The 71,621-nt window shown below is 45.6% G+C and overlaps 1 protein-coding gene across 1 annotated transcript; it reads left to right on the top strand.

Annotated features, from left to right (window-relative positions):
• Positions 1 to 19,526: 19,526 nt before the first annotated feature.
• Positions 19,527 to 47,072, top strand: Hdhd5 (haloacid dehalogenase like hydrolase domain containing 5). The gene is made up of 8 exons (XM_045137104.1): positions 19,527 to 19,652; positions 23,538 to 23,741; positions 30,568 to 30,680; positions 33,682 to 33,775; positions 36,407 to 36,440; positions 37,993 to 38,167; positions 45,902 to 46,090; positions 46,261 to 47,072. The coding sequence occupies exons 1-8, from the start codon at positions 19,527 to 19,529 to the stop codon at positions 46,589 to 46,591; spliced, it is 1,266 nt and encodes a 421-aa protein (XP_044993039.1). The 3' UTR covers positions 46,592 to 47,072.
• Positions 47,073 to 71,621: the final 24,549 nt, after the last annotated feature.

Genomic DNA, 71,621 nt, shown 5'->3' with positions numbered 1-71,621 from the left:
AGAGGACTCAGATGTAAGTTCAGGTAGCTATGGCTACCTGATATTCCATAAAAATGCCAAAAATATTCATTGGAGAAAAGACAGTCTCTTCAGCAAATGGTATTGGGAAAACTGGATATGTATCTGTAGAAGGATGAAAATAGATTCTTCTCTCTCTCCATGCACAATAATTAAGTCCAAATGGATTAAAGACCTTAACATCAGACCTGACTGAACCTCTGAAACTGCTAGAGGAAAAAGTAGGGGAAACCCTTCAACATATTGGTCATGGCAAATACTTTCTGAATATAACCCCAATTGCTCAGGCAATAAAACCACAGATTAACTGCTGGGACCTCATAAAATTACAAAGATTTTGTACGGCAATAGAAACTGAATAAAGCAAAGAGGCAACCTACAGAATGGGAAAAAATCTTTGCCAGCTATACATCTGGTAGAAGATTAATATCGAGGATATACAAAGAACTAAAAAAAAAGAAAGAATAAGAAATCAAACAAGCCAATTAAAAAATGGACTATGGAACTAAATAGAGAGTTCTCAAAAGAAGAAATACGGGCGGCATATAAGCATCAAAAAAAATGTTCTAAGCCGGGCGTGGTGGCGCATGCCTTTAATCCCAGCACTAGGGAGGCAGAGTGAAGAGGATCCTGTGAGTTCGAGGCCACCCTGAGACTCCATAGTGAATCCCAGGTCAGCCTGGGCTGGAGTGAGACCCTTCCTTGGAAAAAAAAAAAAAAAAGTTCTACATCCCTAGTCATCAGGGAGATGCAGATTAAAATGATGTTGAGATTCCGTCTCACTCCTGTCAGATTGGCCACCATCATGAAAACAAATGACCATAAATGCTGGCAAGGATGTGGAAAAAGAGGAACCCTTCTCCACTGTTGGTGGGAATGCAATCTAGTCCAGCCATTGTGGAAATCAGGGCTGGAATAATGGCATAGCTGTTGAGGCGCTTGCCTGCAAAGCCAAAGGAGCGGGTTTGATTCCCTAGCACCCATGTAAGCTAGACGCACATAGGTGGCACACGATGTGTCTGGAGTCCATTTGCAGTGGTTAGAGGCCCTGGTACTCCTGTTCTCTTGCTCTGCTTCTCTGTCTCTCAAATAAATAAAATAAGATTTTTTTTTTTTTTTTGAGGCAATGTCTCACTCTAGTTCAGGGTGACCTGGAATTTACTATGTATTCTCAGGGTGGCCCCAAACTCATGGAGATCCTCCCACCTCTGCCTCCTGAGTGTTGGGATTAAAGGGGCACGCCACCATGCCCGGCTGAGGGGCACACTTCATGCTTCGCTCTAGCCTTTCAGATCCATGTCTCATAGCCATTCTTCTTCACGTCTGGAACGCCTGCTGCTTACTCTGCATCCGTAACAATGTCCTGATTCCTCTGCCTGGAGAATTTTCCCCTGATGCATGTGGGTGCACCACTAACCACCCCTCCAGCCCTTTGTTTTGCTTCTTAGTGCTCTTTAAAATAAATGTCAGGCACTACCTACACAAGACCATCATAAGAGGAGGGAAAGATCACATCAAAATAACAGAGAGACTGATTGAGATGGGGAGGGGATATGATGGAGAATGGAGTTTCAAAGGGGCAAAAGGGGGGGAGGAAGGGTATTACCATGGGATATTTTTTATAATCATGGAAAATGTTTTAAAAAATTGAGAAAAAATAAAATAAGATTAAAAATAAATAAATAAATGTCAGGGCTGGAGGGATTACTTAGCCATTAAAGCATTTTCCTGCAAAGCCAAAGGACCCAGGTTCGATTCTCCAGGACTCATGTCCAGCCAGTTGCACAAGGTGGCATGTGTGTTCAGAGTTAGTTTGCAGTGGCTGGAGACCCTGCAGACCATTCTTTCTCTGTCAAATAAATAAATGAATCTTATCATTTATAATTCACCTTCCTCTGCTTCTGCATTCTCCATTCTTTCCTAAATTGAGAGGGAGAGATGGGCAGATGAAAGGGCCTGTAACCACTACAAATGAACTTCAGACACATGTACCACCTTATACATCTGGCTTTATCTGGGTACTAGGGAATCAAACCTGGGTCCTCTGGCTTTGCACGTATGCTTTTAACCACTGAGCCATCTCTCTAGCCTTAGTCTGCCCTTTTATTCAAATATTTGAATATGTAAGGCTTGGGAGTTAGGTTCAAACTGTGGAAGGGCCCACAAGGTGGCAGTATTGATATGAGAATTTTGGGGTTCCTGGCAATGCACCAATAATCAAGAGAAGGAAAGGAGGAGGAGAGCTTCCCCCCACCCCCACAGGGAATTCTGTCTTTCCATGTCCTGCCTTCCTCACAGCAGGAGACAGCTTTTCAGTCCGTTAATCCTCACTTCTAGGCAACTCTGTACCTGAGAACCGGACACATCTGGAAATATGGCAAATGGTAGAATTGGGAACTTTCTGTGGGACAGACATGTACTAAACTTTGTGTTTTCTCTTTCCATTTGCTTGTAAGCCAATAAATAGCTAAATGTCAATGCTTTATGTAGAACATTGACAGTTATGTCAGGATATATGAAACACTGAGTTTTCTAAAAAATATGTTTATTTATTTTATTTTTAAAAAAATATTTTATTTTGGGCTGGAGAGATGGCTTAGCGGTTAAGCGCTTGCTTGTGAAGCCTAAGGACCCCGGTTCGAGGCTCGGTTCCCCAGGTCCCACGTTAGCCAGATGCACAAGGGGGCGCACGCGTCTGGAGTTCATTTGCAGAGGCTGGAGGCCCTGGCGCGCCCATTCTCTCTCTCTCCCTCTATCTGTCTTTCTCTCTGTGTCTGTCGCTCTCAAATAAATAAATAAAAAATTAAAAAAATATATTTTAATATATTTATTTGACAGAGAAAGAGGAAGGGAGGGAAAGAGAGAGAGAGAATGGATACGCCAGGGCCTCCAGCCACTGCAAACTAACTTCAGATGCGTGTGCCCCCTTGTGGATCTGGCTAATGTGGGTCCTGGGGAATTGAACCTGGGTCCTTTGGCTTTGCAGGCAAACGCCTTAACCCCTAAGCCATCCCTCCAGCCCCATTTATTTATTTATTTTATTCTTTATTTTTTAATTTTTTTTTAAATTTATTTTTATTTATTTATTTGAGAACAACAGACAGAGAGACAAAAAGGCAGGTAGAGAGAGAAAGAATGGGTGTGCCAGGGCCTCTAGCCACTGCAAACGAACTCCAGATGTGTGCGCCCCCTTGTGCCTCTGGCTAACATGAGTCCTGGGGAATTGAGCCTCGAACCAGGGTTCTGAGGCTTCATAGGCAAACACCTAACCACTAAGCCATTTCTCTAGCCCTATTTATTTTATTTATTTATTTATTTATTTTTTTGAGTTAGGGTCTTGCTCTAGCCCAGGTTAACCTGAATTCACTATAGAGTCTCAGGGTGGCCTTGAACTCACGGCAATTCTCCTACCTCTGCCTCCTGTGTGCTAGGATTAAAGGTCATTTATTTATTTATTTATTTTTATTTAAAAATATTTTTTTGTTTATTTTTATTTATTTATTTGAGAGTGACAGGCAGAGGAAGAGGCAGAGAGAGAGAGAGAGAATGGGCACGCCAGGGCCTCCAGCCACTGCAAATTCGAACTCCAGACACGTGCGCCCCCTTGTGCATCTGGCTAACGTGGGTCCTAGGGAATTCAGCCTCAAACTGGGGTCCTTAGGCTTCACAGGCAAGCGCTTAACTGCTAAGCCATCTCAATAGCCCCATTTATTTACTTTTTAAGGGCTCATTTCAGCTTAGTGTTTCTTTTTTTTTGAGGTAGGGTCTTACTAGCTCAGCCTGACCTGGAATTCACTATGGAGTCTCAGGGTGGCCTTGAACTCTCAGCGATCCTCCTATCTCTGCCTCCCAAGTGCTGGGATTAAAGGCATGCGCCACCATGCCCGGCTTAGCTTAGTTTTTCTTACACATATTTTATTATTTATTTATTTAAGAGAGATAAACAGGCAGAGAAATGGAGAGAGAGCAGGAAAGCGAGAGAATGGGCATGCCAGGGTATCTAGCCACTGCAAACGAACTCCAGATACATGTGCCACCTTGTGCATCTGGCTTACATGGGTCCTGGAGAATGGAACTTAGGTCCTATGGCTTTGCAGGTAAGCACCTTAACCCCTAAGCCAACTCTTCAGCCCTATTTATTTTTATTTGACAGAGACAGAGAGAGAGAGAGAGAGAGAGAGAGAGAGAGGGAGGGAGAGAGAGAGAGAAATGGGTGCCAGGGCCTCCAGCTGCTGCAAACAAATTCCAAATGCATACGCCATCTTGTGCATCTGGTTTACGTGGGTCCTGGGGAATAGAACCTGAATCCTTTGGCATGGCAGGCAAGTGCCTTAACCACTAAGCCAGCCCTCCAGCCCAAACTCTGAGGGTTTTGTTTTGGTTTTTCAAGGTAGGGTCTCCAGGCTGACCTGGAATTAACTATGTAGTTTCAGGGTGTCCTTGATCTCATGGAGATCCTCCTACCTCTGCCTCCTGAGTGCTGGGATTAAAGGTGTGCACCACCATGCCTGGCGTTTTTTTTTTTTTCTTTGTTTGTTTGTTTTGCTTTTTGAGATAGGGTTTCACTCTAGCCTAAACTGGCCTGGAATTTACTAAGTAGTCTCAGAATGGCCTTGAACTCATGGCGCTCATCCTACCTCTGCCTCCAGAGTGCTGGGATTAAAGGCGTGAGGCATCACACCAGGCTAAACATTGAGTTTTTCATGCTAATGACCAATGCTAGCCTGCAGGAAATGAAGATTCTGCCTGGGATTGCTGTGCTGGGTTTGTGCAATGCCCTGGGACGGAGATTCAAGCAGTGTGCATAGACAGGGCTCACATTGGCAGGACTCCTTGTAGTGAGTTACCCTAAGGGACTGCTGGACTCGCAAAACTGCTACCTGAAGTAGGTGGCAAAGGGTGAAGCAGTGGCAGCAAAATGACTGGCAGAGAGAGACACGCAGGCTGTGCCTAACTTGATCATAGTTGGGTATGAGGCTCAGAGAACAAGCTAGGTCCTAATACAAGCCACCTATGGGCTGAGAGGACTGCTAAATGGTTAGAAACACTAGCTGGTGATTGCACCTGTACAGCCTGAGCTAAAATGAAACCCTACCTTGAAAAACAAACAAACAAAAATCCCAAAATTGAGTAAAGGAAGGGTGGGGGGAGGGTTAACCAAAATCGACGGGGGTGTGAATAAGTCATATGGAATCATATTTTTTTGGACAATGGCGCATCCAGAAGCCATAGATGGTTAATAGAAAATTTTCAGTGCTACGGATGTGATACCTTCCAGTGAGTTGTTGGCCAGGGAGGTCCCTGATGCTCCCAAAACATTACAGGCCATTGCCAAGGCTCTTAACTTCCCTCCAAGAATAGATGGTAAGACCCTATTGCTGAAGACTCCACATACTTGGGCTGCAAGGTCACTGAGAAATCCTGCTGAAACTGAGCTAAAAAAATCCTCCCTGTAGACCAGCTGATGAGAAGCTGGAAAAAGCTACGCTGCATGCAGTTCCATGGGATGGGAAAAAAATCACCAGTGGAGATAAATAACACTGGACACTGCAAGCCTTAAATTTGGCCAGCCAGACCAAATGAGCCAATGGGTTCAACAGTGGCATGTCTGTTATGGAGGAAACCACTTGCTCTTTAATTGGACTGCAAGCCTGCTCCAAAAAATATTTATTTATTTATTTTTAATTTTTTTTTTTTTTTTTTTTTTTGAGTTAGGGTTTCACTCTAGCCCAGGCTGACCTGGAATTCACTTTGCAGTCTTAGGGTGGCCTACAACTCACGGTGATCCTCCCACCTCTGCTTCCTGAGTGCTGGAATTAAAGGCGTGTGCCACCACGCCCAGCTTAAAATATTTTTTAAAAAGAAAAAACAGGGCTGGAGAGATGGCTTAGTGGTTAAGCGCTTGTCTGTGAAGCCTAAGGACCCCGGTTCCAGGCCCCACGTTAGCCAGATGCACAAGGGGGTGCACGCATCTGGAGTTCGTTTGCAGAGGCTGGAAGCCCTGGCGCGCCCATTCTCTCTCTCTCCCTCTATCTGTCTTTCTCTCTGTGTCTGTCGCTCTCAAATAAATAAATAAAACATTTAAAAAAATTTAAAAAAAAAAAACAATACAGGGTTGGAGAGATGGCTTAGTGGTTAAGGCACATGCCTGTGAAGCCTAAGGACCCAGGTTAGATTCTCCAGGTCCCACGCACATGCGTCTGGAGTTTGCAGTGGCTAGAGGCCCTGGCATGCCCATTCTCACTTCCTCTCTCTTTCTCCCTCTCTCTAATAAATTAATAAATAAAAATAAATCTTAAAAAAAATAAATCCAGGCATGATGGTGCAACTGGGAGGCAGAGCTGGGTGGATCACTGTGAGTTTGAGGCCATCCTGAGAATACAGAATGAATTCCAGGTCAGCCTGGGCTAGAGTGAAGCCCTATCTCAAAAAACCAAAAATAATAATGGGCTGCAGATATGTCATAGCAGTTAAGGCATTTGCCTGTGAAGCCTAAGGACCCAGGTTCAATTCCCCAGGACCCACATAAGCCAGATGTGCAAGGAGGATGACATTTCTGGAGTTTGTTTGCAGTGGCTGGATGCCCTGGTGTGCCCATTCTCTCCCTCTCTCTCTCTCTGCCTCTCTCTCAAATAAATAAATAAGAAATATTTTTAAAAAAGGAATTAAAGCCAGGCATGGTGGCGCACACCTTTTTAATCCCAGCACTCAGGAAGCAGAGGTAGGGAGGATCACTGAGTTCACAAGACCACCCTGAGATTACATAGTGAATTCCAGGTCAGCCTGGACTAGCATGAGGCCCTACCTCAAAAGAACAGCAACAACAAAAATAGGGGCTGGAGAGATGGCTTACTGGTTAAGTTGCTTGCCTGGGAATCCTAAGAACACAGGTTTGATTCCCAGTACCCACATAGCCAGATGCACAATGTGGCACCTGGCCAAAAATATTTTTTAAAGTAAAAAAAAAAAATTCTGGGTGTGGTGACACAGGCCTTTAGTCCCAGCACTCGGGAGGCAGAGGTAGGAGGATTGCCGTGAGTTCGAGGCCACCCTGAGACTACATAGTAAAATATAGGTCAGCCTCAGCTAAAGTGGTATCTTACCTCCAAAAAAGCAAAACAAACAAAAATTATGAATAAGCCATATGGAAACCTACTTCTTTGGATAATGGCACACCCAGAAGCCATAGACTGACACTAGAAAATTTTCAGTGCCAGGGATGGGATACTTCCAGTGAGTTGTTGGCCAGGGAGGTCCCTGATGCCCCCAAAACATCACAGGCCATTGCTGAGGCCTTTGGTTTCCCACCAGGAATAAATGGTAAGATCCTAGTGCTGAAGACTACACATACTTGGGCTGCAAGGTCACTGAGAAATCTTGCTGGAGCTGAGCTGAAAACCTCCTCCATGTAGACCAGCTGACAGAAAGCTGGATAAAGCTTTGCTGTATGTACTTCCATGGAAGAGAGAGAAATTACCAGAGGAAATAAACAACAATGGACACTGCGAGCCTTAAATTTGACCAGCTGGGCCAAATGAGCCAACGGGTGCAATAGTGGCATGTCTGCCACGGTGGAAACCAACTGTCCTCTCACTGGACTGGAGGCCCACTGCACGGGAGGGAATGCATGCCTGATGCTGAGAACCTATGACGGGGGCACTCATCAGCCCCAGAGGTATGACCTTAGTGCTGAAGACTCCACATGCTTGGGCTGCAGGTCACGGAGAAATCAACCTGAGCAGAGGAACTCCTCCCTGCAGACCAGGTGACAGAAGGCTGTAATAAGCTGCGTTGCATATCGCCCTATGGCAGAGAGAAGTCATCAGTGGTGACAAACAGCCATGGACCCTGCAAGCCTTAAGATTGGTCAGCCAGGCCAAATGTGCCAACTGGTGCAATAGTGGCATGTCTGTTATGGGGGAAACCAGCAGCTCTTTAGTTGACTGTGGGCCTGCTCCATAGGAGGAGATACATGCCTGGTACCTAGTCAACCTAGTCAAAAGCCTATGGCAGGGGAGACCTAGAGGTGCAATGCCTGCTGTTATCTGCCTAAATGCATATGTTATGTCCACCAAACTGCCCAGAAAGCACTTTACTTAATGTTCCTACCCACATCTTGGTTAGAGAAGCTTCTCTTTTCAGATGGCAGTGACCACTGGGATGACTCAGAAGGCACCATGGTGCTGAGAAGAAGTGACAGAGGAGTGCTCAGCTCAGTACTACAATATCTCTTTCAGACCTTCCAAGGCTCAGGGTCTATTGCGGAAGAGGTGGAGGAAAGAATGCAAGAGCCAAAGGAAGGGTAGGACTGCTTCCAATGCAGTCTTACAGATAAAAAATTACCTCGCAGTGCCTGACACTGCCTACCCGAGACCATCACAATAAGAAGAAAATATCATAATATCAAAATTAAAGAGAAAGTTGGGTGTGGTGACACATGCCTTTAATCCCGGCACTTGGGAGGCAGAGGTAAGAGGATCACTATGAGTTTAAAGGCCACCCTGAGACTACATAGTAAATTCCAGATCAGCCTGGGCTAGAGCAAGACTATACCACACAAACACACACACACAACATATATATATGACAACAACAATAATAATAAATGAAATAAAAGGGTGTAGCTATTTCTAGAAGAAGGGAACTCCTTTAGGGAAGCAATAAGGAAAGGCTCTGTCCTTCAGGATCTTCTGCTCTCTAGCAAACTGGAAGGACTACTTTAGCGGAAAGGAAAGAATAGATTCTCTCCTGCAGGCTCGAGGACATTTCTAGCTTTCAGCCACTTTCATTTTTTTTTTTCTTAAAATTTTATTTATTGGGTTCATTGGGTTGGACATGGTGGCGCACGCCTTTAATTCCAGCATTCAGGAGGCAGAAGTAGGAGGATTGCCTTAAATTCAAGCCCACTCTGAGAACTACATAGTGAATTCCAGATCAGTCTGGGCTGGAGTGAGACCCTACCTCGAAAAACCAACAAAAAAAATTATTTATTTATTTGCAAGGAGGGGGCGGGAGGGGGAGAATGGGCACACCAGGACCTCTAGCCTGTGCAAAGGAACTCCAGATGTATGCACGAGTTTGTGCATCTGGCTTTACATGGGTACTGGAGAATCAAATCCCGGTCATTGGGCTTTACAGACAAGCACTTTAACTACTGAGTCATCTCTCCAGACCTCTACTTTCATCTTTTTTAGGGGGTCCTATAACCTCTAAACTGCCACACCAGCACTCAGAAGACAGAGGCAGAAGGAAAAAAGTTTGAGGCCAGTGTAGGATACATGAGGCACCATCAGAAACACACACACACACACACACACACACACACACACACACACACACACACGTGCGCGCAAAACAACAACAGTATTTGCTGAATAGAAAACTAATTAAAACAACAACAACAAAAAAAAAAAAAGAGGCTGCTTTGAGGGAATACAGGTATGGTGGCTAGACCCCTGAAGGAAAAAGAGGCAGGAAATGGGCACTTGCTAGAAATCAAAGATGATCTGACTTTCTTTCTCTTGCCTAGCTCCTTAGACATGTTTTTCCACAACCAGGACTCCTCCTGGGAAAGAGGTCTTTCCTAGGATTTAAACATTGTGGTTGGTCATGTTCAGCCCCTGGAACTTGGTGTCAGGACTGGCCTCTTCCTGAGACAGCCCCTCGCCCTAACCAACCAGCTGTCCCTCTGGCTCACCTGTGTCAGGAGACAGCCCCCACTATAAGGTTATAAAGACCCTGCAGGGGGAGGGTAGGCTCCCTGACTACTTGGGAACGTCCAGCTGTGGGTTCTTCCCTCGGCTGGGCCCGAGCCCAGTCCCAGCACCGCTGAGCAGAGGGGAGAGCCCCTCCCCAGCCTTACTGTTCCCATGGGCTCCTTTGCCCCCTCCAGCTCCCCACAAGCAGGAGCTCCTTGAATTTCCTTTTATAAAAAATGTTTTCAGCCTGGAGTGGTGGTGCTTGCCTTTAATCCCACCACTCTGGAGGCAGAAGTTGGAGTACCACCATGAGTTTGAGGCCACCCTGAGACTCCATAGTGAATTCCAGGTCAGCCTGGGCTAGAGTGAGACCGTACCTTAAAAAAAAAAAAAATTTGTTTTGACAACTTCCATACTTCTACACAAGACACCATGATAATTCCCTCCTCCCTGAACGTTCTTTTGGTTTTTCTTTCCAAGTTTTCCAGGCTCTCCACATGTGATCTCTAGCCATGTGGGTGTCTTTCCTTGACCCTGTACTTCCCTCAATAAACATAGTAATTTAATAATTATTCATCTCAGTCTTTTAAAAAAATTTTTGTTTTCATTTATTTATTTGAGAGCAACAGATAGATAGAGAAAGAAGCAGAGAGAGTGAATGGGCGCACCAGAGCCTTCAGCCTCTGCAAATGAACTCCAGAGGCATGCACTACCTTGTGCATCTGGTTTACGTGGGACCTGGGGAATCGAGCCTCGAACCGGGGTCCTTAGGCTTCACAGGCAAGCTCTTAACTGCTAAGCCATCTCTCCAACCCTCTTCTCAGTCGTTTTTGTTTGTTTGTTTAGCAGACTTTTGTTTTTGAATTAACAACTTCCATGATTATAAACAATATCCCATGCTAATTCCCTCCCTCCTCCCCCCCCATCTTTTTTTAATTCAATTCTTTGATTAAAATTAGAAACAAGGGGCTGGGCATAGTGGCACACGCCTTTAATCCCAGCACTCGGAGGCAGAGGTAGAAGGATCACCATGAGTTCAAGGCCACCCTGAGAAGACATAAGGAATTCCAGGTCAGCTTAAGCTAAACTAAAGTGAGACCCTACCTAAAAAAAACAAAAAACAAAAATCATCGAGACAGGCTGGAGAGATGGCTTAGTGGTTAAGGCACTTGCCTGTGAAGTCTAAGGACCCATGTTCCACTCCCCAGATGCCACAATATGCTAGATACACAAAGGTGAGTTAAGTGCAAGGATTCACATGTCCACTAGGTGGCACAAGTGTCTTGAGTTGGATTTTAGTAGCTGAGGCCCTAGTGGGCCAATTCTCTCTTTCTCCCTCTCTCTAAAAAAAAAAAAAAAAAAAAAAAAAAAAAAAAAAAAAATTATAAAAAAACCTGGGTTTGGGGTTCCAGGACTTTCCTGGACCCGGAACACCCTGTTACAACCTGTAACACAAAATAAAGACCATGGAGCAACCCAGGTGCAGGTCTCCTAAGCCCCAAGAAAGGAGCAGATAATTTGTTCCAGTTAATTCACACGTGTTCTAGGTACTTTATTGTTTTCTATAAATTGTACAGAAGAAATCTGGATCCCATTTGGTCACACTGTAAATAAACTCATTTTCCTTTACCCGTTTCTTTCTTTTTTTTTGTTTGTTTGTTTGTTTGTTTTCAAGGTAGGGTTTCACTCTAGCTCAGGCTGACCTGGAATTCACTCTGTAGTCTCAGGGAGGCCTTGAACTCATGGCAGTCCTCCTACCTTTGCCTCTCCAGTGCTGGGATTAAAGGCGTGCCCCCCCACAGACGGCTCTTTTTGTTGTTTTTTCCAAAGTAGGGTCTCACTCTAGCCCAAACTGTCCTGGAATTCACTATGTAGTCTCTGCATGGCCTTGAACTCATGGAGATCTACCTACTTTTGTCTCCTGAGTGCTGGGATTAGAGGTGTGTGCTACCACACTCTGCTAAATATTTATTTTATTTTGTTTTGGTTTTTTGAGGTAGGGTGTCACTCTGGCCCAGATTGACCTGTAATTAACTATGTAGTCTCAGGGTGACCTTGAACTCATGGCAATCTTCCTACCTCTGCCTCCAGAGTGCTGGGATTAAAAGTGTGTGCCTCCATACACCACTATTTATTTTTCATATATATATTTTTTTTACTTATTTGACAGAGAGAGAAAGAGAAAAAATGGGCGCACCAGGGCCTCTAGCCTACGCATACAAACTCCATACACATGCACCGCCTTGTGCATCTGGCTTACATGGGTCCTAGGGAATCGAACCTGGGTCCTTTGGCTTCTTAGGCAAATGCCTTAACTGTTAAGCCATCTCTCCAGCTCTTCTCTTTTCTTTCTTTTCCTTTTTTTTTTTTTTTTTAATTATGTAGGGTCTTGCTGTAGCCAGGACTGACCTGGAATTCATTATGTAGTCTCAGGGTGGCCTCGAACTCACAGCAATCCTCCTACCTCTGCATCCCGTGTGCTGGGATTAAAGGTGTATGACACCACGCCTGGCCTCTTTTTGTTTTTTTGAGGTAGTATCTCACTGTAGCCCAGGCTCACCTGGAATTCACTATGTATACGCAGTTCATCTTCATTAATGCTTTATTAAAGGTAGGACAGAACAGTGAGATCTTACCTTGAAAAAAAATTAATAAAGATGGACTCAAGAAGGATAAATTATGAATTATTAACTTTATTTAGGGGAGAATTCACAAATTGTGGGGTTTAAGGGAGACTGGGGTCTAGGAGGGAAGACTCAACATGTGGGGAATAGAAAACACGCTGTCATGTGGAGACACTATATAGTTCATGTGAGGTTTGTTTAAGAGAAATTGAGGTCTTTAGAAAAATAATTGGAACAGAGTTGCAACCATGTGAAAGGTGGAATTTAGATGTGTGGGTAGAGAGACTGAGGAAGGGCACACGGCATCTGCCATGTGCTTTCCTGAAGCGGGAGAAAATGCGTGATGAAGAGGGTCACACTCGTGGTTACCGCCAGCGTAGAGTAAGTATGCACGGCGCAAGTCTAGAGTTGGTGAGAGCCCCCGCCCATGTGGCAGATTTGGAGATCAGACAACAAACATACATGTAATTAACGTGAGAAGTTACCCCAAAGCATAAGGCAGAGAAAAGTGGAAAAGTTTAGATCAAGAAACAATGCAGCCGGGCATGGTGGCACGCACCTTTAATCCCAGCAGTCAAGAGGCAGAGGGAGCCAGGCATGGTGGCACATGCCTTTAATCCCAGCACTCGGGAGGCAGAGGTAGGAGGATCGCCGTGAGTTCAAGGCTACCCTGAGACTCCATGCTGAATTCTAGGTCAGCCTGGGCTAGAGTGAGACCCTACCTCAAAAAAACCAAAAAAATAAAAATAAATAAAGAGGCAGAGGGAGGAGGATCATCATGAGTTCAAAGCCAGCCAGAGACTGCATGGTGAATTCCGGGTTAGCTTGAGCTAGAGTGAGACCCTACCTCGATAAACCAAAACCAACAACACAAAAGAATCAATGCAATGCTCCCCAGCCTGGCTGGGTCCGAGTAGAGGCCAGACTAACATGTGTGAGAGCTGGAGAGACCCACACACACCTGGGGTCACCAGAAGAGCGGAGAGGGAGGGGCTGCAAGACCGCAGCTTTCTAGCATCAGAGTCAGGCATGTCCAGGGAAGACCTGATTGGCTGGTGATTGGAGGATGAACCTGAGGGTCAGCCCATTTGGGTCAGGTAGCATTGCAGACTGTGGGCAGCAGGGGGTGTTGTACATAGGTCATGATCACACACAAGTTCCTTTTTTTCTTTTTTTTTTTTCTTTTTTTTTTGGTTTTTCGAGGTAGGGTCTCACTCTAGCCCAGGCTGACCTAGAATTCACTATGGAGTCTCAGGGTGGTCTCGAACTCATGGCAATCCTACCTCTGCCTCCCAAGTGCTGGGATTAAAGGCGTGAACCACACGCCTGGCCCACAAGTTCCATTTTTAAAAAAATATTTATTTTTATTTGAGAGAGAGAAAGACACAGATAGGGAATGAGCGTGCCAGGCTCCACACTCCATTTTTGTCAAGAGTTTTGTTCTTGTTCCAGTGTGAGGTGGCTTGTGGGGTGGCATTTTATGGTTCTCTTTGAGCCTCAATCCCTAAGTGAAACTGCCAAAAAAAATTCTAGCTTTCTCCTATCCTCTTTCAGTAGGGTCTCATTCTGTAGTTCTAGTTGGTCTCAAACTCATGGTGATCCTTCTACCCTTGCCAATTAAAAAAAATATATATATATTTATTGGAAGCCGGGCATGGTGGCACACACCTTTAATCCCAGCACTCAGGAGGCAGAGGTAGGAGGACCGCCGAGAGTTCGAAGCCACCCTGAGATTACATAGTGAATTCCAGGTCAGCCTGGACCAGAGTGAAACCCTACCTCGAAAAAAAAAAAAAGTTATTGGGACCTGGCTTGGTGGCACATGCCTTTAATCCCAGCACTTTGGGAGGCAGAGGGAGGAGGATCACTGTGAGTTAGAGGCTAGCCTGAAACTATATAGTGAATTCCAGATCAGCCTGAGCTAGAGCACCACCCTACCTTGAAAAAGAGAGAGAAAAAAAAAAAAAAAAATATATATATATATATATATATATATATATAAATTTACTGGGCTGGAGAGAAGGCTCAGCAGTTAAGGTAAGGCACTTGTCTGAGAAGCCTGAGGGCCCTGGTTCACAAGTCAGAAACTACCCATAGAACGTCAGACGCACAAAGTGGCACATGCACCTGGAGTTGGTTTGCCAAGAGGCCCTCTCTCTGCTTGCAAATAAATTTATTTATTATTTTTTTTCTTGTGGTAGGATCTCACTCTAACCTAGGCTGGGAAACTGAGGCCATGAGGTTTTGGATCTGATGCCCAGTAGCAAATCCAGTTTAGAATTCCAAACAAAATACCTTTTCCTGAGGCAGGATTAAATATATATACAATTTGGTGTTAGTGATTGAACCCAGGGCTTCCTGTCTGCTAGGCAAATGCTATATATACCAGAGTCACACTCCAATTCGACATTATTTACAGATATGTAAAATGTTGCTTTAAATACCGATCACCCTAAAAATAGTATGCCCTCCTGTGTCCTTCCTCTGTGTTGGAAGGGTGTAAATAACATATTTGGCAGCTGGAAGAGCCCCGAGGTGTCTGGAATGGGGGTGGGGTGGGACTTTGTTTTTGCCCCGTGGAATTCAGTCCTTCAACACTCACCCTGAGTGGCCAGGCCGGAGGAGAGCTGGGGGCTCCTCCCAGCTTCCTCCTCCAGGCTTCAGGCAGCTTTCCCAAGGGCCTTTGTCATGGAGCTGCCTAGAGCGCCCCATCAGGGGGTGGCCATCTGCTAAACCAGCTCTGGGGTGAGGCCGGGGGTGGAGATCGTTCCAGACTCAGGATCAGAGGTGCCCAGGACTAATGATGCTGCTTCTGTGTCTGTGTGGTTGGTGGCTGACTCGAGGCCCAGGGCAGGTCACCGACTCCTCAAGGCTGAGTGGGCAGAGGGGCTGAAGTTTAGCTGCAGCGCTTTGCAGGGGTGCTGCAGGACCCCTGGGGTGGGGGCAGGGGGGTTGACTCTGGCATTCCTCCCCTCCCCGGGCTCCTGAGAGCAGCTGGCATCAGCCCTGCTAGGAGCAGCTCTTTCCTTCCAGGGACAGCTGACCCCTCTGACCTCGGGCTCTCCTTTGACGGCGTCCAAGCCCCGGAAGCAGGCTTGGTTTCCTGTCCCCTCCTTCCCCCGGGGAGGGACAGACCCTTGAAGCCCAAGGCCTAAACCCGGGATCCTTCCTTTGTCCCAGCGCCCCTAGCGGAGCGCTGTTGTCGTCCCCTCGTGGCCGCGCGCGGTACCGCAGCACCCGGAGGGGCTCCCAGCCAGAGGGCGCCCTCTGCCGTCCGCACTGGTCTCTGCCCCAAGGACGCCCAGTGAATTCATTCCATCAGAAAAACGTGCACGGGGCCGGGAAGGGCGTGGTGGCGCACGCCTTCAATCCCAGCAGAGGTAGGAGGATCACTGAGAGTTCGAGGCCACTATGAGACTACACAGTGAATTCCAGGTCAGCCTGGGCTAGGGCGAGACCCTACCTCAAAAGACAAAAAAAAAAAAAAAAGAAAATGTGCATGGGTAGGTAACATGTTTGCAGACTTCATAAAGTACAGATGCAAACAGAAACCATATCTAATTCTCTAATTCTTCCACTGTTCATGTTTTTGTTTGTGTTTCAAAGTGACATGAGAGGTTTGCCGCTTACCCTGCTCCATCCGGCACCATTGCCTCTTCAGGGGCTCTGCTTCTGTTTCTCAACACCCCAAAGATAGGACCACACTTTGGGCCATCTGTCTGTATCACTTGAGTAGCGCACATAGTACCGGACGAGAGTGTGCCTCCTCATCACGTGCATGCCTAAATAAAAATGTTTTTAGGGCTGCTGAAATGGCTTAGTGGTTAAAGGCGCTTGCCTGCAAAGCCAAAGGACCCAGGCTTGATTTCCCAGGACCCAGGTGAGCCAGATGTTCAAGGGGGCGCATGCCTCTGGAGTTGGTTTGCATTGGCTGGAGGCACTGGTGTACCCATTCTCTCTCTCTCTCCCTCTGTCAAATAAATAAAGAAATTAAAAAATATTTTTGGGGCTGGTGAAATGCTTAGTGGTTAAGGTGCTTGCCTGCAAAGCCAAAGGACTCAGGTTTGATTCCCCAAGACCCACGTATGCCAGATGCACAAGGGGGCGCAGGCATCTGGAGTTCGTTTGCATTGGCTGGAGGCCCTGGTGTACTCATTATCTCTCTGTCTCTCCTTTCTCTGTCAAATAAATAAATTTAAAAATATTTTTTAGGGCTAGTGAAATGGCTTAGTGGTTAAGCGCTTGCCTGTGAAGCCTGAGGACCCTGGTTCGAGGCTCAATTCCCCAGGACCCACATAAGCCAGATGCACAAGGGGGTGCATGCGTCTAGAGTTCTTTTGCAGTGGCTGGAAGCCCTGGTATGCCTATTCTCTCCCTCCCTCCCTCTCTCTTTCTCTCTCTGTCTGTTGCTCTTAAATAAATAAATAAATAAATATAAAAACAAAAACTTTAAAAAAAAATAATAAAGTGGTCAGGCGTGATGGCGCACGCCTTTAATCCCAGCACTCAGGAGGCTGAGTTAGGATTATCATGATTGAGTTTAAGGCCAGACTGACACTACATAGTGAATTCCAGGTCAGCCTGAGCTAGAATGAGACCCTACCTTGAAAAACCAAAAGAATAAAATTAATGAATGAGTGAATAAATAAATAGGTAAACTGGAGCATGATTTAGGAAGACATTACAACCTCTGGATTCCACCATGCATGTGCACCCACACACATACAAACACACTGGCATTTTTGCCCATACCGCACGCACGCGAGCACACACACACACTCACACACACACACACACACGAGCACATACAAAAAATGTCTAATTTCAAAGTATAGAGATAAAAGGCAAAATATGAAAGCAACATTCTCACACTTTAGTAACCAGGAAGCTACAACTGCGTGGAGCCTGACTCCCTAGTGACTTTTGATGTCTAACAGACATTTGAAGGATAATTGCTAGTGACCTGTAGTGAACAAATGGTCAGTCTCAAGAACAACATCGTGCACTGTAAAATTTACTACTTAGCAAGATAGTGAGATGCCCACCTATCAATGGACCAAGTACACATGGTCCACTGTTAAGGATAGGTAACTTTCCCCTCAAATGTTATAAGGGAATACATCCCTGATACTGAAAATTTAAAACAGGGGTAGTCATGAGCCCTAGGGGTGTAACGTCTGCTGATGTCTGGTTAAATGTATATACTATGCTTATCAAACTGCCCAGTAAATACTTCTCTTAATGTTCATACCCTTATGTTAATGCTACTCTCACTTTTGGTAGAGAATCTTCTCTTTTCAGATGGCAGTGACCTTAGGACGACTCAGAAGGTATCATGGTGCTGGAAAGAAGTGACCACAGTGCTCAGTACTGCAATATCTCTATCACACCTTCCAAGGATCAGGGTTTAATGTGGAAGAGATGGCAGAAAGAATGTAAGAGCCAAAGGAAGGGTAGGACTCCTTACAACATGCTCCCCCCAGATACAAAATGGCCTGGATATCCATGAACTCACAGTGCCTGACACTAAGACCATCCTAAGAGGAGGAAAAGAGCATGACATCAAAATAAAAGAGAGATTGAGATGGGGAGAGGATATGATGGAGAGTGGAGTTTCAAAGGGAAAAGTGTGGGGAGGGAGGATATTACCATGGGATATTTTTTATAATCATGGAAGATGTTAATAAAAATTGAGAAAGGGCTGGAGAGATGGCTTAGCGGTTAAGCACGTGCCTGTGAAGCCTAAGGACCCGGGTTCGAGGCTCGGTTCCCCAGGTCCCACGTTAGCCAGATGCACAAGGGGGCGCACGCATCTGGAGTTCATTTGCAGTGGCTGGAAGCCCTGGCGCGCCCATTCTCTCTCTCCCTCTATCTTTCTCTCTGTGTCTGTCACTCTCAAATAAATAAATAAAAAATTTTTAAAAAATTGAGAAAAAAAGAACTGGAACCCAAAGATAGTTCCTCAATAAAGTAATAGCTTTGGAATAAAAACAAAACAAAAAAATGTTATAAAGATTTCCAGCTCTCTCTTAGCTGCTTCATCCTCTCTGTGGCTCATTTTTGAAGGTTTTTTTTTTTTTTTTTTGGTCTTTTGGGGTAGGGTCTTGCTCTAGCCCAGGCTGACCTGATTCAATATGTAGTTTTAGGGTGTCCTCGAACTCACAGCCATCTTCCTACCTCGGCCTCCTGAGTGCTGGTACTAAAGGTGTGCACTACCATGCCTGGCCTTCTTTTTTCTCAAGGTAGGGTCTCGCTCCAGGCCTCAAGGCATTCTCTTAAGTGTGAGCCCCTATAACAATCAAAAAATGTTGCTTCTTGGTCTGCAGAGAGAACTTAGCGGTTAAAGCGTTTGGCTACAAAACCAAAGGACCCCGGTTTGATTTCCCCAGGACCCACGTAAGCCAGATGCACAAGGTGGTGCATGCATCTGGCGTTTGTTTGCAGCCGCTAGAGAGGCCCTGGCCCATCCATTCTCTTTCTCCCTCTCAAATAAATAATTTTTTAAATTTTTTTTTATTTATTTGAGAGCGACAGACACAGAGAGAAAGACAGATAGAGGGAGAGAGAGAGAATGGGCGCGGCAGGGCTTCCAGCCTCTGCAAACGAACTCCAGACGCGTGCGACCCCTTGTGCATCTGGCTAACGTGGGATCTGGGGAACTGAGCCTCGAACCGTGGTCCTTAGGCTTCACAGGCAAGCGCTTAACCGCTAAGCCATCTCTCCAGCCCTAATTTTTTTTTTTTTAATGTTGCTTCTAACATATCATGGTACAGTGTTAGCATTCCCATTCCAAAAGGAAAAGAAAATGAGGACATAATAAGTCATAATAAGTCAGCAAGAGCACAGCCAGGTCTAGCTGACCTGTCTTCTGTCTGCCTAGGGAGGAAGGAGCTGGAGCCTCCCGTGGCCCAGAGACTGTGAGCCGAGAACGCGCTCCCGCTCCTCCCGCTCCTCCCGCTCCTCCCCACTCCCGGCTCCTCCCCCACCCCTCCCCCGCCCGCTCTTCCAGCTCTGGCTCCTCCCGCCCCCGCCCTCCAGCTCCGAGCGCGCTCCCGCGCTACGGGCGACGCGGGACTACCACTCCCGGCAGGCCTCGCGCGCCCGTGGTCGTTGATTGGTTACGCGGCCCGCTGAGGAGAGGGACGCGCGCGCGTGCGTGCGTGCGTGCGCGCGCGTGCGGCGGCCCATGGCTTCGCTGGGCTGTGTGGCGGCGCTCTGCGCTGCGGGCGGGCTGTGCGGGCGTGTGGCGCGCGGGGCTGCGGGGCTCTCGGGTCGGTGGCTCCGGAGGGGCTACGCCGTGGCGCGCGCTGAGGTGAGGGGGCAGGGGCCGGGAGGGTGTCGGCATCCCGCTCCCGTGTTCCGGTGCGGCGCGCCTCGGCCGCAGCGAGCAAGACCCCGGCCCGCCCGCCCGTCCGTCGGTCCGTCCGTCCGCCGCTTGGGGCGCTCGGCGCTTTCCTGCGCCTCGGGAAGGTTCCCAGCACCTTAACCCGTTCCTACCACTTCTGAGCAGCTGGCTGTGACTCCTAAAGCTAAGAAAGCAAGTCTCCGCACTGTTGAGAGCGTGACCTGGAAGACTTAACACTGCATGGTTAAGATTGCAGCTGTTAAGGCGCATGAGCTTTCAATTGAAAAATATATACTTTTTTTTTTCCTTGACAGAGCGATTATGGGCACCTCAGGGACCTTCTGCAAATGAACCCCAGACGGTGCGCCACTCTGTGCACCTGGCTTTACATGGGGAATTGAACCCGGGCAAACTTTGCAAGCAAGTGCTTTTAAACTGAGTCATCTTTCCAGTCCGTGCAATTTTTTTTTTAAAGTAAAAGTGTTGAAAATTTTATTGTTTTAAAAGCTTTACTTTTGTGACACACTGAAGCATATGTGTGCCACTTTTCAAAGAACCCTCCAGCCTCTTACAGTTTTTTTTTTTTTAATATTTCATTGTATTTATTTAAGAGAGAATGAGGGTGGCCTACCCAGGGTTTTCACCCACTGCAGATGAACTCTGTGGATCCTGGAGAATTGAACCTTGGTCCTTTGGCTTTAAAAGCAAATCCTTAACCAGTAAACCATCTCTCCAGCCCCCTTACAGGTTTTTTTTTTCTTTTACATTTTATTTATTTGTAAGCAGAGAGAGAAATAGAAGAAAGAAAGTGGGCGCACCAGGACCTCAAGCCACTGCAAGCGGAACTCCAGATGCATGTTCCATCTTGTACATCTGGCTTACGTGGGTCCTGGGGAATCGAACCTGGGTCCTTTGGCTTTGCAGGCAAGCGCCTTAACCACTAAGCCATCTCACCAGCCCAAAGCAGTGTTTTTTATTTTCTTTTTCCCTGTTTTTTTTTTTTTTTTGTTTGTTTCTTAGGCAAAGTCTCACCCTAGCCAAGCTAACTTGGAGCAGATCTCAGGGTTGAAGTGATATTAACGAATTAAACTATACACAAAGCCAGGCGAGGCAGCGCACGCCTTTAATCCCAGCATTTGGGTGCCTGAGGTAGGAGGATCGCCGTGAGTTCGAGGCCACTCTGAGACTACATAGTGAATTCCAGGTCAGCCTGGGCTAGAGTGAGAGCCTACCTGAGTCAGTACTGCATGGCCACACACTCATTCAAAGAACCCTTGCAGTGCTCTTAACTGCACCCCTGTGGTGGCCCGTACTCCATTGCTCTTCCATCCATTCTTATTTGAGTCTCGTACTGATCCCTGACGTTTTTTCATAAGCTCCTGCAATTCCTGAGTGCCTCCTCTATAGGAGTGGGGTTACAGGTGTGTATAGACCCGCCCAGCTGCTTAACATGGGTTCTGGAGATTCAAACTCAGGTGATCTCAGGCTTGTGCAGGAAGCACACTTAACCTCTGAGCCATCACTCCAGTCCTTAATTAATGCTTCGCCCCATTTATTTATTTATTTTATTTTTAAAATATATTTTATTTATTTATTTGAGAGAGCGAGGGAGAAAGAGTGAGAGAATGGGCACACTATGGCCTTCAGCTACTGCAAACAAACTCCAGATGCATGTGCCCCCTTGTGCATCTGGCTTATGTAGGTACTGGGGAATTGAACCTGGGTCCTTATGCCTCACAGGCAAACACCTTATCTGCTAAGCCATCTCTCCAGCCTCTATTTTATTATTTGTTTTAAAGGTGTGTGCCACCACACCTGGCTTTCATACTTTTTTAAATTTTTTTTTTTGATCATCTTTTATTTATTTACTTGAGTGTGACAGAGAGAGAGAGAGAGAGAGAGAGAAAGAGAATGGGGGCACCAGGGCCTCCAGCCACTACTAACGAACTCCAGATGCGTGTGCCCCCTTGTGCATCTGGCTAACGTGGGTCCTGGGGAATCGAGCCTCAAACCAGGGTCCTTAGGCTTCACAGGAAAGCGCTTAACTGCTAAGCCATCTCTCCAGCCCTCATACCTTTTTGAAAATGTAATTTAATTTATTTATTTGACAGAGAAACGGGGGTGGAAAGAGAATGAGCACGCCAGGGCCTCCACCCACTGCAAATGAACTCCAGATGCATGTGCCCCCTTGTGCTTCTGGCTAACATGGGTCCTTTGGCTTTGCAGGCAAATGCCTTAACTGCTAAGCCATCCCTCCAGCCCCCATTTATTTATTTATTTATTTATTATGTTTGGTTTTTAGAGGTAGGGTTTTACTCTGGCCCAGGCTGACCTGGAATTAACTATGTAGTCTCAGGGTGACCTCGAACTCACAGTGATCCTCCTATCCTCCTACCTCTGCCTCCCAAGTACTGGGATCAAAGGATTAAAGTGCCCAGCCCATTTATTTATTTTTAAGTAGAGTGGCATTTAGCCATTGCAAATGAACTCCAGATGCATGTGCTACTTTGTGCATCTGGCTTTATGTGGATACTGGGGAATTGAACTTGGGTTGTTAGGCTTTGCAAGCAAGTACCTTAACCACTGAACCATCTATCCAGCCCCTAATTATGCTTTTTTTGTTTTGTTTTTCAAGGTAGGGTCTCACTCTAGCTCACGCTGACCTAGAATTCACTATGCAGTCTCAGGGTGGCCTCAAACTCATGGTGATCCTCCTACCTCTGCCTCCCAAGTGCGCCAACACACCCAGCTTAATTATGATTTTTTTTTTTTGAGACTTTCTCTCAGCACTCAAATAATTGAATAAAATTTAAGAACAAGATAAAGGAAGAAGGAAATCCCATGTCTTTTTTTTTTTCCTTTTTTTAAATTTTTTAGTTTGTTTCTCAAGGGCTCTCTCTAGGTGAACTGAAGATGAACCTCTCTGTGAGTTCTTTTCATTTGCTTCTTTTTCTTTGCTGTGTTTGGGTTTTCAAGGTAGGGTCTCACTCTAGCCCATGCTGACCTGGAATTCACTCTGTAGTTTCAGGGTAACCTCCAACTCATGGCAATCCTCCTACCTCCATCACCTGGGTGCTGGGATTAAAAGCATGCACCACCATACCCGGCTTTTCTTTCTTTTTTAAAAAACATTTTACTTTTGAAAAATTTATTTGAAAGTGAGAGAGTGAGCTGGAGAGATATCTTAGTGGTTAAGGCACTTGCCTGCGAAGCCTAAGGACTCATGTTCGACTCTCCACGTCCCATGTAAGCCAAAGACAGTGACACAATCGCAAAAGGTTGCACGTGTGCACCAGGGCACGCATGCGTCTGGAGTGCGATTGCAGTGTCTGGATGCCCTGGGATGCCAATTCTCTCTCACACTCTTGCATTTAAAAAAAAAAAAAAGGCAGGATGGGTGTGGTGGTGCACGCCTTTAACCCCAGCACCCAGAGGTAGGAGGATTGCCTTGAGTTCAAGGCTACCCTGAGACTACAGAGTGAATTCCAGGTCAGCCTGGACTAGAGTGAAACTCTACCTTGAAAAATGAAAAAAAAAAAAAAAAAAAAGCAGGGCTGGAGGGATGGCTTAGCATTTAAGGCATTTGCCTGCAAAGCCAAAGGTTCGCAGTTAGATTTCTCAGGACCCATGTAAGCCAGATGCAGAGAAAGTGTATGCCAGGTCCTCTAGCCATTGCAAATGAATTCCACCTGTGCCACTTTGTGCATCTGGCCTTACGTGGGTACTAGAGATTGAAGCCAGGTTATTAGGCTTTGCAGGCAAGCTGCCTTAACCTCTTAGCCAGTTCTCCAGCCCTGCTTCTGTTCCTTGATTCTGATGGTGCCATTTTTTTTTCTCTTTCCCTCTGAGCAGAGCGCACCCACCTTTGGATTCCTGTTGGACATCGATGGAGTACTCGTACGAGGCCACAAAGTGATCCCAGCTGCCCTGGAAGCATTCCACAGGCTGATGGACTCACATGGGCAGCTGCGAGTGCCTGTGGTTTTTGTCACAAACGCTGGGAATATCTTACAACATGACAAAGCCCAGGAGCTGTCTGCCCTGCTGGGGTGTAAGGTAAGAGACCACCAGAGGCACAGCAACACGAGGATTGGTTCCTAGTAGAACCCCCATTTCAGAAGCTCTACATCTCTTTCCCTAGGTTGGGGTGGAACAGTTGGGTCAGTGGAAATTTTCCAGCACTTTGGTTGCGTGTGTGTGTGTGTGTGTGTGTGTGTGTGGTCTTTTTTGAGGTAGGGTTTCACTCTAGCCCAGGCTGACCTGAAATTCACTTTATAGTCTGAAGGTGGCCTCGAACTCACCGAGTGCTGTGATTAGAGGCGTGCGCCTACACACCTGGCTTTCCATCTCTTTGGGACAGCCTCATCAGGAAGGTCTTTGCATGCATCCGTGCACATACACAGCACACAAGTCTGCCCTTGCGACTGAGGACGTAGCTCAGTTGGTAGAATGATTGCCTAGCATGCACAAAGCCTTTGTAGTTCAAGCCAACTCCTTTTAACTGCTAAGCCATCTCTAGCCCCAGCCCTTAGTTCAATCCTCAGCCCTGCATAAACTGAGTTTGATGGTGTGCATGCCTATAATTCTAGCATTTATAGGCTGCATGGTAAACTTGAGGCCAGCTTGGGCTATGTGGGTTACTGTCTCACAGAGAGAGAGAGGGAGGGAGGGAGGGAGGGAGGGAGGGAGGGAGGGAGGGAAAGAGGTTGACTGATCTAGGATTGTCCTTAAATTTAGCAGTTGTCGTTTTGTTTTGTCTTTGAGATAGGGTTTCATGTATCCCAGTGTGGTCTTAAGCTGTTATGTGGTTGAGGATAACATGAGACTTCTGATCCTCTTGCCCTTCCTCCTGACTGCTGGGATTATAAGGTGTAACCACCGTGTATGGTTTATAAATTGCAGGGCATTGAACTTGGTGCCTTGTACAGCTGGGCAGTCTACCACCTGAGCTGCAGCTTCAGTACAGCAGTTTTAGCTTACTGTCTTTGTATCTATCTATTTCTTTTCTTCCAGGTATCAAGGTTGACTCTACTAAAATTATAGCCCCTGAAAGCAGGAATCACATGTTTAACATTTCACAATTAAGGATGGGACTGTGCAGTAAAAGCCTCAAAATTTTCTTTTTCTAGCTAGGTGTGGTGGCACACACTTAATCCCAGCACTCAGGAGGCAGAGGTAGGAGTATTGCCATGAGTTTGAAGCTACCCTGAGATTACATAGTAAATTCCAGGTCAGCCTGGGCTAAAGTGAAACCCTACAGCAAAAAAACAAAACAGAAAAAAGAAGTCAGGTTAAGGGGCTGGAGGAGTGGCTTAGTGGTGAAGGTGCTTGCTTTTGATGCCTAAGGACCCGGGTTTGATTCTCTAGTATTCACACAAACTAGATGCACAAGGTGGAGTTTGTGTGCAGTGGCTGGAGGCCTTGGTGCACCCGTTCTCTTTCTCCATCCGCCTCTTCTTTTCTGTCTCTCAAATAAGTAAACAAAATATTTTTTTTAAGTGTCAGGATGAACCTGTGCTAGGAGTGAAATCCTACCTTGAGAAACCAAAACAAGGTCAGGCTGGGGGCTGGAGAGATGGCTAGCACTTAAGGTGCTTGCCTGCAAAGCCCAAGGACCCATGTTCGACTCTCTAGACCCCACATAATCCAGATGTATAAGGTGAGGCATGTGTAACGTTGCACATGTGCACAAGGTGGCACACATATCTGGAGTTTGGTCACAGTGGCTGGAGGCCCTCATGTGCCAATTCTCTCTCTGTCTTCTCTGCCTTATAAAAAATAAAAGGCTGCCAGGTGTGGTGGCACATGCCTTTAATCTCAGCACTTGGGAGGCAAAGGTTGGAGGATTGCCATGAGTTCAAGGCCACCCTGAGACTACATAGTGAATTCCAGGTCAGCCTGGGCTACGGTGAGACCCTACCTCAAAAAAACAAAAATAAATAAATAAAAAGGCCATGAGGCTGGAAAGATGGCATAGTGGTTAAGGCGCTTGCCTGTGAAGCCTGAAGACCCAGGTTCAATTTTCCAGGTCCCACATAGGCCAGATGCACTGGGTGGCTAGAGGCACTGGTGTGCCCATTCATTCTCTCTCTGTGTTTCTCCCGCTCTCTGCCTTAAATAAATAAAAACAAAAACTTTAAAAATAAATAAATAAAAGGCCAGTCTGTTGGGCTTGTCTCAGAAAAAGAAAAGTCAGACTGGGCTAGAGAGAGATTGCTCAGCGGTGAAAGCACTTTCCTGCAAAGCCTAAGAATGTGGGTTTGGACTTCTGGGTAAGAAGGCAGTACAGCAGCCACACAAAAGCAGTCTTGGGAGAGAAATAAACAGAAAAACAGCCAAAGACACTCTTCTACTAAAAAGTGAAGGCGTATAAGTTATCATCAACCACATCAGAGAAGCAGGAGTGACTAAGATCTTCCAGAAAGGAGGAAATTTCCAGAATTTCCTTGAGGGGCCAGTGGCCTCGGTTTGTGTGCTCACGCACCCAGCCGGCACAGAGCTGCAGGAGCAGCAGGCAGGTGAAGGGGTTTTCCACTCACGTCAGCCGCCACAATGTCAAGAAACGTGAAGGGGAAGACGGCAGGGACCAGCTGAGCAGCTGCGGGAGGAGAGCACAACTGGGAGCAGCTGAGCAGCTGCGGGAGGAGAGCACAACTGGGAGCAGCTGAGCAGCTGCGGGAGGAGAGCACAACTGGGACCAGCTGAGCAGCTGCGGGAGGAGAGCACAACTGGGACCAGCTGAGCAGCTGCGGGAGGAGAGCACAACTGGGAGCAGCTGAGCAGCTGCGGGAGGAGAGCACAACTGGGAGCAGCTGAGCAGCTGCGGGAGGAGAGCACAACTGGGACCAGCTGAGCAGCTCCAGCACAGCTCCGGCACCCTGCGCAGCCTCCCATCCTCCACCTGCCAGAAAACTCATTCACCCCAGGCTACAGGGCATCCAGCACAGCCAATCAGAACACTAGATCCATAGTGCAACAGAGAGGGATCAAGGTGGGCACTCAGCACTGGTGAGATTGGAAACCATCCCAAAAGGTAACAGGGCCCACTTACACAAAGGCAGGTACATAGGCCTGCACTGGAAGTGCTAATCTCTCTTCATGCTAGGCCAGGTTATGGGTTACATATTCTTGGTTGGCTTTACCATTCTCAAGTAAGCTAGTTTTGCTGTTGACAACTGTTGACTTCAGTGTTCCCTAATTCATAGAGCCTTTGTCTTTTTCCTCTGTCATTACTGGGAGCAGGGTATGACTCCCTGACCTGGAAGCCATTTCAGACCAGAAATCTCAACTTCCAGGTTGACAGGATTAAGGGTGTGGGGCAATATACACCCTTAGGGATTTTGGCTTTATGAGATTACCTGTTTGTTTTAATCCCCAATCTTGCATAAATACTCTGTATTGGTTTGTGTATATATTGCTCAGTTGAATTTCAGAATTTGTCAGTAAGTAGCTCCACCCACTCTACTAGAATGCTTGGACAGCAGGCAAACTCAACACCTAGGGTCACTTCTGATATTTTCTTGGAGTATAAGAGCTACACTTGGCACCTTAAACTCCTACCCTGAAGATATATAAAGTCGGATTGACACAGCCGAGAACACAGCAGATAATTAAAATACCCAAGTATCAAATTAACTCAAGGTGCAAAAACCTCAGCATTATAATAGAAGAAACACAAAAAATCAAGACAATACAATCCCACTGAAAACTATAAATCCATCAGAAATGCCCCCAAGTGAGACTGTTTTAGATGAAATGCCTGACAAAGATCTCAAAAAAAGTGATTCTATCTATACTCAAAGGAATCAAACAAAACCGACTCCTGAAGGAAAGCACAGGAAACCAACTTAATGAAATCAGGAGGTCATTACAAGATATAAATAAGGAAACAGAAGAAATGAAAAAAATATCAATCAGAAATATTAGAAATGAAAAACAGAGTAAGTCAAATAGAAAACTCTCTAGAAAGTCTCACCAGTAGAATGGATGGAGAGGACAGACTATCTAAACTAGAAGACCAGGTGGCCGATCTAATACAGGTCAACACAGAAAAAGAAAACTAATAGGAAGGTATAAATGAGAACTTCAAGACATCTGGGATGCTATGAAGGGATCAAAATTAAGAATTCAGGGCATAGTAGAAGGAGAAGAATTTCACTCTAAAGACGTAACAGGTATTTTCAAGAAAATCATAGAAAAAAACTTCCCCAAGTAGGGAAACTGATGCCAGTACAAATTCAGGAAGCCTATAGAACTCCAAACAACAAAATCAGGAAAGAACCTCTCATCGTCATATTATAATTAAACTATAAAACACACAAGCCAAAGAAAATATATTGAAAGTAGTTAGAAAAATCAAGTTGCATACAGAGGCAAGCCCATCAGCATCAGCAGATTACTCAACACAAACTTTAAAAGCCAGGAAGGCTTGGAGTGATGTATTTCAAGTTCTGTGAGGTAACAACTGTCAACCAGGGTTACTTTATCCTGCAAAGCTATCCATTCAAATAGACAGAGAAATAAGAACGTTATGCAACAAAAGCAGGCTAAAGGAATATTTGAAGACAAAAACCAGCTCTACAGAAGATACTTGACAAGATCCTCCATGCTGAAGAGAAAGAAAAGCACACACATAAGGAAAGAGGAAACAACAAACCATACTCAAATACTAGTTAATACAAGAGAGCAAAGGGAAAGCCAGAAGAACTATAAAACAATGAGAATGGCAAGAATAAATACACACCTTTTAATAGGAATTCTTAACATCAACAGCCTCAGTGCCCCAAACGAAAAGACACAAGTTTGCAGACTGGCTTAAAAAGCAGGTTCCTTTTGTTTGTTGCCTCCAAGAAACCCACCTTTCCATAAAAGACAAACACCGTCTTAGGGTGAAAGGTTGGAAAATTGTTTCAAGCAAATGGGCCTAGAAAACAAGCAGGTGTCACTATCCTAATATCTGACAGTGTAAACTTCAAATCAACAGTAGTGAGGAAAGATAAGGAAGGTCACTTAATACTGATTAAAGAAACAGTCCAGGCTCTACCACCCCTCAGGACTCCTGCCGGCCAGAACCTGTGATGGTGCCTAGGATGGTGATCCGTGTGTACATTGCATCTCTCTGGCTTTATGGTGATTAAGAAGAAACAGCAAGATGTGCTTGGTTGCCTAGAAGCTAATAGGATTTGAAGAAAAAGACAGCCAGGCGTGGTGGCGCATGCCTTTAATCCCTTAAAAATGTTTTTTATTGACATCTTCCATAATTGTAAACAATATTCCATGGTAATTCCCTCCCACCCCCCACATACCTCTTTGAAACTCCACTCTCCATCATACCCCTCCCCCTTTCGATCAGTCTCTATTTTGTTGTCATGATCTTTTCCTCCTCTTATGATGGTCTTGTGTAGGTAGTGTCAGGCACTATGAGGTCATGGATATCCAGGCCATTTTGTGTTTTGAAGGAGCATGTTCCTGTGGCTCTTACATTCTTTTTTTTTTTTTGTTTGTTTGTTTGTTTGTTTTTCGAGGTAGGGTCTCACTCTAGCTCAGGCTGACCTGGAATTCACTATGTAGTCTCAGGGTGGCCTCAAACTCATGGTGATCCTCCTACCTCTGCCAGGTGCATGCACCACCATGTGCATCTGGCTTACAGGGGTGCTGGGGAGTCAAACCTGGATCCGTAGGCTTTGTGCTCAAGCACCTTAACTGCTGCACCATCTCTCCAGACCAGGGAAATAAATCTAAATCTTGAAAAGCAGAATATTCTTTCAGCAGTCTTCCTTCAGGTCCAGAAGCTGGTTTTTTCTTTTTTTTTCATTTGGTTTGTTTTTTTTCGAGGTAGGGTCTCACTCCAGCCCAGGCTGACCTAGAATTCACTCTCTAGTCTCAGGGTGGCCTCAGTCTCATGGTGATCCTCCTATCACTGCTTCCCGAGTGCTGGGATTAAAGGCATGCACCACAATGGCTGGCTTCAGAAGCTAAGTTTTTAAGTACAACTGAAAACAAAAAAGTTAAGGCCTAAAGCGGATTTCTATGACAGTGACTGAATATCATGCAAAGCATATAGTTTCTAAGAGATTGTTTAAATGATAACAATTAAAAAAAATTCATGAGCTGGAGAGATGGTTTAGAGGTTAATGACACTTGTTTGCAAAGTCTGATGGCCTGGGGTTTGATTCCTGGGCATCCATGTAAAGCAAGATGCACAAAGCATTGCATGTGTCTGGAGTTGGTTTACATCGGCAGAAGGCCCTGGTGTGCCCATTCTCTTCCTCTGCCTGCAAATAAATAAAACTTAACAATAACAGCAACAAAAAGCAAGAAAGAAATCCAAGTATTCTCTGAGGTGAACCCATCAGGATTGATGTGTGGTCAGATCCTACATCTGCTGACATTTCTCTTCTTTTACATGAAGAGATTCAGCAGATTAGACAGGTGGCTCTTTTCTTTTTTTGTGGTATTAGAGATTGAGCACAGGGTCTTAAGCATACTAGGCAAACCACTCTATCCCAGCTACATTCTAGCCATAGGCATCTTCTTCTCATTCCTGATGGAATAAGGTTTGTTTGAGAGTGGTGGTAATGGGAAGAGAGAGAGAATGGGCGTGCCACTGCCTCTTGCTGCTGTCAATGAACTCCAGACACGTGCACACTTTGTGGATCTGCAGTTACCTGGGTACTGGGGGATCCAATCTGGGCTAGCAGGCTTTCTAAACAAGTGCCTTTTCATGCCTAGCCCTTGGGTAAATTTTAGAAAGTATGGAATATTGGGGAAAACTTTCACCTTTTTGTTTTCTGGGAATTTTTCTTTTTCCTTCTCTGGTGAAAACTGCTGCTTATCTCCCCATCATTGTGTCCCCTAAATGTGTTCTCCTTTGTCTCTTTAGGTGGATCCAGACCAGGTCATTCTATCTCACAGCCCCATGAAACTCTTCGTGCAGTACCACAGCAAGCGGATGCTGGTATCTGGGCAGGGACCTGTGGTGGAGAATGCCCGAGCGTATCCTTTTTATGATGATCTGGATGGAGAGGAGGTGGGCAGAACTGGGGCCTCCCTCTCTGGGCTGCATGGGGACCAGAGTGAGGGCCTTGGGCTCAGGATGCAGGGATCCAGGGGATGTGGGTGGGCTCTTGGGGAGCAAGGACAACTCCTGTGTGTGATCAGGCTTTTATGCCTGATGGTTCCTGAAAACCATCAGGTATATGTCAAACATCTGCAGTTCCAAGTTCAACATCATAACAAGTGATGAAAGTCTCTAGATTCCAATTCTGCCCCTTCATTAGGGTTGGTCACAGCTAGGGCAAACACTCTGTCACCAGTCACTAGCTCTCTGTGGCAACCATTTCACAGTCCTGGCATCCTTGGATCTACACTGCAAACCCCTGTTCTCTGTATCCCAGGCTTTTGCAGAGTGTGGATTCCTGCAGGGTCTTGGTCCAATGTGTCTAGGATGAGAGTCAGTCATCTGCTTAACAGTTCCTCAGAGGATCCTGTGTCTAGGTTTGAAAGCATAGCTCCAACCCTCAATGAACAGTGAAGTCCTCCTTTTGGGCACATGCACTCAGATAATGTGGCCCTATTCTCACACAGTTTGTTCATTTGTGCTGGGTACTTCCTGGGCACCATACTGGGCTGTATGTTCTAAGGCAAGTGGAGAACCAAGCACTGTAATTATGACTCAGTCAAAAGGTTCATACTTGAGAAGGCAAGAATAAAACTCCTGATTAGTCATGGGATATTTAAGATAGCACGTGAAAGCTGGGGAAGTGGCTCAGTGGTTAAAGGCGCTTGCTTGCAAAGCCTGGCAACCTGCGTTCAATTTCCCATTATCCATGTAAAGCTAGATGCAAAGAAGATGGTGCATGATTATGGAGTTAGTTCATTTGCAGAAGCAAGAGTGCCTGGTGTGTTCATTCTCTTTCTCAAATAAACAAATGCAGAGGCTTAGGGTTTAAAAAACATTTCTTGCTGGATATGGTGGTGCAGACCTTTAATCCCAACACTTAGGAGGCCAAGTTAGTAGGATTACTGTGAGTTTGAGGCCACCGAGGTAGGGTCTCACTCTAGCCCAGGCCCACGCTGACCTAGAATTCTCTATGTAATCTCAGGGTGGCCTTGAACTCATGGCAGTTCTCCTACTTCTGCCTCCAGAGTAGATTAAAAGCGTGTACCACTATGCCCAGCTTCAAAAAATGTTTTTGTTTTTTTTAATGTAGCTTATAAGTGGCTGGGAGTGTAGCTCTGTGGTAGAGTGCTTGTGTAGATACGTGAGGTTTTGTTTGGATCCCCAACTGTCGCAAAGAACAAGAAAGTATAGCATATATATCAAGGCTACAAAGACTGAGATAGGTTCTAGGTGTTAAAGTTTTGAGAAGAAACTATCTCTGGGGTGGGAGTGGCCTGTGACTTCCTAGAAGGTTTGGTGGAACCCCTAGAGGTGGCTAAGGCTTCCCAGGCAGTGTGGGGGAGGCAATAGAGCACAGGAAGAGTGCGCTGGGGGTAGGAAAGCTGACAGTGAACTCAGGGCAGTAGGAAACCAATGCAAGCTTCCTTGCTGCCGGGAGGATCTGATAGAGTAATCATTGGGAGGAAACTGATTTTGAGGGCCATCTGAAACCATGTCCACTTAAGTTGCAGGTTGGAATCAGGTATAAAAAGGCACAGGCAGGTCTTAGCAGAGAGAAGGCTAAGAGCCAGCTTGGTCTTCTTATGTGGCCTCCTTTTCCTTGCTGAATTTGGTTCAACTGTCAAGATTTCAGGTCTCTCTTATTGCTCTATGACTACTGTGTGACATTTCCTGGAGAGACTTGAACAATCATCTCTTCCCTTCATGACAGACCACAGAAACAATTCCGCCCAAATCTAGCTTAGTGAACCAGTAAGTTTGTCGGGGTTATTTACAGAAACATAGGTGACTCAGGCAGCTCAGTCATGGAAAAGCCTACCCAGCCTGAATGTGCTGAAGGCCGGATCCCTGCTTCCAAGCAGCTCCGCCGTGGGAAAGCCCCCTCGTACCCGCAGTTGTCATCCAGTTATGTCGCCCTGGGGAGAGGCTTTCAGGAGCTTCCTAAGACTAAGTGAGTTTCTACTTGCTTTTTTTTAAATTTAAAATTTTAATTTTAGAGAGAGAATTGGCACACCAGGGCCTCAGCCACTGCAAACACCAAACGCTTGTGCACCTAGTGGGCATGTGCAACCTTCTCCTTCACCTTTGTGCATCTGGCTTAAGTGGGATTTGGAGAGTCAAACATGGGCCTTAACCACTAAGCCATCTCTCCAGCCCACTTCCTAGTTTTATTTTTTATTTATTTATTTGAGACAGAGAGAAAGAGAATGGACACATCAGGGCCTTCAGCCACTGCAAACGAACTCCAGATGCACATACCACCTTGTGCATCTGGGCTACATGGGTCCTGGGGAATTGAGCCTCGAACCGGGGTACTTAGGCTTCACAGGCAAGCTCTTAACCTCTAAGCCATCTCTCCAGTCCCACTTCCTAGTTTTTTGTTTGTTTATCTTGTCTTTTCCAAGGCAAGGTTTCACTATTGCCCAAATTGGCCAGGAACTCACTCTATAGCCCCTAGATGACCTTGAACTCTAGATCCTACTACCTCTGTTCCCCCACCCCCAATACTGGGACCAAAGGTGTGTACAACCACAACTGCCTTACTTCCTGAATTTTGTGAGCCTTCCTCCTCCCTCCAGGAGGAAGTGTTGAATTCTGAGGAAATAGCTACACAGCAGTGACTACCCACCTCCCAGACACTGAAGAGCCTCTATACATACCACGTGGGCCTGAGCATGGTAAAGGTCCTTGAGGACAGATTTGTTTGCATCTGTTCCTTAGGTCCATCTGACATAGGACCTGGTACCTGGAACTGAGTGGCTGTTTGGCATTACTTGTGTCCTAGATTTATCACGTCTGCCTGGTGATCCGTTCCCTGCATTGACACATTACCATGCATTATCTGTCTAGTTTTCTTCCTTTATCTAGCTCCAGACTAGGCTTCCAGAAAGTGGTGACGGTAGATGAGCTGCGGATAGCCTTCCCAGTGCTGGACATGGTGGACCTGCAGCGACGACCAAAGATCATGGTAATCAAGGCAGGGTGGGTCACTTCACCCTCCACGACATACCTTCAGTCTGTGGGGCTCCCTGTGTTGTTCCACTTGTGGATCTTGCTGATGCAGGATTTGGGGGATCAGGAAGGGTCCCCCAGTGTATGAACTCCAAGTTTTGGATTCTGTCCTACCTTTAATAAAGAATTAATAAAGACAGACTCAAGAAGGATAAATTATTAAGTTTATTTAGGGAGAAATCACAAATTGTAGAGTTTAAGGGATCTTGGGATCTTGGAAGGAAAGCTAGAACAGATTCATAAACATGGAAGTAGGAAACACCCTCTCATGTGGAAATATCTCACAGTTCATAAAATTGAGGATGTTTTTTGGAGAAACTGGAGCAGAGCTACAGTCACATAGAAAGTAGAATCTAGGAGCTTGTGTAGGGAGACTTAGGAGGAACCTGGATAGCATCTGCCATATGTTTTTAGATAGGTTAAAAGGATAAACCAGCCAAGCCTGGTGGTGCATGCCTTTAACAACCCAGCACTTAGGAGGCAGAGGTAGGAGGATCGCCGTGAGTTCGAGGCCACCCTGAGTTTACATAGTGAGTTCCAGGTCAGCCTAGGCTAGAGTGAGACTCTACCTTGGGGATGGGGGGAGGTGGGGAAAAGGTATAAAACATGAGGTTCAAGGAAGAAATAAGAGAGTGGATACCAAAGCAGTGACCAAGAGATCAGAGGAGAAATGAGTAGGGAAGAGAGCTCATGGTTACCCCAAGTTTAAGGAAACTACAGAAGTAGCAGGCCTAGAGTTTGAAGAAAGCATCCACATGGTAGATCAGAGACTAGAGGAAAATTATACATGTAATTAAAGTGAGAAGTTACCCTAAGCTATAAAGCAGAGGCAAAGAAACAGTTTTATGTTCCTTGCCCCTCCCCAGCCAGGCTGGGCCAGGGTAAAGTGACTCATGTGTGCCCCTGTGGCTCCAAGAGGAGAGGCAGAGCCAGATAAACAGTGGAGCTGGGTGGAGTTAGTGACAGGAAGAAGATAGGAGCCCCATAGGCAAGGGGAAAACCTTATTGGTTGGTAGGTTTGGAGGGCAGATCCCAGAGCCAGCCCATCAGGGCCATCTGTGTAGGTACTGTGCCAGTCTGTAGGCAGCAGAGGGGGTGTGATCACTTAGAGGTTAAGGTGCTTGCCTGTAAAGCCTAAGGACCCATGTTTGACTCTCCCAATAAGCTGCAGGCATGCAAGGTGGCACATGCACACAAGGTGGACCGCACATCTGGAGTTCAGTCACAGGGGCTGGAGGTCCTGATGTGCCAGTGCTATCTTATAACAAATAAAAACAGTGAAAGTTAAAAAGCTAGCTTTCTCCTCTCCCCCTTCATTGCCACCCTCCTGCTAAGAGCAGCATTTCATCTGGTCCATGCTTCTACAGAGACGTCTTCTTGGAAAGGTGTGTCTGGCAGAGGCTTGTTCCCTGGCTAGATAAGAATGGCCCCAAGCCTGTGCCTTTCTGCTTTGTATGCAGTTAGCTGGGGATTACTTTTATCTTTTTTAAAATTATATTTATATATATATATATTTTTTTTTTCTTATTTTTTTTCAAGGTAGGGTCTTGATCTAGCCCAGACTGACCTGGAATTCACAATGTAGTGTCAGTAGGATTAATGGTGTGTGCAACCATGCCTGGATCATTTATTTATTTATTTTATTATTATTATTAATTATTTTGGTTTTTTGAGGTAAAATCTCACTCTAGCTCAGGCCGACCTGGAATTCACTATGGGGCAGAGAGAAAATGAGCACACCAGGGCCTCCATCCACTGCAAATGAACTCTAGACACGTGCTCCCCTCTAGTGTATCTGGCTTATGTGGGTCCTGGGGAGTTGAACCGAGGTCCTTTGGATTTGCAGGCAAGCGCCTTAACTGCTAGGCCATTTCTCCAGCCCGAGCCTCTTTTATTGTGTGGAGAACCAGAATGTAAAGTGCAGACAGATTCCACAATAGCATCGAGCTTCCATTCCCTTCACAGAGTGAGTCACCCCAGGCCATATGGTCCTTTGGTGGTAGAGTCAAGACTACAACAGACCAGGGAAGAATGGATGCCAGTAGTAAAGTGAAGGCTCCTGCCTCCAGAGCTGCCATAAAATAAGTGCTCTGTCTTGTCCTGAAGCCTTCTTTCTGGTCACAGACTATTTTCTCTTTTTATTTTATTTTTTTTTATTTATTTTATTTTTCAAGGTAGGGTCTCACTGTAGCTCAGGCTGACCTGGATTTCACTATGGAGTGTCAGGCTGGCCTCGAACTCACAGTGATCCTTATACCTCTGCCTCCCAAGTGCTGGGATTAAAGGTATGCGCCACCATGCCCGGCTTACTTTCTCTTAGCTGCCTGATAATCTTGAAGCCCAGGATCTTGCTTCTATAGCTGACCACCTCTCTTTCTGGCTGACTTCTTAGCAGCTTCTGTTGGGACCAACTGGGCATTATTTTCCCCTTTCTTTGGGCGTCTTCTGCTGGAGTCTCTCCCATCCCGTTGGCTCGTGCTGTGCCCGCAATGGTCTTTGACCTGTGTAACTTGTCTTTCTTTTCCTGCTGCTCTTTTCTGGAGGAGAGCGACTGCCATTGATGGGCCTCTTCTTTGTCTTTTGGCAGCACCTCCCGAGGAATGACTTCCCTGCAATTGAAGGTAAAAGTGGTCCCCATGCCTGGATGGTGTGGAGGCCTTTTTCCCCCCCCCACCCTCTCCTTTCATGCCCTCAGGTTGTTCCAGTGTAACTGTTTGCCTGTGAGAAAGGTGAGGGGGGCATTACACATTAGGACTTCTTAGTTCGTGCCCTGGCTGTCTACTCAGTACTTCTGAGACATGTTTCCCATGGCCTCCACTTTGTCAGGTGGAAGACTGTAAGTGGAGTAGAAAAGCAGTGTAGGTCAGTGTCTCTTAGATGTCCCCTTGTATGACAAAGGTACTGTATCATCTCTTTACCATCCTAAAGTTCATAAGTAAAACAACTTTCCCATGCATATAGGTCGAAAAGTGATCAGCAAACAGGTGTGGTAGCATACATCTGTGATCCCAGCTCTTGCAAGGCCAAGGCAGTAGGATCTCAAGTTTGAGACTATTCTGGATTATGAGACAGTGAGACCTGGTCTCCAAACCAAAACTAAACCGGGCGTGTTGGCACACACCTTTCATCCCAGCACTTGGGAGGCAGAGGTAGGAGGATCACCATGAGTTCAAGGCCAGCCTGAGACTACAGAGTGCATTCCAGATCAGCCTGGGCTAGAGTGAGACCCTACCTCAAAAAAAAAAACAAACCAACAAAAGTAGTAGTGTAGCATAATGCCCAAACTGTAGGGAAGGAAGTGAAAGGAAAAGGCTCTACTAAGATTAGAATGTATTTCAATATGTAATAATTATCTGAGAAATAAAATTATTGCTGTAAACAACATACAAAGAATGCCCCAGCTATGATACAGATTATTTTTTTAAGATTTATTTATTTATTTATTTATTAGAAACAGAGAGAGGGGTTAGGGAAAGAGAGAGAGTGAGAATGGGTGTGCCAGGGCCTCTAGCCACTGCAAACGAACTCTTGATGCATGCACCACCATGTGCATCTGGCTTATGTGGGACCTGTAGAATTGAACCTGGGTCCTTAGGCTTTGCAGGCATGTGCCTTAACCGCTAAGCCATCTCTCCAGACCTGTGGGGTTTTTTTTGTTTGTTTGTTTGTTTTTGTAGACTGACCTGGAGTTCACTGTGTATTCTCAGGGTGGCCTTGAACTCATGGCGATCCTCCTACCTCTGCCTTCTGAGTGCTGGGATTGAAGGTGTGCATCACCACACCTGGCTACACACTGTCTTTATAGGTGTAACACAGGTGTGTGTTCTGGGGGCAGCATTGCTGTTGGTGGATTGACTTTCCAAAATAGAGGAGAGGCCAAGAGAAGCTGCCTGAGATGGTGCTCTCTGAGGAGCCAGGGAGATAGGCTCAGGAGACGCCCATATCTGGTGGTGTCACTGAGCCCTGGGCTTGTTCACCCAGGCTAAACTGGTACATGGCTTAGTCAAGGCTGGCTCAGGGACCCTCACCCTTGCCTAGATGTGTGCATCATAGAGAAAATCTTAGGGTGGGTAATGCCATCGGGTCTCTCTTCTCTCCTCCTTGAGGACCTTCCACCCACAAGTGACCTGCTCGGTATCCAGGACTCTCACTCCCATGCCTTTGGTTTTTAAGGGGTACTGCTCCTTGGGGAGCCAGTCCGCTGGGAGACAAGCCTACAGTTGATCATGGATGTCCTTCTCAGCAATGGGAACCCTGGGACAGGACTGGCAACAGCCCCCTATCCCCACCTCCCTGTCCTGGCCTGTAACATGGATCTCCTTTGGATGGCTGAAGCCAAGATGCCCAGGTGAGGACATGGAGCTCCTGCTTTCGCCCTGGTAGCTCGGTTCTAGCTGGGCCCTGTAGACGGTAGCGTCACTTGGCCTCTGGGAGGGCTTTTAGAAATCACTTCAGTGGTGGCTCATGCATTTAATCCCCAGCATTTGGGGGCCAGAGGTAGGAGGATTGCTGTGAGTTTGAGGCCACCCTGAGACTACATAGTGAATTCCAGGTCAGCCTGCCCTAGAGTAAGACCTTGAAAAAAAAAAAAAAAATCACTTCAGGGGCTGGGAAGATGACTCAGAGGCTAAAGGCACTTGCTTACAGGACTGACATCTGGGGTTCAGTTTCCAAGTTGCCCATGTAGGCTAGAAAAGTAGCGCAGGGCTGGAGAGATGGCTCAGCAATTAAGGCGTTTGCCGTGGAGCCTGACGACAGAACCAACGCAAAGCCAGACATCCTGGCGTGCCCATTCTGTCTCTTTGCTTGCAAATAAATAAGTAAATAATAATAAGAAAGAAACTTTAATCCCAGCACTTGGGAGGCAGAGGTAGGAGGAGCATAATGAGTTCAAGGCCATCCTGAGACTACACAGTAAACTTCAGGTCAGCCTGGGCTAGAATGAGATTCACAAAAACAAAACAAACAAACAAACAATCACTTCAGATGTGAGTGGTGGTTCTTGCCTTTAATCCCAGCACTTGGGAGGCTGAGGGGGGAGTATCAAGGCTGGTAGCAGCTCTGTGCTCTTTGGCTGCCCTGATCTTCAAGGTGAGGGCCTTGGGTCTTCACACCCTGCCGTGGACTCCCAGTGGCTGAGTGAGCAGCAGAGTGGATGGGACCAAACGGTCTCAGACAGTTTCCCTGTCACTCTTTTCCCTGCCTTCCTCACCCACTTTCTATGGGATAGGGTCTCACTGTACAGCCTAGGTTGACTTGCAACTCATGATCCCCCCGCCCCAGCCTCCCTAGTTCCTGTCACATTTAAAGTATATTTCTCTTTTTGTTATCTTTTTTAATTTTTCAAGGTAGGGTCTCACTATAGTCTTAGGCTGACCTGAACTCACAGTAATCTTCCCACCTCTGTCTCCAGATTAAAGGCCTGCGTCACCATACCCAGCTGTATTTCTTTCTTTTTCGAGGCAAGATCTTGCTCTAGCCCAGGCTGACCTGGAATTCACTATGTACTCTCAGGGTGACCTTGAACTCAGGCGATCCTCCTACCTCTGTCACCTGAGTGCTGGGATTAAAGGCATGTGACATCCCGTCTGGTTTATATTTCTTTTTTAAAAAATACATTTGAGGGGCTTGAGAGATGGCTTACCGGATAGGGTGCTTGCCTGCAAAGCCAAATGATCCAAGTTCACTTCCCTAATACCCGCATAAAACAAGATGCATAAGGTAGCACATGCATCTGGAGTTTGTTTGCTAGCCAAAGGAACCAGGTTCGACTGTCCAGGACCCACATGAGTCAGATGCACAAGGGGTCACACACATCTAGAATTCATTTGCAGGGGCCCTGGTGCACCCATTCTCTCGCTGTCTCTATACCTGACTATTCTGTATCTCTCTCAAATAAATAAATAATATATATATTTGGGCTAGAGAGATGGCTTCGTGGTTAAGGTGCTTGCCTATAAAGCCAAAGGATGCAAATTCCTTCCCTAATACCACATAAAACAAGATGCACAAGGTGGCACATGCATCTGGAGTTTGTTTGCAGTGGCTAGAGACCCTGGTGTACCCATTCTCTCTCTCTCTGCTTCTTTTCTCCTCTCTTTCTCCCTCTCAAATAAGTAAATATATAAATTATATACTTATTGCCAAGTGTGGTGGCAGACACCTGTAATCCAGCACTCGGGAGGCAGAGGTAGGAGGATCACCATGAGTTCTGCCTCTTCCTCTCTTTCTCTCAAATAAATAAATAAAATATAAAAAAAAATTAAAGCCAGTCGTGGCGGTGTATGCCTTTAATCCCAGCACGTGGGAGGCAGAGGTAGGAGGATCGCTGTGAGTTCGAGGCCAACCTGAGACTACAGAGTGAATTCCAGGTCAGCCTGGGCTAGAATGAGACTCAACCTCAAAAAAGCCAAAATAATAATAATGAATAAATAAAAATAAATAAATAAATAAATATATATATATATATATATATATACATATATATATATATATATACATGGGTTGGGGATTTAGCTCAGTGGATGAGTGGTTGAGGCCCTGGGTTCGGTCCTTAGCACTAAAAAAAAAAAAAAAAAAATTAAAATATATCAAAAAAATACACACAAACACACATTTTTTTGTTTTATTATTTTTTGAGATAGGGTCTCACTCTAGCCCAGGCAGACCTGGAATTCACTATGTAGTCTCAGGGTGACTTTGAACTCCCAGCAATCCTTCTACCTCTACCTCCCTGAGTGCTGGGGTTAAAGGCGTGCACCACCACTCCCGGCACGACATATATTTTTATTTGTTTTGTGCATATGTATGTGGGCTGACATGTGCCAGTGTGGGCGCGCATGTGCTGCAGTATACCTGTGGAGTTATGGGGATGACCTCAGTGTGCTAATCCTCTCATCCTCTCACCTTGTGTTTATCTATTTTTTTATTTAGTGAGGTGAGGCAGGGTTTCTTGTTTGCTGCTGAGAAGACCAGACTAGGTGGTCCTGTACAATCTGAGATTCTCCTGACTCAGCCTGACATTGCCTTAGGAGTTACAGATAAGTGTGTCACTTTCAACTGGCTTTATGTGGGTGCTGAGGTATCAAAACTGTTTGTGGGGTTTGTGGTGCAAGTGCCTTTAACTACTGAGCCATCTCCCCAGCCCTCATAGAATATCGATGTTATTCACCCTCCGTTACCCTAGCTTATCCCCCTGCCACTCCTTTGTCTTCCAAATTAGTCGTCCCACTCTCTCCCCTTCTCGTGACTCAGTGAGTCTTACTAGGGTTGCATGCAGGTACATGGGTGAGGTGCTGTTTTCAAACACGGGCAACTTACCAATGGCTACACTACCCAAAATCATCTTTCCCTCCTCAGTAATTAACTGCCGTAGGGAGGGATGAGGCACCATGATCCCCTTCACCCTTCCATGACAGAGGCCCAGTTTTGTCTTGTGTACATCATCACAGCTACTGTGAGTCAGTGAGACAACACTCCACCCCTTCCTTTGGCTGTCTTCCTGCATTCTTTTTGCAGTCTGCCCCAAGCCTTGGAGGAGTATAGAGCTGCATATCCAACAGTCAACAGTCACTTATTCTCAGCACCTTGACCAGTCTCTGTAGTAACCACCCACCGTCCACTGTCAAAAGAAGCTTCTCTGGGGCTGGAGAGATGGCTTAGCGGTTAAGCGCTTGCCTGTGAAGCCTAAGGACCCCGGTTCGAGGCTCGGTTCCCCAGGTCCCACGTTAGCCAGATGCACAAGGGGGCGCCCGCGTCTGGAGTTCGTTTGCAGAGGCTGGAAGCCCTGGCGCGCCCATTCTCTCTCTCTCCCTCTGTCTTTCTCTCTGTGTCTGTCACTCTCAAATAAATAAATAAAAAATTAAAAAAAAAAAAAAGAAGCTTCTCTGACCAAAGCTGAGATCAGCACTAACCTATGAGCATAATCATGGATATGTAGAAGGCAATTTGACAAGCACAGCATGTCCATCTAGCAAAACAACAGCAGTAGTTTCCCTATGAGGACCTATGACCTCCTCAGCCACGAGCTTTTGACTAGATTCATACTACTAGGCATGAATTCCCTCCTATGGAACAGTCTTGTCACTGTTGCACCTGTGGAGCCAGGCGTGGTGGTGCACGCCTTTAATCCCAGGAGGCAGGGGTAGGAGGATCACTGTGAGTTCAAGGCCACCCTGAGACTACATAGTGAATTCCAGGTCAGCCTGGGCCAGAGTGAAACCCTACCTTGAAAAAGAAAAGAAAGGAAAAGAAAAGAAACTGTTGCACCGTTGGGTACATCCTGTCTGCCTGACAGATTGGTGGTACATGTAGCACTCAGGATACACAGCTGTGTAAGACTGTTGATGACATTTCTCCCTCAGTAGCCTGCGTAGCTCCTTCAACCACTATTGCAGCTAGCCATCTGGGAGGAAGCTTCCAGCTTGAGTTCTCTGTCCTATAACCTGTGTGGTGTCATGTGGTGTCTCCCGCAGTAGGGTCTTACTATCTATGCGGTTCTGATGGACAAACTGCAGCAGTGGCAAGAATCTGTATTGTTTTGAGACCTCAGGGTCCTTCTTGGCCAACAAGAAGAGGCAGCGCACCCTGGCACTGGGTAGAAATAGATTTTTTTAACTTATTAACAACTCCCATACATATAAACAGTGTACCATGATCATTGTATCCCTACTATGACCCTCCCTTTTCCTCTCCTCAATCCCTACCTCTCTGAATCCCTTTGCCTCCACCACACCCAGAATTCTTGTTCTGTTTTTGTGGTTTCTCGAGGTAGGGTCTCACCCTCGCCCCAGCTGACCTAGAATTCACTATGTAGTCTCAGGCTGGCCTTGAACTCATGGTAATCCTCCTACCAGTGCCCATTAAGTGCTGGGATTAAAGGCATGCATTAACATGCCCAGCTTCCTTCGCTAATCCTTTTTTTTTTTCTTTTCAAATTTTTATTAACAACTTTGATGATTATAAAAAAAAATCCTATGGTAACACTCTCCCTATCCCCATTTTCCCCTTTGAAACTCTACCTTTTTAAAAATAAGTATAATTTGTTTATTATTTAAAAAATTTTTATTTACTTATTTGGAAGAAGAGAGAGAGAGAGTTAGAAGAGAGACAGACAGAGAGATAGTGGGCATGCCAGGGCCTCTAGCCTGCTTTGTAGGCAAGTGTTTTAACCGCTAAGCCATCTCTCTAGCCCTCCTTCACTAATTCTTAATCCTCTCTGGTCTACTAATTGAAGTGGCTTCTATGTCTGGTCTTCCAGATATGTGTAACTGCTCTGGCCTTTCCCTAGATATTAATTCCCCTAAGTCAATCTGACAAATTATAATTTCTCCCTAAATAAACTCAATATTCATAATTTTTTTTTTAAAGTGAGGCGGGTGTGGTGGCACATGCTTTTTTTTTGTTTTGTTTTGTTTTGTTTTTGTTTTTCAAGGCAGGGTCTTACTCTAGCTCAGGCTGACCTAGAATTCACTATGTAGTCTCAGGGTGGCCTTGAACTCACGATGATCCTGCTACCCCTGCCTCCTGAGTGCTGGGATTAAAGGTGTGTGCTACCACACTTGGCTCTCACCCCTGGCTTTTTAAAAAAATAATTTTAGTCTTATTATTTATTTGAGAGAGAGAAAAAGAGGCAAGCAGAGAATGGGCACGCCAGGGTCTCTAGCCACTGCAAATGAATTCCAGACACATGTGCCACCTTGTGCATCTGGCTTATGTGGGCTCTGGGGAGTTAAACCTAGATTGTTAGGCTTCACAGGCAAGTGCCTTACCTGCTAAGCCATCTCTGTAGCCCCTTTTAAAATTTTTATTTATTTATTTGGTTTTTCTTATTTATTTATTTATTTGCAAGCAGAGAGAAATTGAGATAGACAGAGAGAGAATGGGTGTACCAGAGCCTCTAGCCTCTGCAAATGAACTCCAGATGCATGCGCCCCCTTGGGCACCTGGCTTACATGGGTACTGGGGAATTGAACCCAGGTCCTTTGGCTTTGCAGGCAAGTGCCTTAATCACTAAGCAATCTCTTCATTGACCCTTTTTTATTTTTAATATTTTTATTTATTTATTTGAGAGAGAGAATGGGCGTGCTAGGGCCTTCAACCACTGCAAATGAACAATAGACGCATGCGCCACCTTGTGCATCTGGCTTACGTGGGTCCTGGGGAATTGAACTTGGGTCCTTTGGCTTTGCAGGCAAGTGCCTTAACTGCTAAGGCATCTCTCTAGCCTGCATGTGCCACTTTTGTGTACCTTGCTTTACATGGGTACTGGACAATCAAACTTGGGTTGCTAGTTTCTGCAGGTCTTAACTTCTGAGCACATCTCTCCAGCCCCTTTATGTTTTGTTTTTTTTTTAATTAATTTATTTAACAGAGAATGAGGGAGAGACAGAAAGAGAGAAAATGGGCACCCCAGGGCCTCTAGCCACTGCATACGAACTCCAGATGTGTGCGCCCCCTTGTGCATCTGGCTAATGTGGGTCCTAGGGAATTGAACCAGGATCCTTTCACTTTGTAGGCAAACACCTTAATCTCTAAGCCATTCCTCCAGCCCCCCCTTTATAGGATTTTTAGGAGATGATGGACCACTTTGGTGAGGGGTGTAGTTAGGGTTAGTGCTCTGGTTTGACTGAGAGGTTTGGGTTATATAATTTCTGTAGTGCACATATTCCTTCTTATGGTGGGTCTGATTTTAATCAAATGTGCACCCAGTTATATATAAGCATATGATGGTAAGTAGACATTTTTTCCTAAAATTTCACTGATAGGACACAGTTTGCCTTATTACGCTTATCAGGCTGGATGGCTTCCTGCTGTTCTGATCCTGGATCTATCTCAGAATGTATTTGGACAGGCACCGATCACAGATAATGGTTGCTGAGGGGAAGAGGGTGTATGTGCAGCTCGGTGCTCATGCCAGTAGGTATCCCAGGTTCGCGGTAGGTTACAAGTGCCTGTTTAGGGGGATGTGTTTACTATTCAAGCCAAACATTGTCTCAGATGGCTAAGCTATTCTGTTCCATGCTTACCTCCCTCAGTAGTAGAGGACAGCTATTAATCAGCTTGTATCACTGAACAGAAGACCTCAGAAAGGAAGAAAGACTTATTTTGACTCACACCTTCAGTCCATAGTCGGCCCGTCATGCCGCTTTGGCTGGTGGTGTGGGAGAACGTCACGGTGGGAACATGGCAAAGGAAGCTGCTCACCTCCTGGAAGCTGGAAGCAGAGATAGAGACAGGAAAGGGCAAGCCCCCAGTGACTGCCTCCTCCAGCAGACCTCGCCTTCCAAAGGTTCCCTCACTGTCAACTGGGGACCAAGCCTTCTTGAGCTCAGGGGCCACTTTAGATCTGGGTCCTAATGAGTTCAGAGAAAAGTGTGTTCTTACTAATTTTAAAGACACTTGGTTAAAATTTAGTCCTGCATTCTGCATTTGTTTGTTGAGTGGTGTAGCTTAGGCATGTAGCTTGGTCACATGACTACACTTAGCTGCAAGAGAGGCAGCAAATGTCCTCTTAAAAAAAAACTTTATTTTTATTATATTGGTTTGAGAGAGAAAGAGGCAGATCAAAAGAGAGAGAATGGGCGTGCCAGCGCCTTCAGCTGCTGCAAACAAACTCCAGACTGATGCTCCTCCTTGTGCATCTGGCTAACATTGGTCCTGAGGAATTGAACATGGGTCTTTTGGCTTCATAGGCAAGTGCCTGAACCACTAAGCCATCTCTCCAGCCCAGCAAATGTCCTCTTTACCTAGTGGCAATATGCTCCCTGACTGTTGACACAACGAATTGAAACTGCCAAAGATGAGAAGGATGGCAGCCCAGCATTTATGGAAGTTTGGGAGAGTTTTACAATCCTGGGAAATTTGCCTAATCTTGGAATGCCTCAGTTTCCTCATGTGTAAAGTGAGACAATATTATTTATCCTGCAGGGCTTCTCCGGGCGTTAACTGTGACGTGCCGTCCCCGTCGTAGAAGAGCACTCACTAACGTTCGTTCTTAACTGTTCCCGGGCCCAGGAGCACAGGCTGAGGTGCGTGTGGACGGTTGGAGGATGACTTATGGCTGAGCTCTTTTCTCGGGCAGGTTTGGCCATGGCACCTTTCTGCTTTGCTTGGAAGCCATCTACCGGAAAGTGACAGGCAAGGAGCTGAGATACGAGGGCCTGATGGGCAAGCCCAGCATCCTCACGTACCAGTACGCAGAGGACCTGATCAGGCAGCAGGCAGAAAGGCGGGGCTGGGGCAGCCCCATCAGGAAGCTCTATGCTATAGGGTAAGCCCACCGCATCTCTTCATCCCCACCAAGCTCCCCCTCCTCCCCGCCAGCCTCCTTTCCCTCCAGCTGAGTCATGCTTCTATCCCAGAGTGATCTTTGCCATTTGTCTCGCAACACTGGATTGATTTCCTTCTCTTTCTTTTCCCGTTTGTTGTTGCCCCTGACAGTGATAACCCTATGTCTGATGTCTATGGTGCCAACCTGTTTCACCAGTACCTGAAAAGGGCAAAGCATGGTGAAGCAGAAGAGCAACAGGCTGGTAGCCTGCAGAAGCAGCGGCTTTCAGCAACCCAGAGCTGCGCCTCCATCCTGGTGTGCACTGGTGTGTACCACCCCCAGAACCTGGGGTCTGCAGAGCCCTTCCTGGGAGGAATGGAGTCCCCATTCCACGGGCACCGGGACTTCAGCTTCAGACCAGAGCTCCTGGAGGCCTCCTATATCGTGAATGACGTGAATGAGGCTGTGCAGCTGGTGTTCCGCCAAGAGGGCTGGGCTTGACAGTGAGAGGACGCAGCGTGGTTAATGCGTGGAAAGCCTGAGACCAGGGAAGTCCCTTTGCTTGGCATTGGTCTCAGTCACTTGCACCAAGTCCCAGCCTGGCTCCTTTGCCATTACTTCCTGGAGTTTTAATGGTGAAGAAGACAGTGGCTTCAGTACAGAGTGAACCTTGGGTGGCATTTCATGAGGGGTGTCTGCGATTTCCAGGCCCAGGTGCTTTGTGTCTTCTTGTAGTCAGACCTCATACCACTGCCTTTACCTCTGTGCCTCAGTGTCCTCCTTCCAGTAATGACTTCTGAGAAAAGGGGAGGCAGTATGAAATCATGTCTCCTTCTACAGAGCCTTTGCTGCCCTTGAAGGAGCCACCACATGCCAGCAGACTGTGAAATTATCACTTGGGCTAGTGTTTACCGGATTGACCAGAGGCTGTGGAGCTTATTTTTTTAAATTAAAGTTGTCTTAATAAACATGTGTTATGCCATCTCCTGTGAAAGTGTTCGGAATTACTGAGAGAATCATAAGAAGTGGATGAGGGTGAGAGTGCTCCATGGCGCTACTCCCCGGAGGCAGAAAGGCTTCTGGCATTTCATTCCAAAGGTGTGGGGTCTCCTCCTCTCCTCCCCTGCTTCCCTCAGCCTGGGCTGCAAAGCTTGAGTCCACCTGGGAATGAGTTACACTTGTCTGTGGTATCTGCTTGGCAATTTCCTTGGTATAGAAAGGAATTCTGTTCATGTTTCTAAAAGAAATGAGTTTTTAGAAAAGTTTCTTTCTATAGTCAGCCCTCACAGAGTTAATCTAATCTATATTTATTTATTTATTATTTTTGTTTTTTGAATTTCAAGGTAGGGTCTCACTCTAGTCCAGGTTGACCTGGAATTCACTATGTAGTCTCAGGATGGCCTCGAACTCACAGTGATCCTCCTACCTCTGCCTCCCAAGTGCTGGGACTAAAGGCGTGCGCCACCACGCCCTGCTTCTAATCTATTATTTGCAACTCCCATGACATTGGCATTTGTCCAATCCAAACTATAGTGTGGATATTGACTGTTTCAAAGCATGGGTGTTACAGGCTAGGTCTCAAGCCTAGCATGTTAGGAGGGAGGCCTCGGGGCTGCCCTCCTCAGTCCATGTACACAGTCCCTGCATCACGGAAGATGAGGCAGGATTGTGAGGTTGCAACATAGCAAAACCCCAGGGCTGGAGCCATGGCTTAGCAGTTAAATTGCAAAACCCTGTACCAACAAAACGGGCATATCCAGCGAGTTCTTGTCCTTATCTTATTCCAGTAATCACATTTAACACAGCTAATGACTCTCTCTTTTAAAAATATTTTAATTCACTTATTTGCAAGGAGAGAGTGAAAAAGAGAGAGAATGGGGCACCAGGGCCTCCTGACACTGCAAATATACTCCAGATGCATGTGCCACTTTGTGCATCTAGCTTTACATGGATACTGGGGAATTTAACCCAGACCATCAGGCTTTGTAGTAAGCCAGTTACTTTAGTGGCTGAGTCCTCTCCAGCCCCATTTCTCTTATACATTGTTTGTGTCTGGGGCTAGAGAGATAGCTTAGAGGTTAAGGCGCTTGCCTGCAAAGCCGTAGGACCCAGGTTCAATTCCCCAGGACCCATGTAAGCTAGATGCACAAAGTGGCACATGCGTCTGGAATTTATTGGCAGTGGCTGGATGCCCTGGTGTGCCCATTCTCTCTCTCTCTGTCCCCCTCCTTCTCTCCCTCTGACTTTCTCAAATAAATAAGTAAAGAATATTCAAGGCCACCCTGAGACTACATAGTGAATTCCAGGTCACCCTGAGCTAGAGTGAGATCCTACCTCAGAAAACAAAATAATAATAATTATTATTATTATATTAAAATAATAAATTATTTGTGTTTGTGAGTGCGGGCATGCATTGTCACAGTGGACATGTGCAAATCAGAGGACAGTTATCAGGTCTGTGTCTGCCAGAGACCACTTCATTTGTGGCAGGGATTCTGACCAAATTCCTGCTCTCTGGGCCTCAAAGCGTCCTATCTCGCCATCAGCATTGATATGCAGGGATTACAGAAAGATGCATGGGCTTCTGGGTTGTTTTGTTTATTTATTTTTATTGACAGCTTCCATTATTATAAACAATATCCCATGGTAATGCCCTCCATTTCCCCACTTTCCTCTTTGAAACTCCATTCTCCATCATATCCCCTCCCCATCTCAATCAGTCTCTCTTATTTTTATGTCATGATCTTTTCCTCCTCTTATGATGGTCTTGTGTAGGTAGTGTCAGGCACTGTGAATTCATGGATATCCAGGCCATTTTGTGCCTGGAGGAGCAATTGTAAGGAGTCCTACCCTTCCTTTGGCTCTTACATTCATTCCTCTACCTCTTCTGCGATGGACCCTGACCCTTGGAAGGTGTGATAGAGATATAGCAGTGCTGAGCACTCCTCTGTCACTTCTTCTCAGTACTGTGGTGCCTTCTGAATCATCCCAAAATCACTGCCATCTGAAAAGAGAAGATTCTCTACCAAAAGTGAGAGTAGCATTAACATAAGGATATGAATATTAAGAGAAGTGCTTACTGGGCAGTTTGACAAGCATAGTGTATACATTTAGCCAGATAGTAGCAGACGTTACACCCCTAGGGCTCATGACTGCCCCTGTTTGGTTTTCAGTATCAGGGATGTATTCCATCCCATGGAGCCAGCCTCCAGTCCAGGTAGAGGGCAGTTGGTTTCCACCATGACAAAGCTTCTGGGTTGTTTTGTTTCTTAAGTATTTATTTGCAAGGAAAGAGAAATAAGAGCATGCCAGAATGGACTCTAGACTGACACACAATTTTGTGCATCTGGCTTTATGTAGGACTGGGATATTTAACCCTAGACCATCAGGCTTTGCAAGCAACTGCCTTTAACCACTCTTCAGCCCCAGCTTCTGAGTTTTGGCCTCAGGCACTCCAGCTTGGGTTAGCGAGCATGTTGGCCACTGAGCCCATTTTGATGGTTTTTGAGACAGGGTATACCCAGGCTGGCCTTGAGCTCAGTATGTAGCTGAGACTGGCTTTGAGCTGATCTTCCTGCTGCCACCTCCCAAATACTGGGATTACAAGCATACATACACCACAATGCTCAGCTTTCCTTTTTCTTACTTATTTGGTATTAATTTTTTTCTAATTATTATTATTATTATTATTATTATTTTCTGCAAGGTAGAGTCTCATTCTAGTTCAGGCTGACCTGGAATTCATTAGTCTCAGGGTGGCCTCAAACTCTCGGTGATCATCCTACCACTGCCTCCTGAGTGTTGGAACTAAAGGCGTGGGCTAGCATGCTTAGCTAAAAAAATTTTTTAACTATTATTTTTTATTAACAACTTCCGTAATTATAGACAATAAACCATGGTAATTCCTTTCCTCTCCCCACTTTCCCCTTTGCAACGGCACTCTCCATCATGCCCCTTCCCCCTCTCAATCAGTCTATTATTTTGATGTCATCCTCTTTGGATGGTCTTGTGTAGGTAGTGTCAGGCACTGTGAAGTCAGATATCCAGGCCATTTTGTGTCTGGAGAAGCACGTTGTAAGGAGTCCTACCCTTCCTCTGGCTCTTACATTCTTTCTGCTACCTCTTCTGCAATGGACCCTGAGCCTTGGAAGGTATGATAGAGATATTTCAGTGCTGAGCACTCCTCTGTCACTTCTCAGCACTGTGGTGCCTTCTGAGTCATCCCAAGGTCACCGCCATCTGAAAAAAGAAGCTTCTCTAACCAAAAGTTAGAGTAGCATTAAAACATGAGCATGAACATTAAGAGAAGTGCTTACCAGGGGCTGGAGAGATGGCTCTTAAGGTGTTTGCCTGCAAAGCCAAAGGATCCTGGTTTGATTCTCCAGGACCCATGTAAGCCAGATGCACAAGGGGGCGCATGCATCTGGAGTTCATTTGCAGTGGCTGGAGGCCCTGGCGTGCCCAGTCTTTCTCTTTCTCAAATAAATAAATTAATTTAAAAAAGAGAAGTGCTTACTGGGCAGTTTGGTGAGCATTGTACATATATTTAGCCAGACACCAACAGATATTACACCCTAAGGGTCATGACTTCCCCTGTCATAGATTTTCAGTATCAGGCATGCATTCCCTCCCGTGCAGTGGGCCTCCAGTCCAGTTAGAGGACAGTTGGTTTCCACCATGACAGACATGCCACTATTGCACCCGTTGGCTCATTTGGCCCAGCTGGTCAAATTTAAGGCTTGCAGTGTCCACTGTTGTTTATCTCCTCTGGTAATTTCTCTCTCTTCCATGGAAGTACATGCAGCGAAGCTTTATCCAGCTTTCTGTCAGCTGGTCTACATGGAGGAGGTTATCAGCTCCATTCCAGCAGGGTTTCTCAGTGAACTTGCAGCCCAAGTATGTGGAGTCTTCAGCAGTAGGGTCTTACCATCTTTTCCTGGTGGGAAACCAAGCGCCTCAGCAATGGCCTGTAATGTTTTGGTGGCATCAGGGACCACCTTGGCTAACAACTCACTGGAGGTATCCCATCTCTGCCACTGAACATTTTCTAGTAACAATCTATGTCTTCTGAGTGTTCCATTGTCCAAAAACATAGGTTTCCATATGACTCATTCATACCCTGTTAGGTTTTGATTAGCCCTCCCCCACCTTTCCTTTACTCAATCTCTTCCCCTGATCTCACTTAAGCCTTTTCATCCCCATTAATCTGTTCTTCTATTTACATATATATAATACCATCCTCTTAAGTAACCCCCTCCTTCCATTTCTATTCCCCTTATATCCTCTTTCTAGCTTACTGGCCTCTGCTGCTGAGTTTTAGTCCAATTCACATAGCAGTCCAAACATTTGTAGCTAGGATTCATATATGAGAGAGAACATGTGACATTTGGCATTCTGGGCCGAGGTTACCTCACTAAGTATAATCCTTTCTAGATCCATCCATTTCTTTACAAATTTCATTTTATTTTATTTTATTTTTTACTGTTGAATAGTACTCCATTGTATAAATGTCACATCTTCATTATCCACTCATTAGCTGAGGGATATCTAGGCTGGTTCCATTTCCCAGCTATTGGGAATAGAACGGCAATAAACATGGTTGAGCAAGTATCTCTAAGGAAGTGAGATGAGTCCTTAGGATATATGCCTAGGAGTGCTATAGCTAGGTCATATGGTAGATCTATTTTGAGCTGTCTTAGGAACCTCCACACTGATTTCCACAATGGCTGGTCCAGATTGCATTCCCACCAACAGTGTAGAAGGGTTCCTCTTTTTCTTCATCCTTGCCAGCATTTATGGTCATTTGTTTTCATGATGGTAGCCAATCTAACAGGAGTAAGATGGAATATCAACATAGTTTTAATCTGTATTTCCCTGATGGCTAGGGATGTAGAACATTTCTGTATTTCTTTTTTCTTTTTGGTTTTTCGAGGTAGGGTCTCATTCTAGCCCAGGCTGACCTGAATTCACTATGGAGTCTCAGGGTGGCTTCAAACTCACGGTGATCCTCCTACCTCTGCCTCCTGAGTGCTGGGATTAAAGTCATGCGCCACCACACCCGGCTTTTTGTTGTGTGTGTGTTTTTAAAATATTATTTATTTATTTATTTGCAAACAGAGAAAGAGAAGAGAGAAAAGGCAAAAGAATAGGTGTTCCAGGGCCCCTAACCATTGCAAATGAATTCCAGATGCATGTGCCACTTTGTGTATCTGGCTTTATGTGGGTACTGGGGAATTGAGCCCAGCCCATTGGACTTTGCAAGCAAGCACCTTTAACCACAGAGGTATCCCTCCAGGCCCCAATTGTGTTTTTTTTTTTTTTTTTAATATTTTAGGTGCTGGAGAGTTGGCTTAGTGGTTAAGTGCTTGCCTGAGAAGCCTAAGGACCCCAGTTGGAGGCTTGATTCCCCAGGACCTATGTAAGCCAGATGCACAAGATGGTGCATGCATTTGGAGTTTGTTTGCAGTGGCTAGAGGCCCTGGCATGCCCATTGTCTCTCACTCTGCCTCTTTCTCTCTCTGTCTGTCGCTCTCAAACAAATAAATATAAATAAACAAAAAAATTAAAAAATATATTTTATAGAGCCGGGCATGGTGGCACACGCCTTTAATCCCAGCATGTGGGAGACAGAGGTAGAAGGATTGCCATGGGTTTGAGGCCACCCTGAGACTACAGAGTGAATTCCAAGTCAGCCTAGGATAGAGTGAGGCTTTGCAAGCAAATGTCTTTAACTGGTGAGCCATCTCCCCATCCCAGTTTTCGTTGTTTTTGTGATTGTTTGTTGAGGTAGAGTCTCACTCACTCTAGCCTAGACTAACCTGGAATTCACGTCTCAGGCCAGCCTTGAACTCATAGCAGTCCTCCTACCTCTTCCTCTCAAATGTTGGTATTAAAGACATGTGCCACAACACCTGGCTCCTAATTTTACTTAAAAAAATTTTTTTGTTTATTTTTATTTATTTATTTGAAAGTGACAGACAGAGAGAGAAAAAGGCAGATAGAGAGAGAGAGAGAGAGAGAATGGGTGCACCAGGACCTCCAGCCATTGCAAACAAACTCCAGACACGTACGTCCCCTTGTGCATCTGGCTAATGTGGGTCCTGGGGAATGGCAACTCGAACCGGGGTCCTTATGCTTCACAGGCAAGCGCTTAACCACTAAGCCATCTCTCCAGCCCATACTTTTTTTTTTTTGTTTGTTTTGTTTTTTTCAAGGTAGGGTGTCACTCTAGCTCAGGCTGACCTGGAATTCACTATGTAGTCTCAGGGTGGCCTCGAACTCACAGTGATCCTCCTACCTCTGCCTCCCAAGTGCTGGGGTTAAAGGCATGCGCCACCACGCCTGGCTCCTAATTTTACTTTTGAGATGGGGTTTCACTATGTTCCCTAGGCTGGTCTTGAATTTCTATACTCAAGAGATCCTCTGCCTCAGCCTCCTTAGTACTAGGATTACAGACAGGTGCCACCATGTGTAGTGAGCCCATATTTTTAATGAAATTATTATTGATTACCATTGAGTAGTCACAGTAAAAAATTATAATCGCCACCCTGAAACTCCATAGTGAATTACAGGTCAGCCTGGGCTAGAGTGAGACCCTCCCTCGAAAAACCAAAAAAAAAAAAAAAAATTATAATCACCTTGGGTTTCTAAACACTAGGGTTCTTCCAGGGTGGTTCACCTGGTGGCAGCCCTCTGGAGCCCCTGAGGAGTGCATCTTCTGGGATGCCTGAGGCAGGTGCAGGGAGCAAGTTGATAATCAGAACACGCTATGAAGCCAGGGTTGCTGTAGCAACTGGATGCTGCCTTGAGGGAGGAATTTTAAAATAGCTATAATAGTTTTTTTTTTTTTTTTTTTTAAGTATCATTCTGTCACTTCCCTGGTGCTGCCTCCCGCTGCTGAGGTGGGCCATGCTAGGATGCCTGCTCCTCTTGAGTGTCTGGGGGCTGGAGGTGGGAAGATGTCTCAGACTGTAAACTTCTGGGAAGCTGGCAGAGCCTCCACGAGCTTCCAGATTCTTCCAGTTCTTGGTTCCAAAGACTTGTGCCAGTTTCTCTTGGGGGAAGGAGAGGTTAGGAGTCTGGCTAGAAACTCCTTCCCCACCGACTCCCACTCCGACCCCAGCAGACATCTTCTTCCTGAGCAGCCAAGGCATTCCCCGGGCCTCTGGAGCAGCGCAGCAGGGCCTGTTCCTTTCCCCCTCATCTCCTACTTCCTCTTTTGCTTCATTAATTCACCCAGATAATCACCTCCTACGCCTAGGATCAAAATGAAAAAATATGAAATTATAGTAATTTAAAAATATAGGCCGGGCATGGTGGCACACACCTTTAATCCCAGCACTTGGGAAGCAGAGGTAGGAGGATCACTGTGAGTTAGAGGCCACCCTGAGACTACAAAGTGAATTCCAGGTCAGTTTGGGCTAGAGTAAGCTCCTAGCTTGGAAAAACAAACAAATAAACCACAAAACAGCACCCAGAAACATCCATCCATATATGAAAATATGGCTTAATAAAATAGATTTTTTTTCAGCTCTGGGGATGGCAAACTCTCTACCACTGAGCCAAATCCTCAGTCCAACCCAAAATAAAAAAATAATAATAATAGTTGTTTTTGTCAGGTGTGGTGGCGCACGCCTTTAATCCTAGCACTTGGGAGACAGAAGTAGGAGGATCGCCAAGAGTTCAATGCCATCCTGAGTCTACATAGTGAATTCCAGATCAGCCTGAGCTAGCATGAGACCCTACCTCAGAACACCAAATAATAATAATAATAATAATTTTGTTGTTGGTGGTGGTGGTTTTTTTGTTTTTTGAGGTAGGGTCTCACTCTAGCCCAGGTTGACCTGAAATTCACCATGTAGTCTCAGGGTGGCCTCGAACTCACAGTGATCCTCCTACCTCTGCCTCCCAAGTGCTGGGATTAAAGGCATGCGCCACCACACCTGGCATGGTAGCTGTTCTTGACCTTTCCCTTTTAATGGACAACTCAGGCATTCGGGCACCTCCATCTCATCCCTCAGCCATTTTCTACGCACAGCTGTCATGTCTCTGTAGGAGAGAACAGGTGATGATGAAGGGGTGGGGCCCGACCAGGCAGTGGTCCAAGTCTCTTTTGTTCCTGTTTGTTGGCAAGGCCTGTGGCTCTAGCACAGCTCTAAGGAGGGTGAGAATGTGTCTGCCTTGGTGTGTAGGAGGAGCAAATGAAATTAGGCAGCTTTAGCCCATCTCTCTGACTATATTATTACATAATAAGACAAATAAGTAAAAATAATTTATGAATGGACTTCAAAAAATGTGTTACGCCCAGCGTGGTGGCGCACACCTTTAATCCCAGCACTCGGGAGGCAGAGGTAGGACGACAGCTGTGAGTTCGAGGCCACCCTGAGACTACATGGTGAGTTCCAGGTCAGCCTGGGCTAGAGTGAGACCCTACCTCAGAAAACCAAAAAAAAGTGTTATGTGGGCTGGATAGATGGCTCAGCAGTTAAGGTGCTTGCCTGCAAAGCCTAACAAATTGGGCTCAATTCTCCAGTACCCGCATAAAGCCAAATGCACAAAGTAGTGCATGCATCTAGAGTTTGTTTGCGTACTCATGTTCTGTCTCTCTCTCTGTGTCCCTCTCTCTCTGTCTCTCTCTGCTTGCAAATAAGTATGCTTTTAAATTGTGTTACATAGCCGGTGTGGTTGCGCACACCTTTAATCCCAGTACTCGGGAGGGAGAGGTAGGAGGATCGCCTTGAGGCCATCCTGAGACTATATAATGAATTCCAGGTCAACCTGGACTAGAGTGAGACCATACCTCCAACACCCTCCTCCCCCCCAAATTGTATTACGTGCTTATTGTGCTAATTATAAAGGTTTTCCTTTTATTTAGTTTAGTTTAGTTATTTGAGAGAGAGAGGCAGAAAGAAAGAGTGGGCATGCCAGGGCCTATAGCCACTGCAAAGGGACTCCAGGCACATGTGCCACCTTGTATATCTGGCTTTTTCTTTTCTTTTTTAAAAAATTATTTATTTATTTATTTGAGAGCAACAGACACAGAGAGAAAGACAGATAGAGGGAGAGAGAGAGAATGGGCGCGCCAGGGCTTCCAGCCTCTGCAAACGAACTCCAGACGCGTGCGCCCCCTTGTGCATCTGGCTAACGTGGGCCCTGGGGAACCGAGCCTTGAACCAGGGTCCTTAGGCATCACAGGCAAGCGCTTAACCGCTACGCCATCTCTCCAGCCCGTACATCTGGCTTTTCATGGATATTAGGAATTCAGACCTGTGTCCCTAGCTTTGTAGGCAAGCACCTTAATCTCTGAGCCATTTCTCCAGCCCAGGTTTTTCCTTTTTATTTTATTTATTTATCTTCACTTTTTTTTTTTTTTTTTTCTGTTTTGTTTTGTTTTTGTTTTTCGAAGTAGGGTCTCACTCTAGCCCAGGCTGACCTGGAATTCACTCTGTAGTCTCAGGGTGGCCTTGAACTCATGGTGATCCACCTACCTCTGCTTCCTGATTAAAGGCGTGAGCTACCACACCCAGCTTCCTTTACTTTTTAAAATATTTTACTTATTTATTTTGTGAGGGGAAGAGAGAGAGAGAGAATGGGCACTGCAGGGCATCAAGCCACTGCAGACACATGTGCCACCTTGTACATCTGGCTTTATGTGGATATTGGGGAATCAAACTCTGGTCCTTAGGCTTTGCAGGCAAGAGCCTTACCCACTAAGCCATCTCTCCAGCCTGTTTTTTGTTGTTGTTGTTGTTTTTGTTTTTGTTTTGTTTTGTTTTGTTTTTTGAGGTAGGGTCTCACTCTAGTCCAGGGTGACCTGGAATTCACTATGTAGTCTCAGGGTAGCTTCAAACTCATGGCAATCCTTCTACTTCTGCCTCCTAATTACTGGGATTGGAGGCATGTGCCACCTTACCTGGCTACACTTATTTATTTATTTGACAATAGGGGAAGGAAGGAGAAAGACAATAGGCTGGCCAAGACCTCCAACCACTGCAAATGAACTTCAGATGCACGCGACACCTTGTGCATCTGGCTTACATGCTAGGATTAAAGGTGTGTGCCACCATGCTTGGATTTTTTTTTTTTCTTTTCTTTTTTTTCAACCCTGAGGTTGAGTCTCACAATAGCTTAGGCTGACCTGGAATTCACTAGGTAGTCTCAGGCTGGCCTCAAACTAACAGCAATCCTTCTACCTTTGCCACCTGTGTGGCTGGGATTAAAGGTATGTACTACCACATCTGGCTACTCAATTGATCTGTTCTTTTTTTTTAATATATTTTTTAAATGTTTTATTTATTTATTTGAGAACGACAGACACAGAGAGAAAGACAGATAGAGGGAGAGAGAGAGAATGGGTGCGCCAGGGCTTCCAGACTCTGCAAACGAACTCCAGACGCATGCGCCCCCTTGTGCATCTGGCTAACGTGGGACCTGAGGAACCGAGCCTCGAACTGGGGCGCTTAGGCTTCACAGGCAAGCGCTTAACCACTAAGCCATCTCTCCAGCCCGATCTGTTCTTTTTTTGTTTGTTTTGGTTTTTCAAGATAGGTTCTCATTCTAGCCCAGGCTGACCTGGAAGTCTTGGGGTGGCCTCGAACTCATGGCCATCCTCCTACCTCTGCCTCCTGAGTACTGGGATTAAAGGCATGTGCCACCATGCCTACCTGATCAATTCTCTTTAAAAATATTTTTATTTGTTGATTTGCAAGCAGAGAGGTTAGAAAGAAGAGGGACAGAGAGAATGATTGAGAAAGGGCATGCCAGGGTTTCCAACTGTTGCAAAAAACCTCCAGATGCATGCACCACCTTGTGCACCTGACTTTACATGTGTATGAGGGAATCAAAATCTGGTCTCATGTAACACAGGCTAGCCTTGAATTTACTGTGTAACTGAATCAGGAGTTCTGAGGCCAGTCTGCCACCAGGTAATGACTCTCTTAATCCCTGAGGCTACCAAATTAACTTTGGGGACACTTCTCATGATGTCTTAAAACAGAGATGTAAGAACTTTATCAGACCTTAGTTGCTTGGTTGTTGTTTTTGTTTGTTTGTTTGTTTGTTTTTTGGAAGTAGGGTCTCACTCTAGCTCAGGCTGACCTGGAATTCACTATGGAGTCTCAGGATGGCCTGGACTCACCACAGTCCTCCTACCTCTGCCTCCTAAATGCTGGGATTAAAGACATGTACCACCACACCTGGCTTTTGTTTTTGAAGTAGGGTCTCACTTCTAGCCCAGGTTATATAGAACTTGCTCTGTAGTCCCCTTTGCTGTCCTTGAACTCACAGCAAGCCTCCTACCTGTGCCTCCTGAGTGCTGGGATTAAAGGTGTGCGCCACCACGTGTGACCTTAGGTGCTTATTTTTTTTTCTAATTTTTATTTATTTATTTGAGTGCGACAGACACAGAGAGAAAGACAGATAGAGGGAGAGAGAGAGAATGGGCGCGCCAGGGCTTCCAGCCTCTGCAAACGAACTCCAGACGCGTGCGCCCCCTTGTGCATCTGGCTAACGTGGGACCTGGGGAACCGAGCCTTGAACCAGGGTCCTTAGGCTTCACAGGCAAGCGCTTAACCGCTAAGCCATCTCTCCAGCCCCCTTAGGTGCTTATTAACCAACCATTTCCAGTGGTCTTAAATTTCCTGGTAGGCATTACCCCAGGGCTGTCATCATGCTTTGCCTATACTTACGAATCCGTGCTTTTGTTCAAGGCCGCCGTAGCGCTAGGTATGGTGGTGGACACCTTTAATCTCAGCACTTTGAAGGTAGAGGTGGGAGGATCTCTGAATTTGAAGCCAGCCTGGGACTACAGAATGAGTTCTAGATCTACCCTTGGCTAAAGTGAGATCTTACCTTAAATAAACAGCAATAACAACAACAACAAAAAACTGTTGCAACTATCTTTCTTAGTGCTTAGAAACCATATGTAGAAACAAAGCCTACTGGAGACACCAGAGCTAAAACGGTCAACCAATATTTTGGATCCATCTCTATCAGGTCATGCAGGCTCAGGAGACAACAGGACACTTCTAGAGGGTTCTACAGCTTTGAGAAATCACCTATTCTCTCTCTCTCTTTTAGGCAAGCCCAACAGACTAGCCCTGTTCTCTTATGAGAGAATGAGAGTGACAGCACATGAGAGGGGACTGGCACGTCAGGACCTCCAGCCACTGTAACTAACTGCAGATGCGTGCGCACCTTGTGCTCCCGTGCGACCTTGCACATACATCACTTGTGCACCTGGCTTACATGGGATCTGGGGAATTGAACGTGGGTCCTTTGGCTTTGCAGGCAAACGCCTTAACTGCTAAGCCATCTCTCCAGCCCACTATTGTCTTGATCAGAGATTTTATGGAGGCCCAGAGGTTGGACTCCAAACAAAATTCAGACTGCAAACAGCAAGTCAGAATGGAGGGAAAATCCTCAGTGCTTCCAAGAGAAGCCATGTGGGCAGTAGAGCCCTGAATCTTCGCAACAGATGGTAGAAATGCTGACAGCCACACAGTTCCTCCCAGGTTCTAAAAGTTTCTCTCTCTCTCTTTCTCTTTTGTTTTTTGGCTTTTCGAGGTAGGGTCTCACTCTGGTCCAGGCTTACCTGGAATTAACTATGTAGTCTTAGGGTGGCCTCGAACTCACAGTGATCCTCCTTCCTCTGCCTCCCGAGTGCTGGGATTAAAGGCGTGCGCCACCACGCCCGGCCCTTTCTTTTTTGTTGTTGTTTTTCAAGTTAGGGTCTCACTGTAGCCAAGGCTGACCTGGAATTCACTATGTAGTCTCAGGGTGGCCTCTAACTCACAGCGATCCTTTTATCTTTACCTCCTGAGTGCTAGGATTAAAGGCATGTGCCACCATGCCTGGCTAATGGTCCTGGTGAGCCCAATCTCAGTCTCTGTCTTTCTCTCCTATAAGTAAATAAATAAGATGTGTGTATGTGTGTATGTAGATAGGCAGGTAGGGAGGTATGTATAGGGCTAGAGAGATGGTTCAGCAGAACGTGAGGTATACCTTGCTGGGTGTGGTAGCACATGCCAAGTGCTGGGGTTAAAGGTATGCACCACCACACCCCCGGTGGAATTTCCTTCTTTATTCCAAAGGTCAACCAGAGTGACAACTGTACAAAACAGTGAGCTTTAGATAGATGTGTTCATAGCAAGCCGGGCGTGGTGGCGCACGCCTTTGACCCCAGCACTCAGGAGGCAGAGGTAGGAGGATGGCTGTGAATTGAAGGCCACCCTGATGCTGAGTGGTGGTGGCGCACGCCTTTAATCCCAGCACTGGGGGGAAGGGGAGCAGAGACAGGAAGATCGCTGTGAGTTCAAGGCCACCCTGAGACTGCAGAGTGAATTCCAGGTCAGCCTGGGCTAGAGCGACACCCTCCCTTGAGAAACCGAAAAAAAAAAAAAAGTGTTCACAGCAACTCAGAGTGACAACAGACCTGCTTTCCCGGCAGAGGTCACTCAAGGATTGGCTAAGGCACTGAGTATTGGTAGACTCAGTCCTCTGGAAAAGTTTAAAAAAAGCTAACGAGTTTTTAAAAGGACATCAAACAAGCTCATCCAGGGCTGGAGGGATGGCTTAGCTATTAAGGCATTTATTTATTTATTTTATTATATATATATATTTTTTAATTTAATTTATTAGTTTTCATCTCAGTGAATACAGGCAGTTTGGTACCATTATTTAGGCTCATCTGTGATCTACCCCCTCCCATTAGACCCTCCTTGTTAATGAAAATGGGTCGTGCATTGTGGAGTTAGTCCCCAGTTATTGGTATGATAAATGTCTCTGCAAATCATGACCCAACATGTAACTCTGACATTCTTTCTGCCCCCTCTTCCGCAAAATTTCCCTGAGCCATGTTGGGTTCATTTTTGGTCTGCTTCAGTGCTGAGGTGTTGGGGGCCTCTGAGGCTTTGGCTCTCTGATTTGGTAGGAGTTGATTTTTCTCTGCGTTGATCTCCTTCCCCTTTGTGCTGGTATCTGCAAAGCCAAAGGACCCTGGATCAATTCCCCAGGACCTATGTTAGCCAGATGCACAAGGGGGCCATGCGTCTGGAGTTCGTTTGCAGTGGCTGGAGGGCCTGTGGCATGCCCATTCTCTCTCTTTCCCTCCCTCTCTCTCTGCCTCTCTCTCACTCTAAAATAAATTTTAAAAAACTAATTAAGAAAAAAAAAGAAGCTGGAGGGACTTCTGGGTAAGATGGTGGCATAGGAATCACACCAAACCAGCCTAGGGAGGGATTTCAGCAAAACCCCAGCAAAATACACTCTTCTTCTGAAAAGTGAACTTGTATAGGTTTTTATCAGCCACGGCAGAGAAGCAGGAGAGACCAAGATCTACCAGAAAGGAGGAAACCAGCCAGAACCCCAAGGAGGTTCTTGGGGCCTGCGTGGATCCATGTGCCCGCCCACCCTGGTGCCCAGCTGCTGGAGCAGAGACCAAACAAGAGGATTTTCCAACCTCATCAAACCTGAAGAGGAGGCAGCGGAGATCAGCTGCTGAGAGGGACACAGGTGGGGCGGGCTGAGCAGTTCCAGTACAACGTCAGGCTTCCCGCACTGTCCCACCCCTCGGCCCTCAGAGCCACCCTCCTCCAGATGCACTCAGCCCCCACCCCCAGCACAGCTGATCAGAGCTCCAGCTCCACAGCACAACACAGAGGGATCGAGGTGGGCACTTGGCATTGGTGAGGTTGGAAGCCACCTCAAAAGGTAATGAGGCCAACTGGCCAAAAAAAAAAAAAACACGGAGGTACACAGGCCTGCACTAGAAGCGCCAATCTCTTTTTCCACGCCAGGGCAGGTTATGGGTTACATATTCGTGGTTGGCTTTACCGTTCTCAATTAAGCTTTATTTGGGGGTTGACTATTACTGTCTTTGATGCTTTCAGATTGATAGGGCCCTTGTCTTTTTGTTCTGTCATTATTGGAGGCAGGGTCTGACTCAGACCCAGGCTGACCTGGACCCCATTTCAGAACAGAAATCTCAGCCTCCCAGCTGACAGGATTAAGGGTTAGAGCAGCACACACCCTTAGGGATTGTGCCAACATAATAAAGGTTATTTATGACAAACCTACAGCCAACATAATACTAAATGGGGAAAAACTTGAAGCTTTACCACTAAAATCAGGAACAAGACATGGGTGTCCACTGTCCCCACTTCTATTTAATATAGTAAGGCAAAAGACATTCATAAAAGGGATACAATTTGGAAAGGAAGAGATGAAATTATCATTTTTTGCAGATGATATGATTCTATACATAAAATACCAGCAAACTGTTAGAGCTGATAAAGACTTTTAGACACATAGCAGGATACAAAATAAGCACACAAAAATCAGTAGCTTTCCTATATATTAACAACAAAGATGCAGAGGATGAAATCAGGGAATCTCTCCCATTCATAATTGCCTCAAAAAAAAAATCAAATAAAGGACCTTGGAATAAACCTAACCAAGGAAGTGAAGGATCTCTACAATGAGAACTTTCAAACATTCAAACAAGAAATTGCCTAAGACACAAGGAAATGGAAACACATCCCATGTTCTTGGATAGGATGAATCAATATTGTGAAAATGTCAATCTTACCAAAAGAATCTATACATTTAATGCAATCCCCATTAAAATTCCAATGACATTCTTCGTGGAAATAGAAAAAAAAATCCTAAAATTAATTTGGAAGCACAAAAATCCTCAAATAGCCAAAACAATTTTGAGCAACAAAAGTAAGGCTGGTGGTATCACTATACCTGATTTCAAGCTATATTACAAAGCCGCAGTAACAAAATCAGCATGGTACTGGCACAAAGACAGCCACATAGGTTAATGGAACAGAATAGAGGACACAGATGTTAATCCAGGCAGCTATAACCAGTTGATTTTTTTAAAAAATTTATTTATTTATTTATTTGAGAGCGACAGACACAGAGAGAAAGACAGATAGAGGGAGAGAGAGAATGGGCGCGCCAGGGCTTCCAGCCTCCTCAAATGAACTCCAGACGCGTGCGCCCCCTTGTGCATCTGGCTAACGTGGGACCTGGGGAACCGAGCCTCGAACTGGGGTCCTTAGGCTTCACAGGCAAGCTAAGCCATCTCTCCAGCCCAACCAGTTGATTTTTGACAAAAATATTCATTGGAGAAGAGACAGCCTTCTCAACAAGTGGTACTGGGAAAACTGGATATCTACATGTAGGTGGATGAAAATAGATCCTTGTTTTTTTACTTGCACGAGAATCAAGTCCAAATGGATCAGGGGCCTTAATATCAGACCTGAAACTCTAAAACTGTGAAGGGGAAACCCTTCAACATATTGGCATAGGCAAGACTTTCTGAATATAACCCCAATTGCTCTGGAAATAAAACCACTAACCAACCACTGGGATCTCATGAAATTACAAAGCTTTTGTACAGCAAAGGGCCGCTGTGAATAGAGCAAAGAGACAACCTACAGAATGGGAGAAAATCTTTGCCAGCTATACATCTGACAGAGGATTAATATCCAGAATATACAAAGAACTCAAAAAATAAAACAATAAGAAATTAAATAACCCAATTAAAAAATGGGCCATGGAACTAAATAGAGAGTTCTCAAAAGAAGAAATACAGATGGCATGTAAACATCTAAAAAGTGTTCTATATCCTTAGCCATCAGGGAAATGCAAATTAAAACTACTTTGAGGGCTGGAGGAATGGCTTAGCAGTTAGCATACTTTCCTGTGAAGACTTATGACCTAGGTTCAATTCTCCAGATCCCAGGTAAGCCAGGTGCACATGATGGCACATGCATCTGGAGTTCGTTTGCAGTGGCTAGAGGTCCTGGCGTGTCTATTTTTTCTCTCTCTCTCTCTAATAAATAAATAAATAAATAAAAACAAAATCTTAAAAAAAACGACTTTGAGATTCCATCTTACTCCTGTCAGAATGGTTATCATCAAGAAAACAAATGACTCCCAGCACTTGGGAGGCAGAGGTAGGAGGATTGCTGTGAGTTTGAGGCCACCTGAGACTCCATAGTGAATTCCAGGTCAGCCTGGGCTGGAGTGAGACCCTACCTTGAAAAACAACAACAAAAAAAAAAGAAATGACAATAAATGTTGGTGAGGATGTAGAAAAAGGGGAACCCTTCTACACTGCTGGTGGGAATGCAATCTGGTCCAGCCATTGTGGAAATCAGTGTGGAGGTTCCTAAAACAGCTAAAAATAGATCTACCATATGACCCGGCTATAGCACTCCTAGGCATATATATATGTATGTATGTATGTATGTATGTATGTATGTATGTATGTATGTGTATATATATATCTATACATATCTCCTAGTGATTCATCTCATTACCTTAAAGATACCTGCTCAACCATGTTTACTGCCGCTCTATTCACAATAGCTAGGAAATGGAACCAGCCTAGATGTCTCTCAACAGATGAATGGATAATAAAGATGTGGCACATTTATACAATGGAGTTCTATTCAGTGGTAAAGAAAAATGAAATGAAATTTTAAGGGGAATGGATGGTTCTGAAAAGGATTATACTAAGTGAGGTAACCCAGGCCCAGAAAGCCAAATATCACATGTTCTCTCTCATATGTGGATCCTAGCTACAAATGTGTAGACACGTGTGTGTGCTGGAACCAAAAATCGGTGGCAGAGGCCAGTAAGATAGAAAAAAAGCTATAAGGGAGGGAGGAGAGGGAAGGACTTAATAGGATACTATTGTGTATATCTAAGTAGAAGAACAGATTAGAGGAAGTGGAATGGCCTAAGTGAGCCAGGAGAAGAGATTTAATAAAAGAAGGGTGGGGGGCGGTTCAATCAAAATTCAAGATATTCTGAATAAGACATATGAAAACCTACTTTTTTGGATAATGGCTCATCCAGAAGTGATAGATCGTTACTAGAAAATTTTCAGTGCCAGGGATGGGATACCTTCCAGTGAGTTGTAGGCCAGGGAGTTCCCTATTGCCTCCAAAATATTGCAGGCTATTGCCAAGACCCTTAGTTTCCCACAAAAACAGATGGTAAGACCCTCTTGCTGAAGATTTCTCATGCCTGGACAGCAAGGTCACTGAGAAATCATGCTAGGGCTGAGCTGAAAACCTCCTCCCTGTAGACCAGTCAACTGAAAGCTGAAAAAGCTGCACTGCATGCAACCCTGTGGGGAGACAGAAGTCATCAGCGGTGAAAACAGTGGACACTGGAAGCCTCAGGTTTGGCCAGCCAGGCCAAATGACCAAACGAGTGCAATAATGGCATGTCTGCTCTGAGGGCAATCAACTGCTGTCTGATTGGACTGGAGGCCCGTTCTATGGGAGGGAATACATGCCTGGTACTAAAAACCTAATCAAAAGCCTATTGCAGGGGAGGTCATGACCCTTAGGGGTATAAAGCCTGCTCTTGTCTGGCTAAATGCATATATTATGCTCACCAAACTGTCCTGTAAGCACTACACTTAATGTTCATATTCATATGTTAATGCTACTCTCACTTTTGGCTAGAGAACCTTCTCTTTTCAGATGGCAGTGACCACTGGGATGACCCAAAAGGCAATGTGGTACTGAGAAGAAGTGACAGGAGTGTCCAGCACTGGAACATCTCACACCCTCCAAGACTCAGGGTCCATTGAGGAAAAGGTGGCAGAAAGAATGAAAGAGCCAAAGGAAGGGTACCACTCCTTACAATGCAACTGTCCAGACAGAAATTGGCCTCAATATCCATGACCTCACAGTGCCTAGCAATACCTTCACAAGACCCTCATAATAGGAGGAAAAGATAATGACATCAAAATAAAATAGAGACTAATAGAGAGAGGGAGGGGATATGATGGAGTTGTGAAGGGGATCGTAGGGGAGGGGAGGGAATTATCATGGTTTTTGTCTGTAAGTATAGAAGTTGTCAATAATAAAATTATACATTAAAGAAAAACCCTCTAGGGAGGGAGAGATTGCTTAGTGGTTAAGGCATTTCTCTAGGACCCACATAAGCCAGATGCACAAGGGGGCACATGCACCTGGAGCTCATTTGCATTGGCTGGAGGCCATGGCGTGCTCATTCTCTCTCTCTCTCTCTCTCTCAAATAAATAAGTAAATACAACAAACAAAACCTCTATAAGGACCTGGGCAAGAGATGGCTCAGCAGTAAAAGACACTTGCTTACACAGCTTGACAACCCAAGTTCAATTCCCCAGAGCCCAGGCAAAGCAGATACACAAAGTGGTGCACACATCTGTACTTTATTTACAGCAGCTGGAAGCCGTGGTGCATCCATACACACCTTCTCTCTTTCAAATAAATAAATAAAAATACTTAAAAATTTAAACTATAACTTGCTATAAAAACTTTGTGGTAAAGGGTAAGTATAACTGAGTAATTAATGTTAAAAAGAAAAATAAAGGCTCTATTTGAACAGATTTTACAAAAAGAAGAAGAAGCTGGGCATGGTGGCGCACGCCTTTAATCCCAGCACTCAGGAGGCAGAGGTAGGAGGATTGCCATGAGTTTGAGGCCACCCTGAGACTCCATAGTGAATTCCAGGTCAGCCTGGGCTAGAGTGAGTCCCTACCTCAAAGAAAAAAAAAAGTTTACTTGGGCCTGGAGAGATGGCTTAGGAGTTAAGGCACTTGCCTACGAAGCCTAAGGACCCAGGTTCAATTCTCCAGGTCCCACGTAAGCCAGATGCACAAGGTAGCACATGTGTCTGAAGTTCAATTGCAGTTGCTAGTGGCCCTGGCACGCCCATTTTTTTCTCTCTCTCTTTCCTGCTCTCTGTCTCAGATTTTAAAAATGGCTGGAGGGATGGCTTAGCGGTTAAGGCATTTGCCTGCAAAGCCAAAGGACTCAGGTTCAATTCCCCAAGACTCATGTAAGCCAGATGCATGAGGTGGTGCATGCATCTGGAATTCATCTGCAGTGGCTAGAGGCCCTGACACACCCATTCTCTTTCCCTCTCTCTGCTTCTTTCTCTGTCAAGTAAATAAATAAAAATTTTAAAATATTTAAAAAGTAAATTAATTAAAAATAAATAAATTGGCCATTGTTTTTCATGTTTAAAAAAAAGTTTATTTGATTATTTTGGGTGCTGGGAATTGAACTGACCTCGGGATTTCATGATTGCTAAGTATATAAATCTACCACTCAGCCACATCCCAACTGCAAGCTTCTTTTTCTTTTCTTCTCTTTTCTTTCTTTTCTTCTCTCTTTTCTCTCATTCTTTCTTTATTACTTGTTTACTTATATGCAAGGAGAGGAGAAAGAGAAAATACGTGCAGCAGGGCCTCTAGCTACTGCACATGAACTCCAGACGTGTACACCACTTTGTGCATCTAGCTTTACATGGGTACTGGAGAACTGAGCCCAAGCCATGAGGCTTTACAAGTAAGCACTTTAACTGCTGAGCCATTTCCCCAGCCCCTTCTTTTTCTTTTGTATTAGGAGAATTTTCATAAAATTCATGGCACAAAAACCGGGCATGGTGGTGCACGCCTTTAATCACAGCATTTGGGAGGCAGAGGTAGGTGGGTCATGGAGAGTTCCAGGCCACCCTGAGACTACATAGTGAATTCCAGGTCAGCCTGGGCCAGAGGGAGACCCTACCTCAAAAAATCAAAACAAACAAACAAACAAAAATTCATGGCACAAGATGACCTGGTGCTTTGGGTCTAGGAGCAGAGATTCTGTGATGTGGAGCTGGAGGTGAGGAATGAGCAATGAGGACAGCCAGCTCCTCATGGGGAGAACCTGATGTTCTGGGAGAGGAGTCACACTTTGCTACACATTCCAGACCGCTTTTGTCACAGAGAGTGGGGAGGAGGGAGCAGCTTGTCCTCACATGACACAGATTGTTGCTATTCTTACTAAAATTTAATCAATTTTTCAAAATTTGAGCAAATGTTTTCCCGTTGGTTGTATGTCCTAGAACAATTTTCAGAAACTTTCTTTTTTTAAAGTTAGCCAGGCATGGTGGTGCACACCTTTAATCCCAGCACTCAGGAGGCAGAGAGAGGAGGATCTCCATGAGTTCGAGGCCACCCTGAGACTACACAGTGAATTCCAGGTCAGCCTGAGCTAGAGTGAGACCCTACCTTGAAAAAAAAAGTGTTTTCAGCTGGGTGTGGTGACCCATGTCTTTAATCTCAGCCCTGGGGAGGGTGAGGTAGGAGGCTCTCTGTGGGTTTGAGGGTAACCCTTCCACAAAGTGAGTTCCAGGTAAGCTGAGGCTGAAGTGAGATCCTGCCACACGAGACAACAAAAGACGTGTTTTGGGGGCTGAGGGAGATGGCTTAGTTGGTAAAGTGTTTGCTATACAAGCATGAAAACCGACTGGTTCTGATCCCCAGCACCCGTGTAAAAGGCTAGGTGTGGAGCCAAGCATGGTGGTACATGCCTTTAATCCCAACACCCAGGAGGCAGAGGTAGGAAGATCACTGTGAGTTTGAGGCCACCTTGAGACTACATAGTGAATTCTAGGCCAGCCTGGACTAGAATGAGAGCCTATCTTGGAAAAAAAAAAAAAAAAAAGCTAGGTGTTGTGGTGTGCACCTGTGATGCCAGTGCAGGGAATGTGGGCTTGCTGGCTAGCGAATTAAGCTGAATCAGTGAGCTGTGGGCTTGCTGAGAGTCCCTGTCTCAAAACAGGGTGGACAATGCCTGAAGAAGACACCTGATGTCCACCTGTAGCCTCTACACACACATACACACACACACACACACACACACACACACACACAGAGGCATATAAACAGATAAATATATACACATGTACAATATACACACGTAAACCAGCAAATAATGTGTTTTCTTTCTCTCTCTCTCTCTCTGTCTCTTTCTTTCTTTCTTTCTTTCTTTCTTTCTTTCTTTCTTTCTTTCTTCCTTTCTTTCTTCAATGTGAGGTCTATTGCCCTGGCTAGTCTTGAATTTTTGGCCTCTTGTTCCTTTCTCCTTGTTTTCCTGTGCTGAGAGAGCATAAGACCTGATAACCATCCATGATGTAAAATGCAATGCATTCAGTCTAACTTTAAAAGTCCCCATAGTTTCGAGAAAGAGAAAGCGCCAGTGGCGACATACACAGTGGACACTGCAAGCCTTAAATCTGGCTAGCCAGACCAAATGAATCAACAGGTGCAATAGTGCCATGTCTGTTATGGGGGAAACCAACCACTCTCTAGTTGGACTGGAGGTCTGCTCCATGGGAGGGAATACATGCCTGGTACTGAAAACCTACAACAGGAATAGTCATGAGCCCTAGGGGTGTAACGTCTGCTGCTGGCTGGCTAAATGTATATACTATGTTTACCAAACTATCTAGTAAGCACTTCTGTTAATGTTTATACCCTTATATTAATGCTACTCTCAATTTTAGTTACAGAAGCTTCTCTTTTCGGATGGCAGTGACCTCAGGATGACTCAGACGGCACCATAGTGCTGAGAAGAAGTGACAGAGGTGTGCTCAGCACTGAAATATCTCTACCGCACCTTCCAAGGCTCTGGATCCATTGCAGAAGAGGTGGAGGAAAGAATGTAAGAGCCAAAAGAAGGGTAGGACTCCTTACAATGTGCTCCTCTGCCGAGGTCCAACCTCAGTGGGGCTATAGAACTCCAAGAGAATGTGTGTAGTGAGCGTTGTGAGGAAATGATTTGAACCAGTAGTTCAGGGGAAGCATGCTGGGTGCAGAGCAAAACTCTGCTTCTTTATTTATACATTACATTTTTTTTTGCAAGCAAGACATAGTAACTTATTCATGTGGCTCAAAGAAATCTTGTACCATATTCCTCTTTTCTCTTGGTTTCCCCTGCTTCTGCTTAACTCATGCGCCTCTTGCCCCATAGCCATTCTGATGACATCTTAAACAAGAAAGTCAGGGATTGCAAGCTGGTTAATTTCTCACCCATGCTCATGGAAACTAACCAAAAGCCCTGGCAGGTAGCTCTTGCAGTTATAAGGTGATAGACATTTTTGACCTCAGAAAGGGCCATGTTAGCCACTCTACATAATATTACCTTGCACCCTGAATAACAGTATGTTTCTCTATTTCTAATCCAGTACTGATTTAATTGTCTCTCTATGACCTTTCTTTGTTGCTCCATTTTACAGTTTAGTCCTGACCTTGCAAGTCTCTCCATAAAAGGAAGATTTTTAGATTTAACTCTTTTCCCATCATTTAAAATTTTTTTTGTTTATTTTTATTTATTTATTTGAGAACGACAGACAGAGAGGAGGGAGGGAGAGAAAGAATGGGCGCACTAGTCACTGCAAACGAACTCCAGACGCATGCGCCCCCTTGTGCATCTGGCTAACGTGGGTCCTGAGGAATCAAGCCTCTAACCCGGGTTGTTAGGCTTCACAGGCTTAACCACTAAGCCATCTCTCCAGCCCTCTTTTCCCATCTTTCCAGACCATCCTTACTCCATTAATACATGCCCCTGTATATGGTAAAGGTTGACTGATCCAACCAGGGTTTTGCATTGATGTCTTTCCTTTAGGAGCCCACCAAACTTTATTGTTAATTCTGAAAGTTACATATTCTGTTTTACTCCTTTGTGTGGGCTCAACCTGATTATGTGAGAGATGTTTACTTTTGCTCCCTAGAATTTCAGGCCTCTTTTCTAGTAAGTCATCTGTAGGTTCAGGAAGTGTGCCCATTAATTCCCATAATCATCTTAACAAGAATTTTCTTGTAAGTAATGTTTCTTGGGAACAATTGGTTAGGCAGGTAGCATTGCGAGGAACATGTCTTGTTAGGTGAAATATGTGCTTGTGGTGTTGAGAAGCTTTGCTCATTTAAGTTGGTTTTTCTTTCAGGATCCATAATCTGTTTACCTGTTTAAACATTATAGCCTCAGAAATTTCTGTAGACTCATTCTTCTCCTGTTTAGTCATTGGTGGCTGTATAAACACATCTGAATTGGATTCCCTTATTACTACTGAGAAGGGGAAAATGAAAGCAAGAATAAGCAACAGTATACTTATTATAATTCCAAAAGATTCCAAGGAAGAGAGAGCAGTAGCAGGGACCGTCGGGCAGCAGGCATTCTGGGAGGTCGCTGAAAGAACTTCCCGCTTTGCCAAGCGACGTCCAGGGTTCCGCAGCTTTGCAAGACCTCAGGGGTCCATCAGTGTCACACCGCAGAGCCCAGTGCTGCAGCTGCTGGGCCACCGCCACTCCTCCCAACACACTGGACATCCATGACCTCACAGTGCCTGATGCTACCTACACAAGGCCGTCATAACAGGAGGAAAAGATGATGACATCGAAATAAAAGAGAGGCTGATTGAGAGGGGGAAGAGGTCTGATGGAGAGGGGAGTTTCAAAGGGGAAAGTGTGTGGGGGGGGGAATTACCATGGGTTATATCTACAATTATGAAAGTTGTCAATAAAAAAATCAATTAAAAAAATAAAATTCTTTGGGGCTGGAGAGATGGCTTAGTGGTTAAGCGCTTGCCTGTGAAGCCTAAGGACCCCAGTTCGAGGCTCAATTCCCCAGTACACATGTAAGGCAGATGCACAAGGTGGCACACGCATCTGGAGTTCGTTTGCAGTGG

This window comes from Jaculus jaculus, chromosome 18 (assembly GCF_020740685.1).
Source record: "Jaculus jaculus isolate mJacJac1 chromosome 18, mJacJac1.mat.Y.cur, whole genome shotgun sequence".
Classification (NCBI taxonomy): domain Eukaryota; kingdom Metazoa; phylum Chordata; class Mammalia; order Rodentia; family Dipodidae; genus Jaculus; species Jaculus jaculus.
The sequence above is the reverse complement of the archived record's forward strand: the minus strand, read 5'-3'. Positions and strand labels throughout refer to the sequence as shown.

What these genes read in the sequence shown, in the direction of transcription:
- Hdhd5 (XM_045137104.1), top strand. Translation starts at nt 19,527, where the DNA reads ATGGCTTCGCTGGGCTGTGTGGCGGCGCTCTGCGCTGCGGGCGGGCTG. An exon ending in ACGCCGTGGCGCGCGCTGAG is followed by an intron (nt 19,653 to 23,537) that starts GTGAGGGGGCAG and finishes CCCTCTGAGCAG; the next exon opens with AGCGCACCCACCTTTGGATT. An exon ending in GCTGAAGCCAAGATGCCCAG is followed by an intron (nt 38,168 to 45,901) that starts GTGAGGACATGG and finishes TTTCTCGGGCAG; the next exon opens with GTTTGGCCATGGCACCTTTC.